The sequence below is a fragment of the Schistocerca gregaria genome, chromosome 8 (assembly GCF_023897955.1).
Source record: "Schistocerca gregaria isolate iqSchGreg1 chromosome 8, iqSchGreg1.2, whole genome shotgun sequence".
NCBI lineage: Eukaryota > Metazoa > Arthropoda > Insecta > Orthoptera > Acrididae > Schistocerca > Schistocerca gregaria.
Window position 1 is genome coordinate 210662023 of NC_064927.1, and position 72089 is coordinate 210734111.

At 40.5% G+C, this 72089-nt stretch overlaps 1 protein-coding gene across 1 annotated transcript; it reads right to left on the minus strand.

The window, feature by feature from the left end:
* Nucleotides 1–4379: 4379 nt before the first annotated feature.
* On the minus strand, nt 4380–39903 carry LOC126284146 (28S ribosomal protein S15, mitochondrial). Its single transcript, XM_049982864.1, has 4 exons — nt 39409–39903; nt 26687–26820; nt 8085–8280; nt 4380–4783 (listed from the first exon to the last, which is right to left on the minus strand). Exons 1-4 carry the CDS (start codon nt 39696–39698, stop codon nt 4486–4488), a joined length of 918 nt encoding a protein of 305 aa, XP_049838821.1. The 5' UTR covers nt 39699–39903; the 3' UTR covers nt 4380–4485.
* Between the last annotated feature and the right edge of the window lie 32186 nt (nt 39904–72089).

Genomic DNA, 72089 nt, shown 5'->3' on the forward strand with positions numbered 1-72089 from the left:
GGCTCAATGACAGTGTCAGTCATAGATAGCACCTGGAACCAGTTTGTCAGACAAACAGGGGAGGCCTTACGTGTGGCCGCCTGGGAAGTCTTTCACCGCCTGATTCGCCCTGGAGCAACCTCCTACTCGACCACAGGTGAGGGCTCAGCCTCAGTGCGAGCAGTAACTGGGTTGGCCACCAGCAAGGACCGATGGGAGGACTCTGACGCGCTGGACATCTGTTGGATTCCAACGGCCGGCCCACAACAGTGGTGCCCATCCACTGCAGCCTCTAGCTATGCTCTGCCACGGTGGACTTGGTTGGCTGTGTGTTGTCTGTGTGGCGTTTACCGTCAAGATTGTCTGGCCAATATTAATTTTCCCGCACTGGCAAGGGACGTAAACTCCCGGTTTCCGTAGTTGTAAGTCGTCCTTGACTGTCCTAATAATGGTTTCGTTTTGGATGGAGGACAAAACACACACTCGACATTATATTTTCTGAGTATTCTGTCTATCTTTGCTGATGGGTTCCCGAAATATGGTATAATCGCTGTTTCAACCTGTTTGTCTCCATCCTCAGAAGGCTGCAGTCTCGGCTTCTTCTGTCTTCAGGTGCATTTTATTTGCCGGTTGTTATAACCGTTCATGTGGAACGTGGCCTGGAAGTGCTCCAAGTAAACTGCTAGGCTGTCACAACCCGAGATTTTGCGTGCTCTGTGCACCAGTGTGCTCAGAACACCCTCTCGCTGTGAAGCAGCGTGACAGCTGGAGGCATGCAGGTACAAATCTGTATGTGTCGGCTTACGGTAGATGCTGTGTCCTAGAGTGCAATCCGGTCTTCGCTTGACGAGCACATCCAGAAATGGTAGTTGGTTGTTTTCTTCTACCTTTTGCCAGTCTGCCTTGTTAAAGCCCACCTGGGCAGCTGTCTGTGGGCCTGATGCTGGGGCAGAGACAGGAAGATGGGGAAATGGTCACTACCACACAGGTCATCATGTGCTCGCCAGTGGATAGATGGGAGAAGTCCTGGGCTGCAAATTGACAAATCAATGGCCGAGTAACTACCATGAGCCACACTGAAATGTGTGGCGGCCCCATTAATAGGCAGAGGTCGAACTGAGACAGTAAAGTTTCGACACCTCTGCCTCAGCCAGTAAGCACAGTGCCACCTCACATGGGGTTGTGGGAGATAAAATCTCCCAAAAGTTGGAAAGGTTTAGGGAGTTGATTAATCAGCGCAGCTAATACATTCAGAGGTACTGCACCATCCGGAGGAAGATATACATTGCAGACAGTTGTTTCCTGTGTCATTCTTATTCTGACAGCCACAGCTTCAAGTGGGGTTTGAAGGGGCACAGGTTCACTACAGTATGAGTTTAGGACATAAATGCAAACTCCACCTGACACTTGATTATAGTCGCTACAGTTCCTGTATTATACCTTATAGCCACGGAGGGTAGGGGTCTGCATTGCTGGGAACCAGGTTTCCTGGAGGGCAATGCAGAAAGCAGGTGTAAAGCTTAACAGTTGCTGTAACTCAGCCAGGCAGTTGCAAAAACTGCCGCAATTCCACTGGAGGATGATGTCATCGTGAGACTGGGAAGACATGGAACATTCAATGAGGCAGTTTACGCTTCAGAGTCACCTGCTGCCACCAACTTTTTGCCTGAGCACTCTACGTCCAATGTGTCTGAGGGTCCAGCAAGATCTAGGTCCTCAGCGGACACCAGAATCTCAACCTCATCCCCAGACGCAGAGCTTGTAGGTAGCAATGGTGTGGGTGCCACTGCAATTCCCTAGGTCTTGGGAACTTGCTTTTTGCATTTCTCTCAATGCTCCTTGGGTTTCCCTGGCTGGGAGGACTTCACTGACACAGTCTCCTGGACTGAGGATGTGTGTGAAGCCCTATGACCAGCTGCTTTTGGGCTCTTCAGCCACTGGCGGGCATCATCTTTTCTACTAGCAGAAACCTGGGAAGGGAGTGATTCAAGGGACCCTTTCCTAGCGAGAGGAGCCAAAGAAGACTTATGCTTCTCCAACTCAGAAGTGGTGACTGATATTCTCGATGGTAGGGGAGGGGGGATGGGGGGGCGGCGGGGGTGTTGCTCCCGAAGTAGGTGGTGCGAGAGCAACAGGGAGGGAGTGTCCCCCCCCCCCCCCCCCCCCCCCGCCCTCCCACTGTCAAGGGGCAGGTATAATCTTCTGGTTCTGAGAGGCAACAGGAATGCGAGGAACAGATGGGACGACAACTGTTCTCGTAGCGGCAGCATACGAGGTGGTCATAGCCACAGGATGTAGGCGCTCAAATTTCCTCTTAGCCTCAGTGTAGGTCAGTCGGTCCAGGGTTTTATATTCTATGATTTTTCTCTCTTCCTTTAAAATCCTGCAGTCTGGCGAGCAAGGTGAATGATGCTCTCTGCGGTTGACACAGATGGGAGGTGGGGCATATGGACTATTGGGATGTGATGGATGTCCAAAATCTCGACATGTGACACTGGAAGTACAGCAGGAAGACATATGGCTGAACTTCAGCACTGCATGGGAGGAGGGATATATTGTGTGACGCCACAGCAGTAGACCATCACCTTGACCTTCTCGGGCAATGAGTTACCGTCAAAGGCCAAGATGAAAACACCGGTGGCAACCTGATTATCCTTCGACCTCGATGGACACACTGGATGAAATGAACACCTCACCACTCTAAATTGGCATGCAGATCATCGTCAGACTGCAAAAGAATGTCCCTGTGGAATATAATACCCTGGACCATATTTACGCTCTTATGGGACGTGATAGTAACAGAAACATCCCCCAACTTGTCACAAGCGAGTAATGCCCATGACTGGGCAGAGGATGCTGTTTTTATCAAGACTGACCCAGAGCGCAAACATGTCCTCCAAATGCTCCACAAAAAACTGAGGCTTTATGGACATGAAAGATTTCCTATCAACTCTCTTACATACGAGGTACTGGGGCGAATAAGCTGGACTGCCATCCTTAGCCTGGCATTCCTCCAATTCCTCTCATGGAGTGGCCAGGGGGGGTGGACAATTTGGATTCATATTTCTTAGCATCGAAGCTAGACTTTGCCTGCTTAGAGAGTGCTCGGGGCGGACCAGCCAACGAGAAAGTGGGCTAAAGATCTCACTGCACGATGGACATAATGCACCATGTAAGGGGCCCTTCCCCAATTGGCTTGCTCTTCAGGAAATTTAGAAAGATGGAGGTCAAACCCGATGGGGGATCATCACATACACGCCGAAACTTGTGAGACTCCTTTTAGTCCACTCTTTACGATAGACAAGAATACCTCTGACCTATTCTACCCTCCGGACCCACAGGGGGACATTTCTAGTCAGGAATGTGTCCCTGCAGTGTGTGGGTTTTGTTCATGTTCATCCTTTAGCAATGAAACAATGTGACGGAACAATCTACATACTTCACAAGCCACTGCAAACCACAAAGTGACATGTGTAAATTGATGACAATCATACAGTATGGATTTTTACAGGTTACCCCTTCAGGGGCATAATTATAATTTAACTTAAGTTTATAATGGGCCATGTACAGGAACAGTAACTGTACCCAAGCTATTATTGTGTAAATAGTTTGTCATAATGAAAGAAAAGAGAGATTGGCTTGTGGTCAATTTTGCTCTAAAACAAAAATTTGATGGATACAAAATAAAACATTAAATTAGGCAACTGTGTCTCGTTTTTAGGATGTAACATGTCCAAACCATCTTGTTAACAATACCTGAAAACAAAATTATCTAAACATTTAATAATAAATTATCTTACTCTAATTCATGTTTGGAAAAGTCTTTTAATGTTAGTTTGCCCTTCCCATATCACAAATAATAAGTATTTAATAAATAAATATGGCATACATTATAAAAATAACACTGATAGCAAAGATAATCTCCATCTACATGGATACTCTGCAAATCACATTCAAGTGCCTGACAGAGGGTTCACTGGACCACCTTCACAATTCTCTATTATTCCAATCTTGTATAGCGTGTGGAAAGAAGGAACACCTATATCTTTCCACATGAGCTCCGATTTCCCTTATTTTATCGTCGTGATCGTTCCTCCCTGTGTGGGTCGGTGTCAACAAAATATTTTCGCGTTCAGAGGAGAAAGTTGGTGATTGTAATTTCGAGAAAACGCAATGCAAAATGCCTTTCTTTTAACGATTTCCATCCCAAATCCTGTATGATTTCTGCGACACTCTCTGCCACAATTCACAATAATACAAAATGTGCTGCCCTTCTTTGAACTTTTTGGATGTACTCCATCAACCCTATCTGGTAAGGATCCCATACTGTGCAGCAGTATTCTAAAAGAGGACGGAAGGTCTGTTACATTTTCTAAGTGTCTTGCCAATAAAACACAGTCTTTGGTTAATGAATTCTATTTTATTTGTTGTTGTGTACACACAAACCATGCAAACAACATCTGGAGTACATGTAACATTTTTACAGGCAACCAACAGCAGGGTGCCTTATGTGGCTTTGTCTGTTTTTTGTTGTTGGGCATCTTTCACTGCTCTAGCTGCCTCAAGCTCCTTCAGTTGCTGCTGAACCTTCAGAATATCTTCTTCTGAAACAGAAGGCTCCACACCACATTCCAGTTCTTGTTGTCGAATCCAGGACAACTTTTCTGCTTTTTCTTGTAGGAATATTGGCTTTTGCTCCTCAAAACTCCGGCGCAGTTCGTACAGGCGTTGCCTCCGTATGTGGGTGCAGTGTTGTGCTGTCAGCTTACGTAATGAATCCTTACGTGTTACTCGATAGAAGAAGCTGTAAGGTGAAATGACCATTACTTAAATGGAGCACAAATATACCATAACGATTCTTTTCTCATTGACTTCCACAATAACTTGTATTTTCCAAAAAAATTATTGATATACATCTGGTCTTCTTTGATATAAACAATATTCAAATCTCAATGGCACACCAAAAGTTGCACTCTAAATATAACTTAGATGTTTGACTTTGGTTAAAATTATCAAAATGGGGTAGAAAGTTGTCACTGCTGATTGACATTAATTACTTTAAAATTATAAAATGACTAATGACTCAAGCTGGCTTCACACAGGTAGCACTAAGTACCTATGGCCAGATGACTTGTCTGGTATAGTAATAATAGATTATACACTCCAACATTCATTGTGAATCATTATATCAGTGACGACCATATCAAAATCCTTACAGCTGCTCCTGAGATTAGTCTTCACATACAGATGAATAAATAAATTATGTATATATTCTAGTCAGACTTCACTGTTCTCTGGTGTTGGAGCAGCTGTTTCCTGCTTTTCCCACCAAATACTGGCTGCTAGAACTGGAATACTCTCTTTGAAATTCTGGAGGTAGCAGGCACAAAATACAAGGGGCAACAAGCTATTTAAAATTTGTACAGAAACCAGACAGCATTTGTAGGAGTTGAAGGATGCAAAAGTGAAGCGCTGGTTGAGAAGGGATTGACACAGGGTTGTGGCCTAACCCCAATGTCATTCATTCTGTGCATTGAGCAACCATTAAAAGAAAACAAAAATGTGGAGTAGGAATTAAAGTTTAGGGAGAAGAAATAAGAACTCTGAGGTATACTGATGAAACTGTAATTCAAGACAGCAAATAACTTGGAAGAACAGTTGAATAGAATGGACGGAATTTTGAAAAGAGGATGTAAGATGAACATCAACAAAAGCAAAACAAGGGTAATGGAATGAAGTCGAAATAAATCAGGAGATGCTGAGGGAATTAGATTGGGATAAGAGACACTAATATTGGTAGACAAGTTTTACTGTTTGGACATCAGAATAACCGATGGGCAAAATAAAGAGGATATAAAATGTAGCCTGGCAATGGTTAGAAAAGCATTTCTGAAGACTAGAAATTTGCTAACATTGAATATAGATTTAGATGTTAGGTAATCTTTTATGAAGGTATCTGTCTGTAGTGCAGCCATGTTTGGAAATGAAAAATGGATGACAAAGAGTTTAGACAGTAAGATAGAATAGAGGCTTTTGAAATGTCATGCCACCGAAAAATGCTGAAGATTAGATGAGTAGATCTCATACCTAAGGAGAAGGTACTGAACAGAACCGGGGAGAGAATAAATTCGTGACATAACTTGAATAAAAGAAAGGATCAATTGATAGGAAACGTTCTGTGATACCAAGGGATCACTAATTTAGTATTGGAGGAAAGTGTGTGTGTGTATAGGCATTGTAGGACAAACACCACACATATACTCTCATCTTTACCACAATTATGAATTACTCATATAAACACAAACCTTCCTAGTGAATCAGTCTATCTATTAGTGAAAACCGTATCAAAATCTCTACAGTAGTTTCTGAGATTAGCCTTAGTCAGAAAAGTGGGGGCTTTAATCTGTAACACGTATAGATACAAAACACTGGGTGTCGGAATTATATTAACACTACTCTCAAAATGAAACTTCAATTTGGATAACTATAAAATGAGGATGAAACAATACCTGACTCATACCTACCTTCAGGTTGTAAAAACTCAGTGCTGCCAAGGGGCACATTTGAAAGTGGGGAAAAATACTATTGCTAGTTTCTTTGAAAAGGATGAGAGAGAGAGAGAGAGAGAGAGAGAGAGAGAGAGAGAGAGAGAGAGAGAGACGTTGGGAAGATTAGAAAGGAGGGACATATCACACACCCTACCTATTTTGATGACGAGGGATAACAATGATCATTGTTTGTATGTTGAAATTCCCTATAAGCTTTATAAAGTTGAAACAAGTTGTTGATTAAACAATTTACTTGTACTAATGAAGTGGTAGTTTTAAGCAGGTAGTTCTGCAAATATGCCAGGCTTCTATGCTGAAGTGCCAAAGAAGTATGCATATTCAAATACAGAGATATGTAAATAGGCATAATATGGCACTGCAGTTGACAAAGCCTATATAAGACATCAAGTGACTGGCACAGTTGTTAGCTCGCTTACAGCTGCTACAATGGCAGGTTATCGAATTTAAGTCAGTTTGTATGTGGTGTTAGTCGGCGCAAGAGCGGTGGCTGAAGTAGCGATGATGTGAGGATTTTTCCGTAAAACCGAATCACGAGTGTACTGTGAATATCAGGAATCTGGTACAACATCAAATCTCCGACATTGCTGTAGCCACAGAAAGATCCTGCAAGAACGGGATCAAAGACGAATAAAGAGAATCATTTAACATGACATAAATGCAACCCTTCCACAAATTGCTGCAGATTTCAATGCTGGGCCATCAGAAAGTGTCAGTGTGTGAACCATTCAACGAAACAAGCTGATATGGACTATCGGAGCCAAATGGCCACTCGTGTACCCTTTATGACTGCACAACACAAAGCTTTACACCTCGCCTGGGCCCATCAACACCGACATTGGACTGTTGATAACTGGAAACACGTTGCCTGGTCAGATGAGTCTCATTTCAAATTGTATTGAGTGAATGAACGCAAACATGTACGGGTATAGAGGCAACTTCATGAATCCATGGACCCTGCATGTCAGCAAGGGACTTTTCAAGCTGGTGGAGGCTCTGTAATGGTGTGGGGCACGTGCAGTTGGAGTGATATGAGATCCCCGATACAGCTAGATATGACTCTGACATATGACACATACTTGAGCATACTGTCTGATCACCTGCATCTATTTATGTCCATTGTGCATTCCAAAGGACTTGGACAATTCCAGCAGGACAGTGCAACACTCCACACATCCAGAATTGCTAAAGAGTGGGTCCAGGAACACTCTTCTGAGTTTAAACACTTCCGCCAGCCACCAAACACCCCAGACATGAACATTATTCAGCATATCTGGGATGCCTTGCGATGTTTGCCTGTTTTCGGATGAAATCTCAACCCCCTTGTACTCTTACGGTTTTATGGACAGCTCTGTAGGATTCATAGTGTCAATACCCTCCAACACTACTTCAGACATTAGTCAAGTCCATGCCACATTGTGTTGCGGCACTTCTGCGTGCTCGTGAGGGGCCTACACAATTTTAGGCAGGTGTACCAGTTTCTTTGGCTCTTCAATCTATAAAGAAATACTTAGACTCAATATACAAAAAATTACTCACTCTGGAGGTGGCCTGTATTCAAGCTGGAGCTTTTCTAACAACCATTCAAACCGCTTGTAATCCTTGGCTCGCAAAAACTTTAACCGTTTCTTCCTCCTGTCTATCATCTCTTTGAGCACAACTTTATTCTTTTTGTCACGAGGAAACTGCTCCATGTGTCTCTGCAATGAACGTATCCTTGCAGTCATCTCTGCAACTAAAAAAGTGCACAATATTTTTAGTTAATGCTAGTTCTAGTTAAAGTGATATCCCCTACCAGTATGATGTCTGTTTTGATTTTAATTTAATTGTTATTGAACATGATATGTGGAAAATGTAATAGTCATTATACAACATAAAAAAGATTTCCAGTTATTAAGTTCTTTGTACAGGCAAAACATTATTATTAAACAAAAAGGAGGGAAACAGAGTGGCTACTCAAACTTGGGGAGGGGGAAACAGCCGCGAGAATTCCAGGCAAGTGCGAGAGTATTTTGGAAAGTAAAGATACACCGTACATCAGAGTAACAGAAGAGTTTTGGCGAGCAAGTTGGCAACACAGGTGTTAACCTTGAACCCTTAGTTCGCAGTTGTTCAGCAGTTGAACGTTGCCTCTGGCTGGAGTAGGTCGTGTTTAAAATGACTGCGGCGATTCAGAATCTAGCCAAATGCGGAGTGCACTCCATCATATGTTTTCTTCATGCAAAAGGTCAGTGACCAGTGGATACTCACAAAGAAATGGTTCTGTTTATGGGGACATTGTGAATCGACAAAATGTAACGAAATGGTGTCGTTATTTCTCTGAAGGTAGGACCGATGTTCATGACGAACAAAAAACAGGTCGGCTCTAGTACCTTCCGCCGCAGAAGTCGAACACGCGCCAGAACAAATGGACGTGGTCAGCCCATAGAGGGGTCCGGCTCCGCGGCAGGTATTCCGCGCAGCGAGGGCACCACTGCTACGCCACGTGCAGACAGCGGCCAATAGCCGCTCCCTCCGGTTTCATATGTAGGGACCCGCTCTGCCCTAGTCCAGTCAGTCTGGTACTCGCTCTGGATTTCATTTCTATCTCGGCGGTACTGCATTCTGGTCGTTGATGGTTGTTGAGATTTGCCTGGTTCTGGTTCCGAGTGGATTTACTGTTGGTGTTTGGTGTTGTGGTTTCCACAAGCCTCCGTTGTTTATCTCTTCCTTGTTGTGTCGGTCATAGTCGGTCGTGGTCGGTTGTTGTCATTTGTCGTTGGTCTGTCGTCCAACTCGTCCTTGTGTTTACCCGGTGGTGCGTGCTCCACCGCCGGCAGCTGCCCCGCCTGGCGGCTCCGATCTGCAGCCCAAGGCGTTCCCGCAATTGGTTTTGGTTACTACAGTCGGCCATCTGTGATCTTTGATGCCCTTCTTCGGAGAACAGAGGACACAATTCGTGCAAATAGTCTCACATTCAAAGAATTGCTTCAGATCATACTGGACATGTCAATGACAACTCTCTATGACATTGTGACTGTCAAGTTAGGGTACAGGAAATTGTGTGCACGCTGGGTTCCAAAACTGTTAATGGAAGAACAAAAAAAGAAAAGGATGGGCTTTGGACTCGACTTCCTCACACGCTACACTGAAGCAGGTGATGAGTTCCTTGATCATATTGGGCCAGGTGACGAGATGTGGCTTTATCACCATACACCTGAATCCAAGCAACAATCAATGCAATGGCGCCATTCAAATTCACAAAAAGCCAAGAAATGCGAAACATCAATTTCAGCAAAGAAAATCATGTCTTCTATTTTTGGGACAGACAAGGCATTCTTCTGTTGGAATTTATGCCTCCTGGAACAACAATTAATGCTACAGCATATTGCCAGACTTTGAAACATCTTCGAAGGACAATTAAAAACAAATGCAAGGGAATGCTGACAAGTGGAGTCCGCTTGCTTCATGACAACGCTTGGCCTCACACAGCGCTTGTAACCAAAGCACTACTCAAACAATTCAAATGGGACGTATTGGACCATCCGCCATACAGCCCCGACCTTGCGCCCACCGACTTCCATGTCTTCTGTTACCTGAAGTCACATCTTGGTGGAAAATCATTCAACGACGATGAAGAGATCAAAGATGAAGCAACCTGCTATGACTGTGGGATACAAAAGCTTGTGCACAGACTTAAAAAATGTTTGGATAATGGGGGTGATTATGTCGAAAAATAACAAATAATCCAGTTAATAAGATGTAACTGACATTTTCTAAATAAATGTTCTATTCAAGGACTGCGAGCCATTGTATCTTTACTTTTCAAAATGCCCTCATGTTACAAATTTCCAGGTGAATGTATTCATTTCTTTCTAATAAATCATCACTATAGAAATTAATAAGCAATGGTTATTGCCTACAAGGGAATGGAACTTTACAGCATTAAAAAAGTGTTTGAAGTGTTGTGATACCTACAGTTTAGGGAAAAACAATATTATTATAGGTGGTTTACAATGAAGTGGTTAAAAATTGCTGATAGAAGGCCACTCACAACAAAACCAAAACTATTAAATTGATAAAAATCTATATAAAATTAAACAAGTTTATACAGTTTGATACAAAACTGAATAGTATGTTCAATAACAAATTATGTGTACTTACACATTACTTATAATTTAAATGTTTCATTTATGCTGGTCCCAAGGATTTCTTGAAAGATTCAATTCCCAACTTGAAACGCACAAAATGTCTATTTAGAAATTTAGTAGAGGAACAAAAATTTGAGTTTTTTCAGATAATTTCACTATTTATGAAACAAATACAATGTCACAATGCAATTACCAAATTTTTTAAAGCCTTTGTTTGTTCTTATTTTCAAACACTTTGTTTCCAATCCTTTCATTTCCAAGTACCTTTTTTCCGTTTTTCTAAAATGCTCTGACCTTCTCCTTCTCCAAGGTTTTGTCCTTTGAGATGATAACAATATTCTACATTGTGTGTGTGTGTGTGTGTGTGTGTGTGTGTGTGTGTGTGTGTGTGTGTGTGTGTGTGTGTGTGCACATCCCTTGTGCACTGACTAAGGGATTTTGGAATATCCAGGTTGCCAATGCCTTTTCTATTGGACAGAGCACCATATGTTTGCCTGTGCATAAAAACTGATTACTCCCCCATGTTTTCCAAGAGTTCCTTTCAACGTTAGCATTTCCATGGGAAAAGACTGCAAACTAATTTCATGACAGCCATCAAATTTTGATATTTGTAATTAGGAATATCCAACCTGAAATCATCAACCTTCTTTAAGAACACCTGTATTCTTTAAAAGAATTGATAATATGTGGTAGAGAAGTCAGATCCTTGAATTCACGCATTACATTATCTGCTGCAGATCCTCTTAGGTGCTTTCTTTCCGAGAAAATACAAAGCAGCTTATCAAGACGTGACTTTGCCAAACTGATGTTTTACACAATCAAACGTGGGCCAAGAAATGTAATGGCAAACGTCTACGGGTAGTTTAAGGATGACCTGTTATTAAGTTTCATGAGAAATTTTTGAAGACTTGTCTTATGTTCTTGTTGAAACTTCAGAATATCAACAGTTTTTACATCCAAATTGGTTTTCTTTAATTCTTTATGGGTACCAAAGCCTCATTTTTTTAAAGTAACAGATTTTTTCCCTTTCTTGGCAGCAGCTAACTTGATTGATGTGCTTTTTATTTAATATCTCTGGCTTCATAAAAGGTACTAATACTGTTTTTACTGTAAGTATCAAAACTGTGTGTATAAATGGAGTTAATAGAGCATCTATCTGGAACTATGTTTGTAAAGGTTCAATGTCCCAGGCTAACGACTTGAAAAAAAGCAAATTTAGCACACAGCAATAGCTCATTAATATTCAGCAACATGAAGCTTTCACTCTTTGGTTCATTCTTATCCTTCTTCACACCCTTGAGATACTTGCTCTTTGAGCAATTGAGGAATTCTCCTGTCATCAGATACAAAATTTATTTTTTTCCCTAAAACAGTGAGGCCTGAACACTGAGTACACAATACTCTCCTGACTGGGATATTCTTGAACAAATTATACAAGAATCTCAAAAATAATGCAATGTTCCAATGTGTTGCCTGGTTGCATATTTGAAAGCATGGAGCATGTACTGAAGCCCACAGCTATGAATATCTAGTAGTTCCTACTCTGCTGGAAGTGCTTCATCTTCTTTTAGAAACAGCTAATTTACATTTGGTCCAGCCACTGAAATCTGGAGAGTCTTCCCCTTTGGTATGTCTTTTGTCACATTAGTGAAACAAGATAAAAGGCCAGTACCTCCGAAACGACCAAGAAAGTAGGAGGAATGGTATCTTGTTATCTCTTTTTTTACCTTCACCCTAAATCTTGTATTCACATCAATTTGTGTGTATCCCACAATTTTATTCAGTGATTCCTCAAGACCAAGGATAATATAACTGGCTTTCATCAGCAGCCCAAGCAACTGTTGATTAAAGTAAGGTGCAATTCTAAACTTAAGAACATATCCTATAGTATTTCACTTAAGTTGCATCTTGTTAGCTACAGCACTACCTTTACATTCTTGATATTACAGTAACAACTTTTTCAGTTTTCTGAAATGACTTATGACATAACTTTTCCAACACACCAGAGAATTTCTACCGTCATTACATAATCTTTTACTACAAATTCCGCAAGTCTGCAGGGACGATTTGCTATTAAAGGTAAGAGAGACACTTTAAATTTTGAAGATGGAATACTGAAGTGTGTCGTTCTGAAGTACTAGGTGACAGAGTAACAGCTGACATGTTTGGCTGAAAAAACACTCCAGTTGATATGCACTTTAGCACGTTGTACATGTTTATTCCCCTCCATGTGGCTAAAAAATGCCTGGAAACATATTAGTCCTCTAAACATGTTTCCCTGTGGCATTTCATGAAGTGTTTCCATCTTTGTTTCTGAATTCTGTCCAAACTGGTGGCAATGATTTCTTGCTGTGTATTCACAAAGTCTGTAATGCTGTTTGTTGTGTAGTTTTTGTATCATCTGCTACATTTATGTCTATTGATGAGGAAACTGTAATGATACTTGGCACTGAACAATTAATAACCTACGAAAGTAAAAGGCCTCATTGTTGTTGGTGGGCAAAAACGTACTAGAGAAGAACTAGCAGTAATAACTTGCTACAGGAGCTGAATATGAAAGACGGCTCTGATTTTTCGAAACTTCACTTGGATGCCATCCACTGCCTTTGAATTCCAAATAGTATCTAAAACTAGGGGAGCATTGGTGGAAGTCCTGAAGGTTTGTTTAATGGTAACTAAATGAAGAAAACATTATATATGCATATTCTCAAATTTTTATTCAGTTGGTATGATTCTGCATAAATCTTCAAGAGTCATTATGTTCCGGATTGCTTATGAATGTGACTGGTGAATGGTAGAGCAATATGTAATAACTCGAGAATCTTCTGCATTGATTAGTCCATTTTTTTTAGATAAACTTGCTAAAACAAGTGGAAAAACAACATGGATCAACTGTACACCAGATGCAATGCGATAGATAAGCAGATGACAAGGAACGTATGGGGTGAGCGGTAGTGGTGGGGGTTACAGGCATGCGCTGTTGAGAAAATGCCGCAGGCTGGATGAGAAGTGCTGTTCTAAACTGAAGCCTACACTCACGTCTTCTGTAAATATTAAGTGAGAGTCCTCCACGCCCACACCTGCATGGTGGCCATTCAAAAATATCTATTGTCACTTATGTTTTGGTTAGTCACAAAAAAATTACGCCAAAAATGCAGCGATTTATTTTCGCCTTGTTTATTAACCATTTGTAACTTTCAGAGAAGCATCACGAGGGGCTGCCAAGTTAAAATTTGCTTATTTTTACCAAAACACAGTGGAGTTTACACAGTCTCATCTCACTAATATCTGCAGATGCAGTTGCAAAAGAATTCTGACAAAGTGGTTTATTAAGTGAGTAACTAAGGAAAATGTAGACGAATAGCTTATGAAAAAACATATTTTTGGTACAAAATAAACGTCTAATGTCTTCACTTATGTTGTTCCAAAACCCATAGAATTTCTTGTTTCGCCTTTAAAAAATTGCGTTCTTTCATCGAAAATGTCTGTAGTTGATGGAGTAACACGGTAGATAATGAGGTTTTGTATAATAACCATATCACAAAAAAACTTTCCTCTTTGCGTGCTACATTTACCAAAACCTCATTTCAATATTTCAAACCATTTATGAAATATGAGGAATGTTGTGAATATTTCACTCTGGCTTTATATCACTGGCGCAGCGTGATCGCAAATGAGTCTGCAACGTCAGATAAATTTTCCCGAGCTTGATGACAGATACAGACCTCAAGTCAAGTCTAAAGAAAAATTCAATATGTTAGCTAAATTTCACACCCTACATCATCTTATGTAATATGCAAAATCATAGCGACCCCTATTTTCCATTACAAACCTTTTTGAATTTTGCGCAGTGTCTTACTTTCACGTAAATATCGCAATAACTATGATCATTCACAAAATGAAGGGACGCCAACATGAACCTGATATATAAAGATATAAAAAAAGTGAAAACCCCCCTTTTTTTTTTTTTTTTTTACTGAACTGTTTCTGTAAAATTGTATTGTTTTGAGAAAGATTGCGCCTCAATTCTGACATCGCCGACCAGCCAAAAGGTTGCAGACACTGTCAGCTTGCCCTTCCAGAATGAATACGCCCCCCCACCTATCCTGCACGGGCTACTGTCATTGCTACGGATATTTGTTACTGTATTTCAAAAGAGTTTCGAAGCAGTGTATACAAGCAGCAACCGAAAATATACTTTGAAAACATATTTCAAGCTCAGTGTATACACAGCCGCAGAACCATAACCTTGAAATGTGTCTGCCTCTCTTTCATTAACATGGAACTATATAAAGATCTTTTAATATCAATAATTTGAATAAACTTTTGAAACATTTATAAGGAAAAAAGTAAGGTTAGTTCAAATCAGCATGAATGAGATTTAAATAGACAAGTTGAGATATCATGTGAACGCGGATCTTGCTAGTTTGGTGTTTATGTACAGTAACCTGCTTTATCTATTTTAGTTTACATGAGATGTGTAGTGCATTTTTACGTTGACTTCAGCATATTTGCTAAATTTGGCTGTGAACACACCTGGTGAACACACAATAAATGTTACACTGAAAACAATATTTTTATTTCACCTTTCCTGTAACAGTTTAATGAGATAATAACATTTAATCACTGAGCATATTAACTTCAAGTAATCCATTATTTAACAATAAACTTGTTTACACCGCAAGTCTCTGTCCCCTTTGACCACTCACAGGTGCCAACACTGGCCAATATTTACAGTATGATGCATACACATTCAAGACAACTTTCAGTTTAAGTCGCATGTAGCAGATGCAAACATATATGATGCAGGGATTGCGGCTGGTGTATTTGCAGTTCTGAGCGTGAATTAAGTATATTTTGTCACTGCAAAACAAAAAGGAATACACAAAACAAGTTGGCGGGCTATAAGACTTCACATATTTTGAAATTAGTAAATTTTAAATAAGGTATAAAATTGTACGCAAATACATCCGTAAATGTATTGCTTGACGGTAAAGTTCCTTAAAGTCAAGAACCCCACTATATCGGGAAGTAGACACGACAACCAGCCTGCCTCGAGTTTTGAAACGAGAAACAAAACTACGTTTGTGGCAATGTGTGGTCACCTTATCTACTGACTACAAAGCCCTTTGATGTTTCTTTGAAATACCGACAAAAACGGAGTTGTTCCATGATTGGGGCCAAATTCATATAAATAGTACTCTTTGAAATATTGGCATTTTAAAATTTGTGGTTGATGAAGCTCAATAAAATTAAATTACACTGCTCAGTTGAAAACTCTAAATCCCCTGGGGTTTTCTTGATTTTATAGTAAAATTTAACTCCCTGAGAACTCTCAGTTTTCCTGAAGAATCGCCACACAGGATTATTAGGATTTAAGGTCTCCATGACGACAAGGTTCTTGGAGATGGTTGGTTGGTTGATTTTTCTGTTTTGGGGGAGGGGGAGGGAGGAGGGGTGTAAGGGACCTAACAATGATATCATCAGCCCTTAATCCAAGAGAACAGCACCCAGACATGGAGACATCCACTGAGAATGGTTTCTGATCTAGTTTGGGGATTCATAACAGTAAAACTGAGAAGTCTAAAATCATAATGGATATCTTTTGCACTGTCAATAGTAAAAGTCAAGAGTATCTACTATACTGACTGTTGTCCAACGAGCACAGATGTCCTAATAGCTATTACAAGACCAGTTAAAAAATGGTTCAAATGGCTCTGAGCACTATGGGACTTAACATCTGAGGTCATCAGTCCCCTAGAACTTCGAAATACTTAAACCTAACTAACCTAAGGACGTCACACAACACCCAGCCATCACAAGGCAGAGAAAATCCCTGACCCCGTCGGGAATCACAAGACCAGTTAAAGGCACTGATATACTTATATCACGAAGGTTACTGGTTTGGAGCAGTTTTGGCCTGAAGATAACGTAGAGTAACACTGAAACTGGTTGCCTAGAAATAAACCTATGGGTCAATCCATATGAAGTGGTCCAGTGATGGTTGCAACCAACTTAATTTTTATTGGACCACTTCATTTGGATTGACCCCTATACAATGGTGACTGGTATTGTTTTTATTGAACATTGAGCAGCTGTAGTCCCATACTCCACCAGAAGATGGAATTACATTCTTCTGAGAGTGGAGGAATGAAGAGCACCGTGCTGCAGTAGTCTCCTTGATTGTGCAGAGTTTATTAGATAGGGCAGAGATCTCGTGTGCACCCGCAAATCTGCACCTGAGATTGGCAAAATGAACAGGGAGTAAGTGCTCATCTAGCCAAACGGTCAGCCAGTTCACTCCCTGGGACACCCACATGGTGATGGTGTGTGTGTGTGTGTGTGTGTGTGTGTGTGTGTGTGTGTGTGTGTGTGTGTGTGTGTGTGTGTGTGTGTGTGTGTGTGTAGGAGTGGGGGGGGGGGGAGGGGGAGGGAGGCACTTATGGTGTGAGGTTATCAGCACCCCGTATGATATGGGACCCGGAGGAACAAAATTGAGCAGGCAGCACGATGAAGATCATGAATAGTGGAGGCCAAAGTGTGACAAGAACAACGTTAGTCAATAGTCTAAAGACTGCTCACTGAATCAGTACATACTAAAAAATGGTCAAACAGAGCCCATTTAATAAAACTGAGGGCTCTACCAACGGCTATCCACTCTGATGTAAACACAAGACGTGTTTCTGGCAGCAAATGGCATTTCATACTGGCAGGAGATGTAAAAGCATATCATGTATGAGTCACAATTTAAAACCCTTCTGTGTAAAAGATGGTAGCATCCTGGAACTCTTGAAGGACTGCACATAACAGACACCGAAATGTTATGGAGGAACAATGGTGTCAGGACCTTGGTAGAGATTGAAAGACTGGACCTCATCTCTGACCTGGGCACCATCCAAGGGAGAGTGCATAAGAAAACACAGGGAGCACAATCTGGGGAGGGCAGATGAAGATCTGAGCAATGGAAAGTGAGGAGTATTCCAATCTGTAGTCCTACCTGAAGGAGGATAACAGCAGGATGACACCCCTCATATGTGATGAAAATGGTACATGTGGGATGATCAGGAAATCGTCAAATGGCGATTGCGTAGAACAAGAGCTGGTACCATTGAAGCTGAAGGGGGAAAGGGGGAAAGATCCCCACTTCAGCAAGGAGATTGTCTATGGGACTAATCCGAAAGACACATGCCATGATAGTGGACTGGGTTTAATACTTTTAGAGCTGATGGAGCTGCCGAGTCATAAATCTGGCAACCATAGTCCAGTCGGGATGGAACCAGTGCCTTGTAAATATGGAAATAGGTAGCATGATCTGCACACCAACACGTGTGGCCAAGGAAGCAGAGAGCATTAAGCCTCAGAGTGCAGCTAATCTTCAGGTGACAAATATGGGACAGCCAGATCAGCTTTTTATAAAAAAAGGAGGCCCAATTAACAGAGCTGGGGACCGTGCTACAATGTGCAGGTGCTGGGTATCTAAGCAGAGTTTTGGGTCAGGGTGGACCGACGTACGATGGGAGAAATACATGACCTACTATTTTGTATGCAAGAACTGGAAACCAAGGGAAAGAGCCCACACAAAGGCCTGCTGGATATCACCTTGCATTCAGCAGCAGGGAAGACCAGTGCCCCCCCCCCCCCCCCCCCCCCAGAGGTCACTGACCCATTAACTGCAATGAGGAAAAGAATGATACTCAGCACAGAGCCCAATGGGATGCTGTTCTCTTGGACCCATGGGGACTTCAGAGAAGTGCTGACTCTAACCCAGAGCAACTGGTGGGATGAAAACTGATAAATAAAAAGTCCCAGTCATGGAGGCTGAGTAAAATGTAATGAAGCCAAATGGTGTCATATACTGACGTTTAGAAAAAGCCTGTCAGATTGCTGCTTCCAAGCTAAGCAGGTGGTCGGTTGTGGTAGTGGATCAGCCCTCACGGAAACCAAATTGATAAGCGATCGAGGACAAAAGGCCCCGATATGTAGAACCCAGCATAATCTACGGGCAACCATGTTATCAAGCAGCTTACAAAGTATGTTTGTCAGGCTAATCGGCCTATAAGTGTTGAGAGATGTTGGGTTCTTGCCCAGTCATTGCAAGTGGAAGGCAACTTGGGGTCAAAGACGCTTGAAGAACCTGACGAGATGTAACCTTTGGAGAACATACTGGTCTTGAATCGTGATGGTGAATTGACTCAGGGCCTAGGGCTGTTCCTGATCTAAGAGCCCTAGGTAATTCCCAGTGAGTGATGGTTTCATTAGGATTCAGCTTGGTGGTGGGTGAAACATGAGGGAATGTCTTCAATTTGTCACTTCTGCACCAGAAAAATAGCTGGATAGGAAGAGGATGCCGAAGCTGTCGCAAAGGGGGTTGCAAGACATTCAACAAGAACTGATGAATCGGTACCAAGACCACCCAGCAGGACAAGACCCAGAACAACTGTGGAATGTTGGCAGCCTATAAACCCACAGAGCTTGACCCATACCCTTGAAGAAGAGGCATACATCCTCAGAGAGGATGTATGCCTTAGCACGAAGTCGATTAAAATGATAAGGTTGGTCTGCAAATGATGTCGTTCGAACTGTTTCAAGGTTTGTCGGAGGGCGTCCTGTGGAAATGGGAATAGCAGTTCCAGTGGCGTGGATAATTGTTTTTGAGACACCTGGCACAGTCTCATCAATACAATCTGACAGCAGAGTATACAAAGGCCAATTGGCTCTGTGAAGTCTACAACATGGCAGTCACTCTGTCTGCATGTGGCAACGGAGCAACAGGATCACTGGAAAGTGGTCACTGTCACAAGGGCTGTCGTGAAGTGACAAATGTAGTGAATCTACCAAGATTACAGGAAGAGATTTGTAGATTGAGAACTGAAAAGGTGCCATGGGTGGCACTGAAGTGCATAGGAGAACCATCATTAAGGAGCTCCCAGATGAAGAGGCACTCCTCCACAGAAGGTGGGGAATGCTCAAATGGCTCTACGCACTATGGGACTTAAATGCGAGGGATGCACTTAAGTCACCAAGGAGGATAAAGGGAAAGGGGGGGGGGGGGACTGGTTGTTGGATTAGTATGGTCTATTCATCATATGTAAGTGTCCTGCTTACAGGTAGGTAAATGTTGCAAATGATAATAGCTGAGGCTCTTTGCACCAATACCACCATTCCCTGCAACGAGGTTCAAAGGGAATCCATTCAACAATGACAACACCTGTATGAACCAAAGTACAGACTCCTCCAGATGCCCTCTAAGGACCAGCACAGTTCCAGCAGAATACATGATAACCACGGAGCATTGGAGAATGGTCACCCATGAACTGTATTTCTTGGTGAGTAATGCAAGTCGCAGAAAAGAGAAAATAAGGTGGAGCATTTCTAGCTGGTGACAGTAGTACCCATTACAATTCCAGTGAATGATCATCCCCATTGAGCACAGGGACAGATGACTCACAAACAGCTCCGGGACACACAGGCTCTGGCTCCTTCGGCCACACCACTGTTTGGCATCATGCCTCAAATGTGAGAGTTGCTAGGAAGAGGATTCCTGAAAGGCGCTCTGTCACTGGTAGATGCCAAATACAGAGAATGCTTCTCTGACTGGGTGTAGGAAGTGGTTCTTGAAGGAGATGCAGTGGGAACCATGGCTGAGGAGGATTATGGGAGATCTGTTTTGGGAAAGGTTGAGGTACCTCACTACACGACAAGATCACTGGATCTGTACTCCTAGATCTTCTGTTCTTTCTTGAAAAATGGGCAACTGGTAAATGCGGAGGATGATGTTCTGTGTAGCTGACACACAATGGTGGATGTTCACAGAGATTACCTTCATAGAGTGATCGTCCACAGGATGACATATTCCCAAAGTGTTAATATCCGACAAACCACATAGGTATATTAAAAACAAAGATTCCAAGACTTTCCAAGCGGGAAAGCGCCGGCAGACAGGCACATGAACAAAACACACAAACACACACACACAGAATTACGAGCTTTCGCAACTGGCAGTTGCTTCGTCAGGAAAGAGGGAAGGAGAGGGAAAAATGAAAGGATGTGGGTTTTAAGGGAGAGGGTAAGGAGTCATTCCAATCCCGGGAGCGGAAAGACTTCCCTTAGGGGAAAAAAAGGACAGGTGTACACTCGCACACACACACACATATCCATCCGCACATACACAGACACAAGCAGACATATTTAAAGGCAAAGAGTAAGGGCAGAGATGTCAGTCGAGGAGGAAGTACAGAGGCAAAGAAGTTGTTGAAAGACAGGTGAGGTATGAGCGGCGGCAACTTGAAATTAGCGGAGGTTGAGGCCTGGCGGATATCGAGAAGAGAGGATATACTGAAGGGCGAGTTCCCATCTCTGGAGTTCGGATAGGTTGGTGTTGGTGGGAAGTGTCCAGATAACTCGGACGGTGTAACACTGTGCCAAGATGTGCTGGCCGTGCATCAAGGCATGTTTAGCCACAGGGTGATCCTCATTACCAACAAACACTGTCTGCCTGTGTCCATTCATGCGAATGGACAGTTTGTTGCTGGTCATTCCCACATAGAAAGTGTCACAGTGCAGGCAGGTCAGTTGGTAAATCACGTGGGTGCTTTCACATGTGGCCCTCCCTTTGATCGTGTACACCTTCCGGGTTACAGGACTGGAGTAGGTGGTGGTGGGAGGGTGCATAGGACAGGTTTTACACCGGGGGCGGTTGCAAGGGTAGGAGCCAAACCACCTCCCCTACCCTCTTGGAATCTTTGTTTTTAATATATTTTTCCCATGTGGAAGTTTCTTTCTATTTTATTTAAACCACATAGGTAGTGAGACATACAGTTTCACATCACAAATCTACATGACCTTAATCTTCTCCAGGAGAAAATTCTCTTCAAATGCTAAAATACTGATGCCTGTATCCATACGGTTATCCTTGGAACCGTTTTTGCACATCTGATAAAATGTACGCCGCATCGCTGGAGGTTAGTACTGGGCTTCTCATCTGCTTGGAGTGTAAGGTCTCTGTGAAGGAGATTCCTCAAACAATGTTCAAAGTGTTGTGTGGGGCAACGGTCACAGGTATATTACCTAGACAACCACGTGACTGAAGAGCTGTAGATTGGGCAGCAGATGAAGTTTTAGTTAATAATGAACAATGTTGCATTTTCCTTAAAGACCCAACTTTCCAAAATTTATCGTCAATGTTTTGACAAAAAATAACAGCTCCATTGCAATAAATGTATTCACATCAGACCAAGTACTGGGTGAAGTATTTTTCTCCCAGACATCTGGCTTGTCCCTCTTCCCATGACGTAGCTATGGGAGGAAACGTCATGGAATCGTATCTCTCTGCAATATAATAATCTTTCCCATTTAAAGAGACTGCTGGGGCTTTGTGGCTCCAAGCAGAAGAAAGTTTAATTTTCTTCATGTGCAAATCTTCCACCATGGTGTCACCCACTCCCAGTGGGGGCCTCTCCCCATGGATGCCACCCAGCTACAGTGACAGTTATCTGGCCAGCAAACCACTGCCCAGAGTCCTTGTGCTTGAGCTATGATGGCACATACTCCTTGGCTTGAGTGGGGAGTTTCCAGTTCAGGCATCAACAGAGTGATCCTGAGCAGTCTGGTGCCGCCTACAAGTGTGCAGGTTCTTGATGAACCTCCCACTATGGAATGGCTACTGTATTGGGTTTTGGGCATAGCCTCTTTGCAAGAAAAGAAGGGTGCAGGGAAAGAAGGCACAAGAGCTGGAATATATGCCACCCAGGGTGACCTTCCCCGCACTACCCATCCTTCTGTAAATTTGGAAAAGGAGTAGTCAAACCCAACAAGGGGACCATATAGTTAAGAACGAAAAGTTGTAGAATGCTGGAAGGGAAGAAAACAAATGTCCAAAGTCACAGACCAGATCCAAGTACAATCGGTATACAGAAAACCACCCAAAGGACACAAAAAGACAGATTTGCAGCATGCAAAGGGAAGTAGAGCTGTAAAGGCTGGGGGCCCTGGTGGCCAAGCAGGTACTCACAAAAGAGATGCGAGCCCTCTGGAGGTGGCACATGATTAGGACATTGGACTCGCATTTGGAAGGGCACCAGTTCAAATCTCTGAATGGCCATCCAAAGGGTTCCCTGAACTGCCTAAGGCAAATGTTGGGATGGTTTTTTTGAAATGGACATTGCCAATTTTCCTTCCCCAACCAATGTTATGTTCTGTCTCTAATGACCTCACCGTTTTCAGTCTTGCCTGTGTGCTCACTGAGCATTCAATCAGTTGGTATCATTATTCCTTCCGTTATTCACATTACAATACCTTAGCCACATTTTAGTTTGTTAATGGTATGTAACACTGGAAGCCAGCTTTCTGCTTCCTACTGATCACATAAGATAAATGAACTGAACATATTATTTATAATTCCACAATGTTCTCATTTACATGTTTACTAGGAAACTCCTAATTCTTTAAAGAACTGAAGTTTGCATGAAAGAGCTTCACACATATGATTACTTTACAAACGAGTTAATATGTTACAAACTTCATGTTAAGCATGTTTCATCTTTACCCATTTCAAACAGTTAAATATTCTAAATGTTCACAAATACTAACAACAATCATGTTACAAATGATTAGTTATGTAAACTCTTCAATAAATGCATCAATGGCCTCTAATATTTACAAGCCAGTGTTTCACACATATCAATGTTTATGGCATCTAGTAAAGAAATAATAAATTGAAGTGTCATGTCTGATGTAGGAGTTGTAATTCATGCCATTTGAAGCAGAAGCTAGTTTTTCACGCACCTAAATGCTTATGACGTCATATCTCCTGAACTGTTTGTTGTATCATGATATATTGTTGCAGGAACATTCAACAAAATGTGTAGATATTGTCTCCAAAGAGTACTGTGAAAACATTAAGTAGTAAAGAAGTAATAAATTAAAACATCATGGCTGATGTTGAAGTTTCACTGCATTCTATTTCAAGCAAACACTTGTTTTTCAAACAATGGAAACTCCAGGTAGGAATATCAACAATGCATGGAAAGATAGTTTGCTAAAGTCACTACATGATTTCATTCTCAAATATGGGATGAATAAAGTTTGGCCATTTGCAGGCCATCAATGGGCCTGGGTACTGTGCCTGGGATAGTCATTTAGTAATATAGATGAACGAATCCTAAAATCAAACTGTGAAGCTGTTGAAATTGTTATGCACAGAGCAATACATGATTGTTCTCCTATATATTGTCTTGGAAAATTTCTAAAATACGAGTACAATGATATTCATTAGTATTTTGCATAACTTTACACCCAGTTAATATTGTTGTGGTAAAATTCTTTCATGAGCAAAAGTGTTGTGTAAGTATCTTAATACTTTGTAATGTCAACTGCACTATACAATTTGGAATTTTTTCAGTACTGTATGAATCCTTCCATTCCACATCTGAGATTTAATAATCCCCTAATTTCCTTGCTGCTAGTGCCCTGTAAATGTATCTACTATTTTTATTTTGTGAGCAATCTATAAAACGGTGTTGCGCAAGAAATTTTGATTCAGTTTTCCCACAACAGATAATAAACAATCTTCCCACAGTAAATAATCATGGAACATTTTTGATATCTCATTAATGTCAGTAATATCTTTAACCTCTCACTTACATGAATTGAAGTGTTTATACAATTTCTGTCCCCCATCCCTGAGAGACCAATACCATATACAGTATTAACCATACAGGGTCCTTCCCTACTTGGATTATGTTTCAATATCTTAAAGAAGAAGAGCTTTATTATGTGTAATAAAATGTCCTTAGGAAAACTTTTCATTTAGCGGCAAAGCAATGGGTGCTGATACTGATGATCCTTAAAAGCTTAAAAGAAGAATGTAGATTTGTGTTTTTACATTTCTTGTGTATTTATGTATGTCTCAATTTTTTATATTTCGGCAGAGCCTAACATTAATGTCAAAGCCTAATCACCTCATCACCCAACAGCATCTTCTTTCACACCGGAACTATGTGGCAAGCAAACCATTATGCTATGAGCACCTTCTTTTCACAGAATTATTTAAGTGTAGTTCATATCTTGTAAAATGGTGTCCACAGTCAGGACCAGAATCAAGTGAATGGGAGCCAAGCCAACTGTCATAACAGACATTTCCAAGGACACAGACATAACAGAAGCTTTGAGGTACCTGGTGGGACTCTGCACATCTCTTTCTAGATTTTTTAACTTTCAATTTACTATATGATGTGTAGCAGAGGTTAGATTCATTCCATCCACCCTCTTCCTATTCCTTTTGTGAACGGTGCACAGGTCAAAATCCGCCGACCCCCACCACTGTATAAATTTTATTATTGTGATGAATATGCAACAAGTACGTTGATGAAAGTAATATGGTTATTTATTTTGGGACATGGGCACTGAAAATATTGAGAGTAAGCTTCCTTGTAATGACATTCTTCTAGGACCTCTCACAGCAACTAGTTGATTTCTGTGACACTTTCCTCAAATCTTCATTCCATTTCCAATTAATTCAACATTGGTGGGGGTTCCAAATTATTGAACATTATTCACAAATATGAGTTTGAATATACTACTTATAATGATTCTGTATTACAGGGGCCTTTATCAACAGTCGATTATGATACCTATCCTGATTGATGAAAATTGCGATTCCACTCTTTTTTCAGTTATGTTTTATCTAAAACTGCAAAAAATGGGAGCCTATGAAATCAATGTACTGTATGGGAACACGTATTTAAATTTCATTCTTTCCTGTGTTTTCTAGAAACTCCATATCTGTCTTTGATTTTAAGGAATTTAATCAACCTATAAATTCCACTTGTTTCACTTGACTGTAATTGACATATATTGCACACTATGCAATATTTGGTTACAACATTTTCTAGTAACATTTTCTTTTCCACTGAATTAAGAACTGTTATAATCTTTCATGAAAACCAGTCACATAGAATGAAGTACAAGATATTTTTTATTTTAGCAATGTGACACACTTCATAAATTTTACAAAAGCTGTATCAAAAATTTATGTTCAATAATATATAATTATTTTATTTTCATAATATTTGCTTATCTCAATGGTTGTATTCTGTTTGCAACTGCATGTATGCAGAAAAATATTTACCAAAATTATTTTGATTAAGTACTGGTTCTGGAACAATCTAGAACTCCACGCTGTAATGTAGGTAGCATTGTGCTATGTGCCAAAACTAGGGCAGCCTTTGTTTCAATTCTTTTTAGCGCTCCTTGTTTGAAACTTGTAGAAAAGTCCTTGTTTAAGAGATGAGTAGTATGTTTGGACCGGCCACAGTGAATAACGTGTGCATCATGTACGTAATTTTTATTGAAAGTTGAGATTGTTAATTGAAAAGGTATCTGAAATGTAATCTAATCTTGTCAGATTGAAGACAGTGTTTATCGTATATATGTATGGAAGAATCTCTTTAGCAAAATGCATAAAGCTGAGGCATGAATTTGATTGTTTGCCTTGTGTGAAGTGGAAATAAACTATGATGCCTTGAAAATGTGAAGAAGTATCTTCACTTACAATTAAGATCTTTGACATGAAACTTTGATAAAACAGGATGAGTATTAAAAAATCTTTCTACTCATTATAACAATGATTTAAGAACTAGTTTTCTGCACTGTTGTTTCTTGTTCCATACAACTTTGCATTTATATAACCGATCATCTTGCTGAAGAAATGCAAGTACATCAATAACAGTTTATGTAACAAAGACTTTTAATTGTACTTAGGTAATGGCAGTGTAGTGTTAGATAATGATATGATAACTATACATTTGCATTCCCTGCTTTGTCCAAAAACAAAGCTTTTTTAAATACATGTTTGTCCAGTGTTCAGTGCCTTCTTGGTTTTGGGAATAAATGTTTCTCCTATTGACATTTATTATCTTTAAAAGAGGGTGTTTTAATTACCAGAGCAAATGAAAGCAATGAAGTTTGTCACAGGTGATTCCTATCAAAATATCAAATTTCATCCTTACTTACTAACAGCTTCATCTGAAGTTTTGTCCAGGTTATGCACTTTCACAGAGTCCACCATTTCATCTCTTGCTACTTTTGCAGTAACATTTGCATGTCTGAAGTCGAGCGAGAGAATTCTTTTTGCAAGATCACTGATACTGGAACAAGAGAAATATTTAATGAGACAGTAAATAATTAAAATGGAATCTCTCTCTCTCTCTCTCTCTCTCTCTCTCTCTCTCCTCTCACACACACACACACACACACACACACACACACACACACACACACACACACACACACACACACACACAAATTGATAACCAGTAAAATAGTCAATAAAGCATGTTCTCAGATGATTTGCACAACAAGTAAAACTATGTTTTTAAAAGTAAATTTTTCAGCTATGTTAAACAGAAGTGCAGTAGATGTAATAAAGTGTCATACTGAAAAAACTACCTGTGCAACAAAGAGAAGCTTTTATGCAGTAATAACAACATATAATGCTGATTTCCACAGTAAAAGACAAAGAAAGTATGCAAAATAAGGGATGATGTGTGGCACATAGAAAAATGTAACACAAAACTGTATTCACACTAGCTTTTGAGCTCTTGCTCTTTCTCTAGTAAAAGTACCCCTCCCCCCCCCCCCCCCCCCCACACACACACACAAACGCATACTCCTGTGATCGCAGAAACTCTCATTATTGATATTCAATTATTGAGAACAGTTACCTGGGCAGATTAAGGTCGAGAGCAGGTAGAGAAAGACACATGAGGCAAGGAGGTGGCAGTGGGATAATGTGAGCTAGATCTTTCGACATATGACTCAACTGTTGTAAAACATAATATCTGTCTCGCGTGTGTGAGAGAGAGAGAGAAGAGAGAGCAGAGAGAGAGAGAGAGAGAGAGAGAGACGGAGGGGTAGGAGAGAGAGAGAGAGAGAGAGAGAGAGAGAGAGAGAGTGAGAGAGAGAGAGAGAGAGGGAGGGGTAGGGAGGGGGAGAGAGAGAGAGAGAGAGAGAGGTAGGAGAGAGAGAGAGAGAGAGAGAGAGAGAGAGAGAGAGAGAGAGAGAGAGAATACGACCACTTTATGAGGGGGGGAGAGAGGAGGAAGCTGCAGGGGAGATGGCAGTAAGATTAGACAGTGGGAAACTGGTTATCAGAGTTTTAGGCAAGGGCTACTGCAAGAGCACTGGATGTGCTCCCCATGCCCATGGCCCTGCTATCTGTCTTTCCCATTGTTCTTCTGATACTAAACCCATCACCTCTTTCCTAATCCTTCTAGCCAGTCACATTGCGACGCAAAATTATTTCACTTTCAAAGGCAAAATCTACAAACAAACCTGAGGTGCTGCCATGTGAACTTGCATGGCACCATGTTACGTCAACTTATTTAAGGGCCATCTGGTGGAATACTTTGTATCCAGTCAACACCTAAAACTTATAGTCTGGTTCGGATTCACTGATGACATTTTCACAAAATGGACTCTTGGCGGATATAGCCTTTGCTCTTTTCTCTGTAACCTCAATGCCTACTCCCAAATCCACTTCGCCTGGTCCTTTTCAACTCAATAAGCCACCTTCCTATATGTCGATTTCTACCTCTCAGGTGGTTCCGTAAATGCATCTGAGTGTATCAAGTGCACAAATCATCAACAGAACCTCAACACTCACAGCTGTCACCTATTCCATGTCAAAAAGTCTCTTCCTTACAGCTGCACTACTCATGGACACTGCATCTGTAACGGAAAGAAGGAGTTGTCAAAATACACCATATGCTGCTCGTCAGTGGCTGCTTGACAGGTTTACTGGTCCTGGAGGAAAAGATGGCATGGGAGACCAGTATATGGGTGAGCTGGATATACTGTTGCCTTTATTCCAGCTATCCACCTCACCGATATACTGGTCTCCCATGCCATCTTTTCCCCCGGGACCAGTAAACCTGTCAAGCAGCCACTGGACAGCACTCCTCTGATAACGCGATACTACCTTGGCCTAGAAGGGCTCAACCATATCCTTAAAGTGGGCTTTGACGTCCTCTCATCATGTCCTGAGATGAGGGATATCCCACCCAAAATCTTACCCATATCACCCAAAGCAATGTTCTGCCACCCTCCCAACTTAACAGAATATCCTTGTCCACCCCAACTCCAATCCTGCACTTTATACGTCATTTCCATGTGGTCAATCCATCCATCACCCCCCTACCGCAGCCCAATCACAGACATCTCCTACTCTGTAAAAGCCAGGGACATATGTGAAACAGCCATACAGCATTCTATGTGGGCATGATAAGTAACAAACTATCTACGTGCATGATTGACACTCACCAAACTGTGACATACTGCAAACTTGACCATACAGTTGCTGAATATGCTGTGCACCCAACACTAATGTCTTCAATAGCTGCTTCACTTTGCTTGTCATTTCGGTAATTGCTTACAGCTTTCTCTGAACTAATAAGGTGAGAACTCTCTCTCTCTCTCTCTCTCTCTCTCTCTCTCTCTCTCTCTCTCTCTCCTGTTCCGTTTCCATCACTACCTTCCTCCCCTCCCCCACCCTTGCTATTGCTTACATGCTCTACCCGCTGTACGTCTTTCCTCATATTGTGCAGCTGCTGTAGTTGAAAGCTATGCCTCACACTGTCGCACTGCTCCCCTTTGCCTTGTGCATCCTTCCCTATCCTCTCCCTCTCCCCACCTTCCTGTTCTCAATAATCAAGTATCATTAAACAGTCCCACTGTGGCCACAGGGTTGTGCATTTGTGTGTGTGTGTGTGTGTGTGTGTGTGTGTGTGTGTGTGTGTGTGTGTGTGTAGTTTTACTGGAGAAGGAGCAAGAGCTCAACAGTTAGTGTGAATACTGTTTTCTGTTACATGTTTCTATGTGTCATACATTGGTCCACTTATTTTATGTATTTTTCCATCCAAGAGTTTCCAATATTGTTATCAATGACAAAGTAAGAAGTTAACAGTCTCTGATTCTTACTATAACAAAATAGAGCAATTAGAACTCAATATGTAGGCTAACATCCTACAACTTTTATCATCATCATCATTTAAGACTGATTATGCCTTTCAGCATTCAGTCTGGAGCATAGCCCCCTTATAAAATTCCTCCATGATCCCCTATTCAGTGCTAACATTGCTGCCTCTTCTGATGTTAAACCTATTACTTCAAAATCATTCTTAACCGAATCCAGGTACCTTCTCCTTGGTCTACCCCGACTTCTCCTACCCTCTACTGCTGAACCCATGAGTCTCTTGGGTAATCTTGCTTCTCCCATGCGTGTAACATGACCCCATCATCTAAGCCTATTCGCCCTGACTGCTACATCTATAGAGTACATTCCCAGTTTTTCTTTGATTTCCTCATTGTGGACACCCTCCTGCCATTGTTCCCACTGACTAGTACCTGCAATCATCCTAGCTACTTTCATATCCGTAATCTCAACCTTGTTGATAACGTAACCTGAATCCACCTAGCTTTCGCCCCCATACAACAAAGTTGGTCGAAAGATTGAACGGTGCACAGATAACTTAGTCTTGGTACTGACTTCCTTCTTGCAGAAGAGAGTAGATCGTAGCTGAGCGCTCACTGCATTAGCTTTGCTACACCTCGCTTCCAGTTCCTTCACTATGTCGCCATCCTGTGAGAATATGCATCCAAAGTACTTGAAACTGTCCACCTGTTCTAACTTTGTTCCTCCTATTTGGCACTCAATCCGTTTATATTTCTTTCCCACTGACATTACTTTCGTTTCGCAGATGCCAATCTTTATACCATTGTCCTTACATTTCTGATCTAGCTCTGAAATATTACTTTGCAAACTTTCAATTGAATCTGCCATCACAACTAAGTCATCCGCATATGCAAGACTGCTTATTTTATGTTCACATTTCTTAATCTCATCCAGCCGGTCTATTGTTTTCAACATACAATCCATAAATAATATGAACAACAGTGGAGACAGGTTGCAGCCTTGTCTTACCCCTGAAACTACTCTGAACCATGAACTCAATTTACTGTCAACTCTAACTGCTGCCTGACTATCAATGTAAAGACCTTTAATTGCTTGCAAAAGTTTGCCTCCTATTCTATTATCTCGTAGAACAGACAATAACTTCCTCCTGGAAACCCAGTCATATGCCTTTTCTAGACCTATAAAACATAGATACAAAGCCCTGTTCCACTCATAACACTTCTCCATTATTTGCTGTAAGCTAAAGATCTGGCCCTGACGACCTCTAAGAGGCCTAAACCCACACTGATTTTCATCCAATTGGTCCTCAACTAATACTCGTACTTCCCTTTATCCACAATGCTGATTAAAGAGATACTGCTGTAGTAGTTACAATTTTTTCTGTTTCCATATTTAAAGATTGGCGTGATTACTGCTTTTGTCCAGTCTGATGGAACCTGTCCCGACTCCCAGGCCATTTCAATTATCCTGTGTAGCCATTTAAGACCTGACATTCCACTGTATTTGAAAAGTTCTGACTTAATTTCATCCACCCCAGCTGCTTTATTGCACTGCAATCTATTGACCATTTTCTCCACTTCCTATTTCCATCATCATTCCTATCCCATTCTACCTTGAAATCTGAATCATTACTGATCGTATTTTCACCTACATTGAGCAACTCTTCAAAATATTCCCTCCATCTGCCCAAGGAATCCACAGGATTCACCAGCAGTTTTCCTGACCTGTCAAAAACACTTGTCATTTCCTTCTTACCTCCCTTTTGAAGACGGCTAATTACACTCCAGAATGGTTTTCCTGCAGCTTGACCCATAGTCTCCAACCTGTTTCCAAAGTCTTACCAAGATTTCTTCTTGGATGCTGCAATTGTCTGTTTGGCTTTGTTTCTTTCTTCAACATAACTTTCTCTGTCTACCTGAGTTCTAGTACGTAGCCATTTTTGATACGCCTTCTCTTTCCTTTTACAGGCTGCCTTGACTGTGTCATTCCACCAATCTGTTTGCTTCATCCTACTTTTACACACTACTGTTCCAAGACATTCTTTAGCCACTTCTAGTACTGTGTTCCTGTACCTTGTCCATTCCTTTTCCAATGACTGTAATTGACTACATTCAACTAACTGGTATCTTTCTGAGATCGCTGCTATGTACTTGTGCCTGATTTCCTTATCCTGAAGTTTCTCCACTCTTATCCTCCTACATTTTCGGCCTCACAACTTTTAATGGAATAAAATACTTTTTTATATTTAAATTGACTTATAAGTCTTATCCACCTCGATAGTGTCGGGTGGTAAATGTTGGTTAGTCTTTCAGTAGTTGGTGTCCCACAGCTTTCAGATGTTTATTGAAAATCATATTCTTTTTATTGAAAGTATAATGTAATTAGATACATTATAGGCCTATTATTGACTCCTGGTTACATGAACTACCAGAACTTTATGAAAATATGGGGCAGAAAAATTGGCCAATCTCACAAAATCTGCAGATGTATACCCAACATTCCTTCTCACACTGCACCAAAAACATGAACTGGACAAAACAATTCAATAAATAGAATTTAAACAATGTTCAGAATAATATATCATATTATTGACATATTGGATCTTTTTAACACTGATATTTAATGTACAAAATAGGACATTACTGAGTGCTGGAACAGATTTGTGACTGGATCCAGTAATTCCCAGCTGATACAACTCAAAACAGAAGTGAAAAGGTGATCTAGTGGATAACACCAAAATCTCGCTGAGGTTATTCTAAAGGACAGTTGCAGGAAATGCAGAAAGAGCTGTGGAGGAGTGATGATGGATGCACGGACTGGCAGTTAACCCTAACAATAATAAATGTCACATATTGTCCATAAATAGGCACTACTAGTTGTTTATGCCATTGCCAATAAAAAACTGGAAACAATAACAAACTTAAAATACTGAGGAGTTACTCCCTCTTGCAATCTCAAGTCGACTGATTGCATAAACTAGATGTAACAAAAGGAAATCCCAGACTGAGATTTACTGGAAAACATTTGAGGAAAAGTAATTTCATCCGTGAAAGAAGTGGCTTATAAAGCACATGTTTGACTGATTACTGAGCACTGCCCATCAGTCCAGGACTATCATCAGGTGGAAATAAGAGAAGAAAGAGAGAGAGAGAGAGAGAGAGAGAGAGAGAGAGAGAGAGAGAGAGAGAGAGAGAGTAAATCCGATGAAGAATGGGATTTTTCATCACAAGATCATTTAGTAAGGTTGCTTGGTTGGTTTGTGGTACAAAGCGGCCAAACTATAGGGTCATCAGTTCCTTTTTCCTGACACAAGGTACAATAACACCCAACACCACACCTAAAAAGAAAACAAATGAACATACACCACAAGGAAAAGTAGAAGTTGGTATTAAAACCATAGAGCAGATGGTGTGGGCTGGCTGATCACATTAATGTAAGAGGACGAGCCAGACACTCTGCAACACATTAAAATGTCAACCCCAAAAAGACAAGGCACGATCAATACATGTAGGGAAAAGATGAATGACCACCAAGAAAAAAACAAATGCAAATAAAGTGCGACAGAGTGAAAATGGAGGGAGGGTGGTGACCTCAGAGATGGTGTGATAAAAAACTCATGAATAAAACGTAATCCGCTGTTGAGGCATTGTTGCCCAACACCGAAGGTAGGGTGCTGGGAGGATTGAAAGTCCGCCGCAGAGTGGCTAAAAGTGGGCAGTCCAGCAAGATGTGGACGACAGTCATATGTGAGTCACAGTGATACTGAGGTGGGTCCTCACAGTGGAGGAGGTAGCTATGTGTTAACCATGTATGGCCAATGTGGAGCTGAAAGAGAACCACAGAGTCTCTGTGAGAGGCTCGCATGGAGTTCTGTCACACATCTGTAGTCTCCTTAAGGGCACACAGTTTGTTGTGCGTACTGAGATTATGCCATTCTGTCTCCCAAAGCCAAAAACCTTGTAGTGTAATAATGATTGCAGGTCAGTTACAGGGATGCCGACCTCCAGAAATGGTTTCTGTGTAGTCTGTTGGCAGGTTCATTTCCTGGGATTCTGACGTGGCCTGAGGTCCACACAAACACCAAGGAACGACCAGACCATTCCAGGGCATAGATGGACCCCTGTATGGTCGCTATCAAAGGATGGCAGGGGTAGCACTGGTCGACAGCTTGTAGGTTGCTAAAGGAGTCCGTACAGAGAAGAAACTACTCGCCAGGGCATGAGCGGATGCACTCAAGAACACAAGAAATGGCTGCCAGCTTTGTAGTGAAAACACTGCAGCTATCTGGCAAAGAATGCTGTTCAATATGTCCTCCATGAACATATGCGAAGCCAATGTGACCATCAGCCATCGAGCCATCAGTGTAAACCACTTCATGGTCCCGGTACATGTCAAGAATCAAGAGGAAGTGACAACGGAGAGCTGCGGCGTTATGTGAGTCCTTAGGATCATGTGAAAGGTCCAGGCGAAGCTTCCGCCTAGGTGTACGTGAATGGACCTCGAGTATAGATGGTAAAGGCTACGACTCCACTTCAGACAGAAGAGATTGGACACGAACCGCAATCGTACACCCCGACATGGGCCTCCGATGTGGGAGATTAAGCACTGTGGATGGGAAAAGGAGACAGTAATTCGTATGCTCAGGAGAACTATTAATGTGTGCAACGTAACTGGCAAGCAGTTGTGCATGCCTAACCTTCAATGGAGGGACTCTAGCCTCCACCAGGACGCCGGTCACCGGACTCGTCCTAAAAGCTCCTGTTGCCAGTCGAATGTCACAGCAGTGCACTGGGTCGAGTAAACGCGCAACACTGAGTGCAGTACCAAACCATAAACCAGACTCCCGTAGTCAAGCAGGATTGAACAAGGGCTCTGTAGAGCTGCAGCAGTGTAGAGTGATCTTCACCCCAGTTGGTGTTGCTCAGGCTGTGGAGGGCATTGATGTGCTGCCAGCACTTCCACTTCAGCTGATGAAGATGAGGGAGCCACATCAACCGGGCATCAAAAACCAGTCCTAAAAACTGGAAGGCTTGGGTTAGAGCCCATGACTGCACCTTGTGGATGGCTCCCTGTAGGTGCCGCTTGACTACAACAGTACTGGAGGAGCAGTACGAAATGCAGAAGTCGTCTGCATACAGAGAAGGTGAGATCGATGGCCCGACAGCTGCTGCTAGACCGTTAATGGCCATTACAAATAGAGATACACTCAATACAGAGCCCTGCGGTACCCCATTCTCCTGGATATGGGGGGAACTATAGGAGGCTCCAACTTCGACATGGAAAGTATGGAGCAATACGATATTTGGATAAAAATTGGGAGCGGGCCCAGAGACCCCAACCATATAATGTGACAAGGATATGATGTCGCCAGATAGTGTTGTAAGCTTTTCGTAAATCAAAATAATGGCAACCAAGTGTTGGCAACTGGGAAAGGCTGTTCGGATGGCAGACAAGGAAAACTAGGTTATCAATGGTAGAGTGACCCTGGCAGAAACAGCCCTGGCATGGAGCCAATAAGCCAAGTGACTCCAGGACCCAAAACGTTCTAACAGCTTACAAAGAACGTTGGTGAGGCTGATGGGCCAATAGCTCTCCACATCAAGTGGGTTTTTACTGGGTTTGAGCACTGGAATGATAGTGCTCTCCCGCCATTGCGATGGAAAGAGGCAATCACACCAGATCCGGTTGAAGATGATGAGGAGATGTCACTTGTAGTTGGATGAGAGATGTTTGATCATCTGACTGTGGATCCGATCTAGCCCAGGAGCTGTGTCAGGCAATGTTGAAGGACGCTGAAGAGCTCCCACTCTGAAAATGTAGGGTTCATTGTTACATTAAGTGAACGAGAGGGCTTTCTTTTCCATCCACTGTTTGAGGGTGCGAAATGCTGGGGGATAATTCTCTGACGCGGAGGCTTGAGCGTAGTGCTTAGCAACTGCGTTTGTGTCGGTAGATAACATGTCACTGATGGTAATGCCAGTAACACCTGTCAAGGTCTGCACTCACAAACATGTCTGATCTTTATTCAGACTTGGGAAGGAGACATATGGCACCCGATAGTCGATACGTACCTCTCCCAACACTCCTGTTTCCATCTTTTTATAAGCTGGCGAACGCGGCACAGAGCCATTTAAAAGCTATTAGGTGCTCTACGGAAGGGTGCTGCTTAAGTCACTGTAGAGCTCTTTAATGGTCTCAATGACTTCCGGCGACAACTAGGCCACTGACTCTCGCCAGGGCACCCTAAAGAACAAGGGATTGTCTTTCCACTGCAGAAATGATCGTTCTAGTGACCTGCTGAACTACCACATCAATGGTACCATTTGGGGTAGGTGGCACTGGGGGAGTGACAGGAAGATGGGAAAGTGGTCACTACCACACAAGTCATTGTTGGCTCTCCAGTGGAGAAGTGAGAAGTCCTGGGCTGCAGAGGGATAAATCAATGGCCGAGTAAGTGCCATGAGCCACAGTGAAATGTGTGCATGCCCCAGTATTTAAGAGGCAGAGGTCGAGTTGAGACAAAAAAGTTTTCACATTTCTATGTGGGCCAGTAAGCACAGAGCCACCACACAAGGGGTTATGGGCGTTAAAATCTCCCAAAAGTCGGAAAGGTTTAGGGAGTTGAATCAGTGCGGCCAACACATTCAGAGGTACTGCACCATCTGGAAGAAAATATGCATTGCAGACAGTTATTTCCTGTGTCGTCCATATCCTGACAGCCACAGCTTCAAGAGGGTTAGAAGAGGCACAGGTTCACTGCATACTGAGTTCAGGACATAGACACAAACTTCACCTGACACTCTATTATAGTCGCAACGGTTTTTTTAATATCCCCTACAGCCGCGAAGGACAGGGGTCCGCATTGCCGAGAATCAGGTTTCCTGGAGGGCAATGCAGAAAGCAGGTGTAAATCTTAACAGTTGCTGTAGCTCAGCCATGTGGTGGAAAAAAACCGCAGCAATTCCACTGGAGGATGACGTTATCTGGGGCTGGGAAGGCATGAAGCATGCAAGGAGGCCGGTTACACCTCAGGGTCACCTGCTGCCCACTGACTGAGTATTTTTATCCATTCCTATTGGGGATGAGGCGTCTGTGAGATTGAGGTCCTCAGGGGACGCTGAGATTTCCACCTCATCCACAGGTGCAGAATTGGCATGGAGTGGTGATGTTGGGGCCACTGGAGGGTCCTTCTTCTTAGTAGACATCCTTGTTTGCTTGCCCTCTCATTTCTCTTTAGGGGCTTGCTGGGAGGACTTCTCCAAAGTAGCTTCAGGCACGGAGGAAGACTGAAGTGCTTTGTCCAGCAGTTTTTGGCTCCTTTAGCCACTGGTGAGTGTCAGCTATGGCATTAGTGGAGACCTTGGGAGAGAGGGTTCCAAGGGACCCCTTCTGCATGAGAGGAGCCGGAGGAGGCTGTTGCTTCTCTGGCTGGTGGGAGGGGACCAATGTCCCCCTGCATTTGGGGAGGCCTTGCTCCCAAAATAGGTGCTTTGAGGGCAATGGAAGGAGATTTCCCCCCTACTACCAAGGGGTGGATGTATTCTGGAGGCCCAGAGGGCCCACTGTTCGTGGCACAGAGTGTGGTACAACTGGTATTTGTGATGGTGATGGTAATGGTAATGAAGCTGCACCGTATGTGGATGTCGACCGAATGGGGTGTAATTGTTCAAATTGGTGCAGTTGTGGAACGGCTAGTGGGGAATGCAGAAAAAAAGTGAAAATTCTTAGTAGCTGATGTATCAACTTTCGGTCAGGTAGCTGCAAGTACCACAACTACACAGGCTTTTCATGTGTCTATTGATGAAATTCAAGGAATCAATGTGGAACTTAATCTTGTTCAAATATTTTCTTCAGCATCGTACATAATAAGCATTCACTCCTTTCACTACAAGAAAGGAGCAATACAAATGTATCTCCTGTCTCCAAATAATTTTGCTGCTGCAGATCATCATACTATAGAAAGTGTGAAAGTTGGAGACTGGTACAAAGTAGAATATGACAGTAAATTCAATGCTGGAGAAGTACACACAGTTTTTGGAAATTCTTGCTTAATCAGTGCACTGGAGTGAGCTGGTCACTATTGGAAATGGCCTGTAAAATGTGATGAAATTATAAAGAAAATTAATCCACTTGATACTCTCAATGTAAGACAATACTTTCAGTTCTCTGACTTTTAATTGAATTTACAGTTCATTTTCCAAAATGTCATGCTCTTATAATTTTTTGTAGTGTTTGAAAAGTGAAATATTAATGTTAAGCATATCTTATTTGGCAATTAATGTCATATTTTCGTTTCTCTGCTTGCAGGAAAAAAGTTTTCCCAACAAGAAGTCGCAAGTGACATGAGTCACGTAACATTGAGTCATGTCAATATATTAAAATATTTCACATGGCATAAATATTTTTAGAAATTTGCAACTCTGTCATTTGAATGCCAACCTAATATGCATGTTCTCTGATAAAAACCAGATCCACACACCTAATAGTTTGAGGACACTTTTGACCTAAAATGCACATCAGGAATAGGATGTCCCAAATTTGTAACATGTGTCACAACACAAATTAAATTCTTGTTATTTAATTTTAATGCTCTTTCCTCCTTAAATAACACTTCAAGACCTTTGCTTAAATAACACAGTTTACAATGATGATCTACAAAAGAAAATATGGGCTTATAGACTAATAACAAGTCAACATAATAAAACACTGATTTCAATATGTAGCACGAGTCACTATGGAATCTCCCTCCCATAGGCTACCAGTCCTATCCTCATAAAGCATGTTCTGTATGTAGCTTGTATATTTTGGCCAACTGATTTGTGTTGTGTTACCAAGTGACAAATTCTATATCATTGTGAGATCATCCTTGGATGAATAAATAAACTGAATTTAGAGAAACCTATGATGACACCCTGACCCAATACCAATACCTTTGAGGCATTCCAATTTTTTTTCATCAGAATGTGGCTCATAAGTGAAAAATACCAACAAAGTCTTTTTATGCATCTGCCCCCTGAACGCAGATAGATAGATAATAGGCCTATTTATTCAAAATGAAATACGAAGCCCCATTATGAATAAATTTAATGTCTTCTTGTTGGAGTGTTGAAATCTTTCCTGTGTTTTGTTTCTTTAAATAATTACATATTACCTGATCTAGGCCTTCAGCCCAGAACCGCGCGGCTGCTACGGTCGCAAGTTGGAATCCTGGCATGGATGTGTGTGATGTCCTTAGGTTAGTTAGGTTTAACTAGTTCTAAGTTCTAGGGGACTAATGACCACAGATGTTAAGTCCCATAGTGCTCAGAGCCATTTGAACCATAGATTACCTGAAACCTAGGCCTATTTAAATTTATCGTAATCTAAATGGCGTTGCTGCTAAGATCTATAGTTTTCCCTAGCAGTAAAATGTTTTTCTCCTCTGGAAACGACTACGCTATAGTGAAGTTCTTTTTCCGTCACTGTATGAATTGTGAGGAAAGACAGAGCTGTTAACTGTAAGATATAGGCTGGGTGAAAAAGTAAAGTTCTTTTGTCGTCACTGTATGAAGTATGAGGCCCTACAGAGCTGTTGATTGTAAGGTACGAGCTGCGTGGAAAGTGATTGGAGTTTCTCACATAACCTTACCGGTATCCTACAGAAACGCCCACAATATCAAAAACGACTCGACACTACAATCACATGTTTACGGTTGGGATAGTATACGCTCAGTTAATAGTTAGAGACATATCTCAGATATAAGATGTTCACATTAGGACTTACTCTTTACTTGCTTCAACTTTTTCAAATTCGGGAGGCAGCCGATTTGTGTCCACTTCAGCAGCGGGCTCCAGGTCGCCGCTCTTTACTGGGTCTATGCAGGGAATCTTCGGCGGGCGAACCCATTTTATTTTGAGGTTGGACTTGAATGTTCTTGCTTGCAAACACTGGACACTTGGAAAAAATGTTTCAGTAAACAAACTACTGGACGAAGCAGCATGCGAAAAAGTTCTCTGTATGCAGGGAACGAGTTTCACGACAGGCAGATGCCTGCTGTTAAGTATCACTGACATGCTTCTGACGTTCACACAATAATGCACGTAACAATATCAAAACAATTTTGCGCTGTACGCAAATCTGTTATGTATCCTCCATATTTGTTTTCATTCTCGCAATGTTGCCACAAGCGGAACATGAAATGTTGCAGGTATCTCAAAATTTCCCTTCACGACGCTTAATCCGTGATCATTGCACTAAATCAAAGACATAAGGCCTATCCAAACTGGACGTCACGTTACGTCACGGCACCGTCACGTCAGAGTGTATTCCCACTCTGTGTCACATCAGCTCAATTCGCTTAAGCTGAGTTGACACAGGTGGTGCTACAACTTGTGGTTTTCTGTACTGGCATTGTGAGCTACCGTTCACACAAGACACCACAAATTCTACGTAATTGCACAGTTTTTGATACAGCGTCAAATGAAATAATGTGTGAAAGTTATAGTGCAGGTTATAGCATTAGAGCTGTGACAATAGTTAAATAAAAGGAAGCCGAAACTCAAACGCTGTATCCGAAAATAAGTTTCGTACAGGGATAAACACAATTTTTAAAAGAAATAACAGTCGAAGACTAAAATGCTGTCTGCAGTGGCAAACTAACCAATAGCTGGCGTGTAAATATCATCTGCAGACATGCCAATCTTTCAAGGATTTAGAATGTTACTGTATTCGTTGATACAAGCATTCTGAATAACTAATTTTTGATGTAACAGTTTTCACAACACATTTGGAAGCTATTTCCTGCATATAATCCACAATTTATACAATGCTTTGTCTCACAACTCGCAAAATTTATACGACTCTCTGTTTTGGTTACATACATGAAGTTTACTTATGTATTCGTCTAAAAATCTTTTAAGATTCTGGTATATGTCATTGGTTTGCAAATATGCCCCGCCCCCCTCCCCACACACACACACAGACACACACACACACACACTGCTGTAGAAAATCAAACGTAGGTGCTGTCGTAGAAGTTCCATAAGCTGCAGAAGTGTGTCTGCCGACCTCTGTTTTCACTTTTTTCAGTAATAAAATGAAAACACACTGAAATCGAATGGAGTACAGCAGCAATTACTACACTATAACAGTGACAGAATGCTCGTATATCGAAACACTGCCACCAGGGAGCAGTGCTGGAAGGAAAGTGGCGCAACAAAGTACAACCAAGTTGAACTTTTTGTGCCATGACAAAAATTGCCTCTCTGAATTTGCACCACCAAAAACGAGGAGTTCACACATGCAATTGCAGTGTCCCACTAGGTGTGGCTACACTTTTGTTGCTTGTGTGAAACCGGGGCTAGCCCTTGCCAAATGGGGAAGGTGAGGCTATGAACTGCAATTCGTATATATATAAAAAAAAATATCTCGGAGCATAGTGCTGGAATTGAGGAACTGACAACGATAAAGTTTATTAACGGTTAAAGTAAACTACATAACGTATGTTCTTCATCAGTTTCATGTAACAAAGTGCTTTAAAATGTGAATATTTTAAAACAGCTAAAACATACATACAAACACATCAAACAGTATCTGTAATGGAATAAATAGATTCTGTTTACCATATACATGTTTTTACTAACATAACTAATAACTTTGCAAACAAGTGTACCTATCTTGTTCATTGGAGCTGACTTTTCCACTTAAAATATTATTTAATGATAACTGCTTCACCAACATCTAATATGTGATCCCAATCGTGGAAGAACACTCAGTGGAAAAAAAAATCCAACTCGCTATGGAACACTTGCAGTTTACCACGAAAACAAAGCACAGTAATAAAATAAGAAGATACAAAAGCAAGGAAATCTACTACTATAACATGAGTGAGCATGGCGAAAATAGGTTAGCTTATGCCTGAGATCTCTACATGACAGGATTTTCCATTGGTGGACTGTGTGAATCCTGCAATTTGAAATGGACTGTGGATTGTTTTGATGTGATGTGACGTAACACGACGTGACGGGCAGCTCAGTTGGCCTATACGTGGAGGGTTTAAAGTGGAAGTGGCTGAAGTCTAATCAGTTGAATTAATTGACCATGAGGGTTAAATCATTCTTAAGACTGAGACATGTTTAATAAGTGTTTAAATGGACTATTATTTGACAATAAATTTACTGACTCATTACTGTTTCTGCTTAGAAAGATACATTTTGTTGACTTTCCCTCTGAAAATTTTAGAAAAGTATTTGACTTAAGATGTATTTTGAAATTGGCTGCAGACCGCAAAATAAGAAAAAAAGTTTCTTATTATATTAATATACAGACCTTTTAAACATCATGTTTTCATAGAGGTACATAATATTGTTACATTTGTCATAATTGGATAGTTAAAATTTTTATAACATTCTGGACATAAACAATGTCACCATCATCCTCATTCTGCACAATTACATTACTGGAGCTTACTTCACACGATGTATTGGAAGGTTGATGGTAGAAGTGATTTCATATCGATTTCTCATCCATGCCATTGGTCTTTGGAGAAATAAGATAAATCCTCATGCTATATCCTATATGAATCTTTTTCAAATTTGAGCTGTGTTGTATTCATCTAATTGACAGGATGATTTTGTGAACACTTTCCTGATATTTATGGAAATTCTTTAAGTTTTGGTGTTTATAAATTTATTTATGACCATTAAAACATCGGTGATTTTAGGTTTATTCTTCTTTTTCGAATTCACTATTTTCATCCAATCCTCTGGCATATAAATATATTGTTTCTTTTTACTTATTCTTTCGATATACTGAAATCAGCATCTTTAAGCACGAATGAATGACCACATTCCAGAAACTTCAACTCTGCATGTTTTTGGGCAAGGGCCTTTTTGAATTCAGTTTAATACAGCTACAGTCCTTTTGACATTTCGATTTTCTCCAGGGTACAAGTCTGAAATGAGTCCAACATGATTGATGTTTTGTGCATCCTCTGTAAATGTTTGCCAATTCAAGAGGCTGCTGTAATTTTTTGGTCTTTTCCGACTACATCGAACTATTAAGACACAAAAGAGTTTCTACAAAATACTCGAACCAAAAAGACACACTATAAATATGGAAATGTTCTAAAACAACACTATTGTGGACTTGGTTCAGTGTACCTCTGGTAATAACTGACTTTATTTCTGAGGCAAAGAGGCTTTATGGCTTATGGCAAATGAAATTTAACTATATATTTGGTTAAATACTACTAAAGTGACATGTTTTTACAATTCGGTGGTAGGTTCTAGTTAAAATAGCGAAAAATTGGTTTGGTGCATTTCAACTCTGAATTTTCCATATCACACAATCTCTTTAAGGTGAACATCTGGATTTTAGAGATGTTATGTAGAGAAAGAGATTTCACACACTGTCTCCAAATCTGATAGCTGATTGGGACAAATTTGATTTTTAGGTATATTAAGACACTGTTGAAAAGGCGTAATAGGCAATATAACCCTGGGTGTTCCTTTGAACATCAGAGTGCTTCACTAAGAACAGTCGTAGTGGATGTGATTGCCATTGACTTCCTGTGACCTTAAAAGAGGGTAAACAACAGAAAAAATCTTATAATGAATGAAGATTGCACTGCAAACCTCAGGATTTATTAATGTGACTGTTATCAACTTAGCCATCAAGGCAGTGCCATTAAATATTTATTGTGGTATAACTTAGGAAGCAGAAATTAGACTGTTCATACTAGAGTCTGAATCAAACTAATTATGAATACAACTTCAATTTATTAGTCAACACATAGTCATTTGCATATTTAATTTTTATGCAGTTGTTAATGTATGGCATACCACAGAACTGAACTTCGTGGAAAGAAAACAAAATGGAATAGTAAAAGATGTAACTACAAAATTGAAGAAATAATTTAACTTTTAAACAACTGTAAAAATAACAATAATAAGTGATTATATTTACATGTGGCACATCTTCTAGAAGATGAAAATTTCAGAAACTGTTTTTTGTTGTCATTTTTGCATGTTAAGGCTGAAACAAATTTAACAGCCCAGTAAAACGAAGCATCTCTAATACAGCTTTTCCAGTTTGTGATTCAGTCAGCACAATCGCTATTTCCTTGCAGTTAAATGTTAGAGGTAGACAGCTGCATGCTATAATATTTCTTCTACTCATTCACTGTACAAAAGTCAGACTTGTCCATATTAGGTGAAAATTTTTAAAAACAAAATGTAACTTGGTAACTCAATCACCTTTCAAAAACAGTTATGCATTTACATAGGAACGGAAGTTGATGGTGTAAGTAGAAACCCAGTAACTGTAACTGGAGTTCCAGAATCGATTTTAAAGTGTTTACATGACCAGTCAGAGATGGTATTGGGAGATCGGTTTACAAAATTCGATTTTGGAAGCCCGTGTAAACACCAAAGCTGAAACTGCCATTGTGCTACCAGAAGGTGGGAGCTGCAACAGCTGAGTGCACTATATGCAGCGAGCCTCTACTTTCCACTCCTCATATGCTGTCGCACCTTTCCGAACATGTTATATCAACCTTCCACTTACACATCTTCTACATGCTCTCCCAAATAATCTTCAACTACCTTCCTGTCCCAGATCATGAAATCAGTTCAACATTTACCCATCCTACCACCTATAGGTCCACCCCAACCAATCCACCTTATCATAGCATCCCCTCCCCTCCCAACCCTTATATTGTTATACCTTTTTCTCCCTTCTGCTTTTCTTTCCCCACACTCTGTCCCCAACAACTGTTAGTGTCACCAGTTCCCCTCTCTACTCCACTCCCTCTTCCGTCCCAATAGTGACTCCTACCCCACTGCTGCAGTGCACCAGGCCTCCTCCTTATACTACCACATTCCTACCCTTTTCAACGGCCAACCTTTCCCCCTTCAACAACTGATTCTTTATCCTGTGACAGGGAAGCGCTTCTTTTACATATCAGTGTTTCAGTAATGTGTTTTAAATGTGTGCTTATTGTATTTCATTTTACCTTTTATTATCACTGTTTTTGACTACTAGTGCAAAAAGTCACCCATTGCATATCTCAAAATTTCCGTTTTATTTTTCACCTTCAAAAAGTTTTATGTTCAGTGAATATATCTCTACTATCTATTTATTTATTGTCCATTTGCTGAAGAGAGGGTTGCCTGTACGCTGCAGCCCCCCCCCCCCCCTCCATAAAGGAAAAAAGAGCAGCTCATTGCTGCACTCCATATGTGTAAAACAAGTGACGATCTGAAAACAGATTTTAGACAGCAGAAGTGATTCACACAGTAACATGTAAATACTACAGCACAAAATGGTTTCCAAAATCCCATTTTCATCTTTTACATGTCATGATGCATGTAAATGTAATGACTGTGAGTTTCAGATCATAATCAAACTCAAGTCCAAATTCAAATGCAGGGTTGTCAGTTAAGCCCAACACTTAGAACTGAAGGCACATTTATTACTAAAACCGACATAAAGTCAGAAAATAAATGAACTTCTGGATGGAGAGTACTGCTACTTATACAGACAGAGAATATTCCAGAATATACAAACATAAGAAATTTTGAGAACCTTTCAGAAATGATCAGGAGAGCAAGATGATCACCAAGTGAGATACACTGGTATATTTGAAGCAAAATCAATACTTATTAGCAGTTTAAGTATTTAACTGATTTTTCTTTGTTTTGCATATTTTTTCAATATGTAGTATTGTTATACAAGTTAACATTTAGATTTACCATCGTACTTTTCTTAAAAACAACTCATTATGTGAAATTCTGATATCTGTTACAGAGGCTGACATTTTGAATGATGTAAATATCAAAAATTTTATTTAAATTTTCGTAATAGTGAATTTATTCAAAACAAGACAGCTATTAGTTTCAGTATTGTCTACAGTCAGCATAAAAGTGTAATTAAACTTTTTAAGTTCTATTTCTATATCCGTTTAGTATTATTTATTAATTGGATAGATGTGATCTAAGTCTAAATTTTCTGAGTTATAAACGTTTAAAAAACTAACAAAACAATCTTGGTAACACAAATTCTCTAAAAGCAGTGCCACAACCGTGATGATTTATTCTTTTGCTGTGATATCTGTGAATCAGTACAAAAACAGTGAGAAAAGCACAAAACGCTGTAGTATTGTTTTTGTTTACATACCATAAATCGTCTTTAAATTTAAACTTAATTCTTCTTTCGAAACTGACCACGAGTGAGAAATGTGGGAACTATTATGAGGTAATGACTGGGGGGGGGGGGGGGGAATTGATAACCACCTTTCCGAGAAACATTATCACTGAGTGGATGCAGTGGGGAGATCATTGGGAAAACTGAAGAACTACAGAGTATGCGGCACAAACATTTTAACTGAGATGCAGGAAGCACACAGTAGAAGAAAGTAAGGAAGGAATTGATCAGGATCAAGAGAAATAGAGGGGAGAAGAGTGGTTGGGAACTGGCAATCAGTGTGAAGGTAGGACATAGGAGAAAGCAATGTGATAATTTCATTATCAACACTAAAAACAGATATCTAGTATGGGAAGAGTTAAGTGGAGAGGAGTCTCGGATAGGTTCAAATGGTTCAAATGGCTCTGAGCACTATGGGACTTAACTTCTGAGGTCATCAGTCCCCTAGAACTTAGAACTACTTAAACCTAACTAACCTAAGGACATCACACACACCAATGCCAGAGGCAGGATTCGAACCTGCAAATGTAGCGATCGTACGGTTCCAGACTGTAACGGCTAGAACAGTCTCAGATACGATTAGGAATAGGGAACATAAAGCAGATATCAACCAAGAGATCATCTGAGACATCAGAACGCCTACAAACGTGCAAAATGTTAAGAAGAAGGAAGTGCTGTTGCTAGACTATAGTCATAGGTAACGTATAGGTCCTCAGTTGCAGGAAAACTTAGGAGCAGCATACCAGGCCACTAGCATTTTCAAAACAAATGCAGGGCTGACCAAAGTGATAGAGGACTTAATATCTTTATGTAATGTTTTTTCAAAAGAGGACAGTATGGTGGATATGACATTTATGGTGATTCGCATAAGATAGCTTCCCAACTGCTCTGGTGTCGTGACTGACCACACTTTCATAGAGAAGTGAGGTGAATTGCTGTGGGGTTGGAAATGATATAAATAGTGGCTCGCTTTGTGCATGTTGCTCTGACACTAGCCTAGGCAGATCCAAACGGACCTCACCCCCGCCCCCGCCCTCCAGGAGCAAAGAGACCACTGCTGAAAAAACTCAGGTCTTTATAACTCAAACTCATCATGATCATCAGTGTTCTGCCCATAGGTAAATTTTCACATAGTAACTCTCCATGCTCTGCTATCTTCTGCCAACCTCTTTAGGTCCACATAATTGCCACTTCTGATGAGCTCATTTGTCATCTTGTGTACTTCCTTCCTCTCAGTCTCCTCCCACAGACTATACCTTCCAAAGCATCTGATACAAGCACTCCTATCTCAACAAATGTCCCATACAGTTTTTTTCTTTTGTCTTATATACTGCACCAACCCTTTCCAACATTCTTTCATAACTCACTCTCTCTCCAGCGTATCTTCTCCATTCTCCTCCTCATTCATATCTCAAATAGTTATAGCTTTTTTTTTCACCCTCTTGTCTCAGTGTCCATGATTCTGCTCCACAGAGTTGCCACACAACAGACAAAACATCCATGAAGTCTTTGCCTCAGGCCTTTATCTACTTTGTCACATAATTATCTCCTCTGCCTATTGAATAGCTCCTTCGCTAAGTTTCACCTCCTAATGGCATCTCAAATCTTCAGTGATTGTGCTTCCCTGATATTCAAATGCTCTTATTTAGCTAAAAATTACTTATCCTATCTTAATATTTTTCTGTCTCCTTCCTTTGCTGATCACCATACTCTTTGTTTTTGCAGTACTGATTCTCATCCCATATTCCACTTAATCTCATTTAGCTATTTTTGCATTTTATTAACAGTTTGTGTTACTAATACCATGTCAACAGCAAATTTAATACGTTTTATTGTCTTTCTGCCTCTACTCACTCTTCTTTTTCCACCTAAGCCTTTCGCAATAATCTCTTCCAGAAATAAATTAAACAATAAACGTGAGAAACAACAATCTTGTCTAATGCCCTTTCCAATATCGCTTACTTCCAACATTTTATTTCTAATCCTTATTCTTTCTTTCTACTGTAAATATCGGTTCTGTACCAGCTGTCTCTCCTACCAGTCTATTCCTTTCCTCTTCAAAATACCAGCTTGTTCCATTATACTTTCTCTAAAGTTATTCCCAAATCAATAAAAACAGCATAAATTTACTTTTCTGTATACATAATTCCACTATGATTCTTAACAGACCAAGAGCATCTCTTGATCTTTTCCTTCTTCTAAATCCGAACTGTAGCTCCCCAATCCATCTATCCAACTTGACATATATCCTTCTACTTAGCACTCTCAGCAGTACTTTACCTGAATAACAAATTAGGCTGATGGTCCTCTGATCTTCACATTTTTTTAATATCTCTCTTTTTGTCAATTGGTACCATTATTACTGCAAGAAAGTCAGCTTTGTTGTATATATCATTACAGAAGGAGACTGTTTTCTTCTTTGCCCTGTTTCCATAATCTTCGACACTTCTGTGAGAAAGTTATCAATTCCACATGCCCTCAGATCAAGAATGGTGTATTTTTTCCATTTTTACATCAGCACTAAATGTTATAAATCCGGTCATTGATAATGAAAAGCACCATATGCGTTTTAATGAAGTAGCACTGAGCGAGGTAGCTAAGTGGTTAGCACACTAGACATATTTGGGAGGATGATGGTTCAAACCCTCATCTAGCCATTCTGATTTAGGTTTGCCATGATTTCCATAAATCGCTTCAGGTAAATGTTGGGATGGCTCTTGTGAAAGGGCATGGCTACTTTCCTTCCTCATCCTTCCATAATCTGAGCTTGCACTCTGTCTCTAACGACCTCATTGTTGGGGGCATTAAACACCGATCTTCCCAATACACAACAGCTTCAGGTCCTTGGAAAATCCCCCCCCCCCCCCCCCCCCTTGGTCCTACCTGTTGAAGTCCATCCTGGATCCAGCCAAGGGTACCAGTCGGGACTACGACTAGTTGGGTATTCATTAGGCAAGGAACACACCTAAGCAGGACTGTAAAGGAAAGTCTGGTGCAACTGATTCATGAAAGAATAGTTGGTGAGTCCTGGGCCACAAATAGTCAAACACCTGTTGTCACGGATAGAGGAAATAAGTCTTTTTAGGATAAATTCAGATAACAGATTCCCCGGCCTACAGAGTATCTCCAGTAGTCTAAAAATTTCTGAAATAATCTCTCACAAGACAGATTATAACACATCAAGTGTGCAAGTCACGAAGAAAACTAAATCACTGGACAAAGAAACATGAGAGATTTCGCAGACTTAATAATTCTTCATCAAAAGAAAGAAATAAAATACACAAGTTGGGTTTCAGTCTTTGAGTTGCACAGTAGTTTGTGTCACTGAGCACTGGTGTAGAGACTCAAAAATCCAACATGTAAAATTACCAATGTATGAAATGACAGGCTCTTACATCAGGACTGCTTCAGAGGGTGGACAATCATCCTTTTCTGTCAGAAAATGAAGACAGTTTAAATCAAGATATAACCTTAGTATGGAAAATGTAGATGAACATTTTAAAATAAGAGCTACTGAATTAGCAGGGCTTGATGTTACCAAGCCGACAATCATTTTTGTGTGTGTTGCTCGCCCAGTGACAATGTGGACTTTTTTCAATAAATTAACAGCAGTGCTGGATAAAGTCTCAAGTACAAAAGTCTATATAATTTTGTGTGGAGGTATAAATATAAACACAAATATCATAAATGAAACTAGTAACACCCTTATAAATATCCTTTCCAAATTTTGACATGTTACTGTTGGTCACTCATGGAACAAAGGTTTCTACAACTGACTGCTCCAGTCAGGTGGCAGTAGCCGACGGCGACAGACGCAGCAATAAGTAACCACATTTGTCATGTACGAGTTCCTAACTAGGAGCGAATTTTATTATATCATCTGCGTGCTTTAATAGCTTAGTTCCTTGAGTTTCTACACGTAAATTTAATGTCTAATAGCCACAGTTTTCGCGTTTTCGTTTGCGTCAGAAAGTAAACCGATTTTGTGACATATTACATGTTCCAAATCAGTGTGAAATTATATCGTTTCACCTGAGTGTTTCGTTAGTTAGGTTTTTGAATTCCTGCATAATACTAGACACAGTTTGTGCGTTTTCAGCAGGTTCTACAGTAGAATTGTGCAGTACATGGTGGTAGTCCATTTATTTGCATAGTTAAGTTTTCCATGGTCTTTAATATGGACAGGGATTGCAATTGTTGTGTGCCGATGCGAGCCGAATTGGTGACACTTCGCTCTCAGCTTCAGGCTGTTATGGTTTTGGTTATACAGTTTGAGGCTGCAGTGGATGGGCATCATTGTTTTGGGCTGGCCATGGGGATCCAACAGACGTCCAGCATGTCAGAGTCCTCCGATCGGTCCTCACCAGTGGCCAGCCCAGTTACTGCTCGCACTGAGGCTGACCCCTCACTTGTGGTCGAGTGGGAGGTCACCCCGGGACGAAGCAGGTGGCGAAAGACTTCCCAGGCGCCCGCACATAAGGCCCCCCCAGTTAGTCTGACAAACAGGTTCCAGGTGCTGACACTGTCGCTGGATCAGATACTGTCGCCTTTCCCGTTTAGAGGAAACCACTCAGCCTGCGAGATCTGGGCAATCGCAGAGGATGGGATTATTGGTAGTTGGGAGCTCCAACGTTAGACGCGTTAGGGGGCCTCTTAGGGACTTGGCTGACAAGAAGGGTAAGAAATCCAATGTGCATTCCTTGTGCATACCGGGTGGAGTCATACCAGATGTGGAAAGGGTCCTCCCCCGTATGCCATGAAGAGCACAGGGTGCAGCCAACTTCAGGTGGTTGCTCACGTCGGTACCAATGATGTGTGTCACTTTGGATCAGAAGAGAATCTCTCTGGTTTCGAGCGGCTAACAGAAGCGGTAAAGGCTGCCGGTCTTGCTTGCAAAATGAAAGCAGAGCTGATCATTTGCAGCATAGTCGACAGGACCGATTGCGGACCTCTGGTACAGAGCCGAGTGGAGGGTCTGAATCAGAGGCTCAGACAGTTCTGAGACCGTGTAGGCTGCAGATTCCTCGATTTGCGCCAAAGGGTGGTTGGGTTTCGGGTTCCGCTGAATAGGTCAGGTGTCCACTATACGCAGGAGGCGGCTACACTGCTAGCAGAAGCTTTGTGGCATGGACTGGGTGCAGGCTGAACACAGGAAAACCGTACACACAGGAACAATTGGTATAACAGTTGTAAATGGTCGTAGCTGTGTTGGGAAAGTACCAGAGCTCCAAGCACTAATAGAAAGCACTGATGCTCAAATCGTTATAGGCACTGAAAGCTGGCTAAAGCTGTATATAAGCTCAGTCGAAATTTTTGCGAAGAACCTAACGGTGTTCTGAAAAGATAGGTTACTACACAGTTGGCGGAGGCGTGTTTGTTGCTGTCAGAAGTAGTTTAACTTGTCGAGAAATTGAAGTAGATACTTCCTGTGAGGTAGTATGGACAGAGGTCATTGTCAGCAACTGGAATAAAATAATAATTGGATCCTTTTACCTACCTCGCAATTCAGACGATACAGTTTCTGAAAGGTTCAATGAAAACTTGAGTTTGATTTCAAACATGTACCCGAAACATACGATAATAGTTGGTGGTGACTTTAATTTATCCTCGATATGGTGGTGAAAATACATGTTTAATTCCGGAGGTATACATAAGATATCATCCGAAATTGTGCTAAACGCATCCTCTGAAAACTATCTCGAGCAATTAGTTCATGAGCCCATTCGAATAGTAAATGGTTGTGGAAACACATTTGACCTCTTAGCAACAATAACCCTGAGTTAATAACGAGCATCAAAACCAATTCAGAGGTTAGTGAACACAGGGCTGTCGTAGCAATATTGAATATTGTAATCTCCAAAGTCTCGAAAAATAAGCGAAAAATATACCCATTCAAAAAAGCAGATAAAAATTCTCTTTACGCCTTCCTAAGAGACAATCTCCACTCATTCCAAATTAATAATATAAGTGTAGACCAGATGTGGCTTAAATTCAAAGAAATAGTGTCGGCAGCAATTGAGAGATTTATACCAAATAAATTAACAAACGACGGAGCTGATCCTCCTTGGTACACGAAATGGGTTAGAACACTGTTGCAGAAACAACGAAACAAACATGCCAAATTTAAACAGACGCAAAAACACCAAGATTGGCGATCTTTTACAGAAGCTCGAAACTTAGCGCTGACTTCATTGCGAGACGCTTATAACAGTTTCCACAACGAAACTTTGTCTCGAAACCTGGCAGAAAATCCAAAGAGATTCTGGTTGTATGTGAAGTATGTTAGCGGCAAGATACTATCAATGCCATGCCTGCACGATAGCAACGGGGATACCATCGAAGACAGTGCTATCAAAGCAGAGTCACTCAACACAGCCTTCCAAAATGCCTTCACAAAAAAAGACGAAGTAAATATTTCAGAATTCGAATTGAGAACAGCTGCCAACATGAGTAATGTAGAAGTAAATATCCCCGGAGTAGTGAAGCAACTCAAATCACTTAATAAAAGCAAGTCTTCTGGTCCAGACTGTATACCAATTAGGTTCCTTTCGGAGTATGCTGATGAATTAGCTCCAAATTAACAATCATATACAACCGTTCGCTCGACGAAAGATTGGTATCCAAAGACTGGAAAGTTGCACAGGTCACACCAATATTGAAGAAAGGTAGTAGGGGTAATCCACTAAATTACAGACCCATATCGTTAACGTCGATATGCAGCAGGATTTTAGAACATATATTGTGTACGAACATAATGAATTACCTCGAAGAAAACGGTCTATTGACGCACAGTCAAAATGGGTTTAGAAAACATCGTTTCTGTGAAACACAACTAGCTCTTTATTCACATGAAGAGCTGAGTGCTATTGACAAGGCATCTCAGATTGAATCCGTATTTCTGGATTTCCAGAAGACCTAAAAGAAAACGGTCTATTGACACACAGTCAAAATGGATTTAGAAAACATCGTTCCTGTGAGACACAACTAGCTCTTTATTCACATGAAGAGCTGAGTGTTATTGACAAGGGATCTCAGATTGAATCCGTATTTCTGGATTTCCAGAAGACTTTTGTCACTGTACCAAACAAGCGGCTCATAGTGAAATTACGTGCTTATGGAATATCGTTTTAGTTATGTGACTGGATCTGTGATTTCCTGTCAGAGAGGTCACAGTTCGTTGTAATTGACGGAAAGTCATCAAGTAAAACAGAAGTGATTTCTGACGTTCCCCAAGCTCGTGTTATAGGCCCTTTGCTGCTCCTTATCTACATAAACGATATGGGAGAAAATCTGAGCAGCCGTCTTTGGTTGTTTACAGATGATGCTGTCGTTTATCGACTAATAAAGTCATCAGAAGATCAAAACAAACTGCAAAACCATTTAGAAGAAATATCTGAATGGTGCGAAAAGTGGCAGTTGACCTTAACGAAAAGTGTGATGTCATTCACATGAGTGCTAAAAGGAACTCGTTAAACTTCGGTTATACGATAAATCAGTCTAATCGAAAAGCCATAAATTCAACTAAATACCTTACGATTATGAACCGTTTAAATTGGAAGGAACACACAGAAAATGTTGTGGGGAAGGCTAACCAAAGACTGCGTTTTACTGGCAGGACACTTAGAAAATGTAACAGACCTTCTAAGGAGACAGCCTGCACTACGCTTGTCTGCCCTCTTTTAGAATACTTTTGCACTGTGTGGGATCATTACCAGATCGTACTGACAGAGTACATCGAAAAATTTCAAAGAAAGGCAGCACGTTTTGTACTATCGCGAAATAGTGGAGAGTGTGTCACAGAAATGATACAGGATTATTTGATGGACATCATTAAAAGAAAGGCGTTTTTCGTTGCAATGGAATCTTCTCACTATATTCCAATTACTAACTTTCTCCTCTGAATGAGAAAGTATTTTGTTGACACCGACTTACATAGGGACGAACGATCACCAAGATAAAATAAGGGAAATCAGAGCTTGTACGGAAAGATATAGGTGTTCATACTTCCCGTGCTCTATACGAGATTGGAATAATAGAGAATTATGAAGGTGGTTCGATGATCCCTCTGCCAGACACTTAAATGTGATTTGCAGAGTATCCATGTAGATGTAGATGTAGATGATGATGTGGCTGCTGATATTGACAAGGTAAAATGTAATGTAACTAAGCTGTGGCCTACAAAATACATTTATCAGATATCAAAATACAAGATTTTTCAAGATAACTAGTAAACTAATGTTGCGATGAAGTATGCAGAGAAACCATTTTAAATGTAAAATTCTCTGAATTCTCAACATTATTTAAATTGAGCTTTCAAAAGTCATTTTCGAAAGTACACATATAAGTATGAATGTCTTAGAAAAAAAGGGTTATAATAGGTATTAAAAAATCCTTCCACATCCTTATATACTTCAATTCCAAGAAAAAGAGTCATAATAACCCAGAGTTCTTAAATTTCTGTCATAAGCTAAAAAATATTTATAGAAAGGCGCTGACTGCTGCAAATAAGTAATTTAAACACAAAACACTGTATGCCACAGAGAATAAATGCAAAACAGTGTGAAATGTCATTAAAAAGAGACACTGCCGACATTTGAATATTTTGTATATCAGTATACCATGGCATCTAAAGTGTAAACGCATATGGTAATTCCAGTTCTAACAGTGTTATGGTAGAGGATGGAAATCACCAACAATCAGTTTGTTATCAATAAATTTAGTGAAATGTAGAAGCTCAAAACAATTGAACAACTCGCAATGGTGGGGAGACAAAGATAATAACATCAGAGATGAATGATAGTGTTTTAGTGTTCAATGATTGCCACAAGCACAACAGAATACTGATAAATATTTAGCAAAATGACACAGTGGTCATTTTCAGTTATCATAGAGAATTACAACAAAAATTCCGAAAAACCAATATAACACCAGTAAATAATTAGGCACTAGGCACAGTGATGATAGAGCATTAAGTCAGTAAAACTGTACAAAACCTAAATAGTATAACGTCTGTGAGCTTAAAAGAAGTACCAATGTGTGTGCTGAAACAGTGCACATGGAGTACACAAGCTCTCTTAACAAACGTAATAAATGGCTCATTTACACCAGGAAAATTTTCAGGGTACTTAAAACAGGCAAGGGTGGTTGCAGAAGAAATAGAAAACTACTGGTCCATTTCTCTGCACCATTCTCAAAAAAGGAAAATCACTTATAGAACACCATTTAACAAATTACTTGAATAATGCAACCTTTTTAAGTGACTCACAGTTTGGTTTCCAAGGTGGTAGATGTGCAGAATCAGTTATAGTAGAATTCACAAAAGCAGTATTAATCTTACTGACGAAGACGAGTGTGTCACAGATATATTTCTAGATATTTTTAGGGTTTTTGATAATGTTTGCATAATATTCTACTAAATAAGCCAGAAGGAATAAGTGGCATAGCTAATGATTTATGCAAAACACATTTAGCTGATGGGGTAGAAAGAGTAAAGATAATGCATACCTCAAGTAAATCTAAAATTGCAGTAAAATGTATCAGAACCAAAATACTTAAAGGGAACATGCACAGTAAAATTTCGGAAAAATTAGAGTTTGTTTTCATTGTGCAGTTTATTAGATTTATTGCGTAAGAATAATATTGCAAAGCTTCATAATCAGATTGTAGTTAGAAATATGTTGTAAGAAAGTTCGTTTGGGCCTCTGCACCTGCGATGCCCCCTCTTTCTATGCTGTGATTCACACCTTTCTGTAATTTGAATTTTCGTTCATACAATCGAAGCGAACTGCAGATGAGTCTAGAAAGCTGCGAGAAAGATTATCTTTGCTTGTTCCTTTGTTATAACATGTTTCTTTTAATAGTACATGCTACAAACTTATTTCAGTTTTGCATATATCAACCTGTTTTGCTCGAAAAGGTTCATAACATTGGACGCATATTTAAAAAAAGTGAGGAAATGTGAATTTCATCTATACGAGGTACAGGGAATTTAAATAACAGAGTTAGAGATGCTGCTTCTAAGTATGAAGAACAATTTTCGACAAAGTCACTGATATGATCAACTAGTTAGGGAATTGATGATGTTGTGTACAATTTTCCAATGGATTTCGGCTAACTAACTTAGAAATGCTTGCCCATATTATTAGTGTGTCATGTGCATGTGATAATTGTGTATCAAAGGACCTTAAACTGTATGACGATAGTGACAGAATTGGTACTGTAAGTAATATACAAATCTTGTGTAAAGTTTGTAAATATGATGCTCAATTAAAGACTCCTACTATCCATGGGAAGATGTATGAGACAAACAGAAGATTTGTCACATCATGAGATGCTTATGTGTAGATAGAAGAGGCACAAATGTGTTTTGTCGCTTGTTGAACATCCCTGCACCAGTGACTAGAGTCAGTGATTACAACAGAACACTCCTCAGTGGTCTTGAAGTTGAGTGCAAGGAGGACATGAATGCAGCTGTTGAGGAAGCTACAGATATTAACAATGAAAGGGAAGATCAACACTGTTTAGTGAAGAGAGCTCTGTGTGTCTCTTGTGATGGAAACTGGTAGAAGAGGGCCACACATCATTTCATAGTGTATCGTCTGTCATTAGTGTGGATATAGGGAAAATCTTATAGACTTCCAAGTAACAAGCAAACGCTGCTGTCAGTGTGATACAAGAAAGAACAATGATGGCAGTGAAGAAGAAATATGGCACCAGGAACATAAGAAAGTGAGCAGCAAGAGTTGCCAGGGGTCAAGTGGTGGGATGGAAGCAGCAGGGATGAAATTAAATTCCAAATGGTGTTATGTATGTAAACTACCTAGGTGATGGATATTCTAGTGCTTTTAAGACTATTTTATAGCGTAATCCTTACAGCTTGCAAACTAAAACTGAAACACTAGAATGTGTGGGGCGTGTTAAAGGCGAATGGGAGGTAGGTTTCTGGGAGGTGTTAACAGACTGACAGACGAGGAAACATTCCATTTGTGACATATCATGGTGGAAATGTCTTCAGGAGAAGCGAGTGGAAACCCATACTCTCACAAACATGGGTTGCCACTTGCTGTTTTAGCTTTTATAAAACCAACTTTTAGGTTCCTAGCCAATCCTAAAGTGCTGCAAAATGTGTACATGGGAAAACACAGAATACAACTAAGAGTTTTAATCACCTTATATGGATGTGTTGTCCAAAAACAGTGATGCCTGCCTAGTGTTCAGTAGTGAAAATGTAGGTAGGATTAAGTTCCTGCAGAGACCAGTCTTTCACCCAGGTGCATTCACATTGACAATACTCAGAAACATCGGTGAAGTGTGCTTGTCCAAAGTAAAATGCAGAAGTTGGCTAGGCAAAGCAGGCAGGGGATGACATTACTCCAGGAAGACGAGAAAGAGAATGAATATTATTGATATGGACAGTATTAGTCACTAGAGGTATAGCAATACTGTTGAAAATTGAAATAAAGACTTTAAATGCGAATTGCCATAAATTGATTTTTTGAGCTTTTCTCAGGAACTACAAAAGCTGACATCCTGAAATCTGGCATAGTTCGATAAGAATCTCTTCCTTAATAATCCTATGCAGCATATTTGCGTTTTCTTTTCTCAGAGAAAAGTTCTCTTTTAAAATTTGAGGAAAATAGAGCATTCTGGGATAACACAAAACTGAAAAATTAATTTCAAAGGAACCATGACCTTACACAAAAATCTGTTTCGCACGTTTTATTAGTCTCTTGCGCAGATATAAACCGTGAAATTCTATTTTTATTGCTTGGTTAGTTTATGAGAAAAGATACATTATAGAAACAATGGCAATTAAGAGTTCAGATCCTTATAAAATGTATGTTGATGTGCATTTTCAACAAAAATTGCACCTAATATGAAGCATTATGTTATACATAACAGTCTCAAATTTTACAATTTTAGCTGTAATATTTTGGAGATATGTACGTTTAAGGACAAGAATGCATTTGGCTCTACACCTTCACTTAATTTCAGGGTCCCTCAGGGTAGCATATAAGGCAAATATTTTTCCTGATCAGTGACTTTCCCAGAAGTTTTCGTCATGGGGAAAAAATTCTGTTTGCTGACTACAGCAATACTACAGTAACAGAAAAACAAGGGAACTACTTCCAGAGAAAGTAACTGAAAACCTCAAGGAAGTCAAAATGCAATAAAGTGACACTGAACATAAGGAAAAGAAATGCCATAAATTTCAGTTTGAAGAGAGAAAATCTCATTGTAAAACAAAATGTAGATAGAACTTCTACAGACTGTGCAACAAACGAGTTACAGTGCTGTGAACACTGAAAGACACTTGCAAACAGAATGTGATCAATATGTTACGCCATTAGAGTCCTATCATCAGTGTATAACAGACAATGTGTTTGAGCTGTATGCTGTTTGTATGTATGACAATTATTAGCTATGGCAATTTTGTATGGAGAACAAATACACGAAATATGAACACAATCCTGAATATAAAAAACCTTTTCTATGTGTTGGCAGCTGCCACCATTTTCAGCATAAGAAAGTGCATGAAAGCATATTTGCATATTCCTATGGCAAGTGAAGATGTGCAAAAACCAGCTGTAATCACCCAGTCTGGACTAGATGAGGTTTTGTTTATGCTCTACAGGTTAAGAAACGCTGTGCATACCTGGCAACACTTAAGTGACAAATTATTACTATGATTTCCATTTTGATTTTCTTACCTAGATGACTTTCTAGTCTTACCAGCTTGCCCAGAAGAACACGATGAACACCGCCACAGGGTTTATAATACCTTAGGACAGCACAGTGTTGTAATAAATGAAGACAAGTGCTAACTTCGACAGTCTGAAGCCATTTTCCTAGGCCATATAGCAGACTATTCAGATGTTCACCCCATGCAGTACCTGGAGCTTAGAATTACCAGGAACTGAGGAGATTTCTAGGGGCAGTGAACTTTTAGAGGAGCCATTTACGTCAACAGCATCAATACTAGTACTACTCGCTTAACTTCCTCACAGGAAACAACAATCAGGGGAAACAACTGCGAGAGAGGACCCAAGCAATGCAACGTGTGTTGAACGACATCAAGAGATGCTTACAATAGCCAGTCATATTAACACACCCCATACCTGATGCTCATGTCTTTGTCACAATTGGTACAAGTAGTATTGCCATCAACACAATGCTGCAGCTATTCGTAGACCGTGAGAAACAACCAAAACATTTTTTCTTCACAATAGCTTATGTTTTCACAACAAAAATTGTCAGTTCTCGATTGTGAGTTGTTAGCAGTGTATGAAGTGGTACACTACTTTAAGGCTGAAGTGGAAGACGGACAGTTTACTATCTTTACAGACTTCCATCTGCTAGCAAAGGCAGTAAGAAGTCCAGGCGATGTCGACATCTTGACTGTGTCAATCAGTTTATAACTGACATTCATCACACCTGGGGAGTCGAAAACGTGGTGACTGACTATCTGTTGCGAATTAATGCAATGTCCTTGAGCGCAGATTACGAGAAGCTTGCAGCAGTACAGGAGTGAGACACACAAATTCAAGAACTTTTGCACAACGTTAACACCAGCCTCAAGCTGCAATGGCATTAGCTCCCTAATTTAGAGAAGCAGATTTGGTGCTACATTTCACATGGCAGGACATGCCTATTGGTTCTTTCAACTATGCAGAAACATGTCTTTGACTGCTTGCACAGATAACCTCACCTGGTGCAGGGCCCTCTGCGAAATTGGTAGCATACCATTTTGTGTGGCCATAAGCAAAAAAAAAATTGTAAACAGTGGACACAATCAAATGTAGCTTGTCAAAAGAGCATAACAGGACGTCATGCCACCACGACCCTAGGCCATTTCGAAATCCCTACAGGCAGACTACAATATGTTGACTTAGATTGGTTGGTCCCTTATCGAGTCAAATAGTTATGAATAGTGTCTCAGTGATTAATCATATGACATGCTGGGTAGCGGCAGCACCATTGGCAGACGTTGCCACAAAATCAACAGCTAAAGAATTCATACAGTTGGGAATTTCTAGATTTGCTTGCCTGAGTGTGATTACCATTGACCATGGCTGTCAATCTGAGTCAGTCCTGTTCACACAACTACGCAGGCTTTGCATCATCAGGCACTGTCACACCCCTATAGCTCACTACCTCTTACCCCCCCCCCCCCTCCTCCCCCTCCCCCCGCCCAAAGTAATAGGGTGGTAGAGCAGTGGCATCGCATTCTTAAGACAGCTTCAATGTGCAATGGGCGACAATAGTGAGACACCCTTTCTTCAAAGAGGACTTGCAGGCATCATTAGCAAAAGTCTTATACAGTGAACCTTTACGTCTACTATTATAATGTTTGAGTCTTTTGAACTACCAAATATATCAGAGTACAGCAACTAGGCAGCAGGGCACGAAAACCCGTCACAGAGATCCGCGGATTTCAACACAACCACATAGTGTACCAAAAATTTTCGTTCATAACTTCCTTGTACGTAGTGAATATGTGTTATAAAGAGATGATACCATAAGAGTGGCACTGCAACCCCTGTATTGGGGCCAAATAAAGTTCTCCAAATGGGAGACAACACTTTTTATCATTTTACTGCACAGGAAGCCTACAATGGTCTCTATTCATGGTACGAAACTAGCTTGGATCCTCAACGACGATCCGCTAAAGCACATGCTACACGCTGTGGAGAAAATGCTGGAAGACTGCATCGAACAACAAACATCACCTACAGCTGCACCCACAGTCATTCGTCTGAATGATGAACAGTGCATCTATTTTGGTCGCCCTTGCTGTCCACTGCAACACTTACAGGATTACATTCTGGACTGAATGAAGGCAATGTGCTGCCCCATCAACTGTACTCCATACTACAAGTGGGGTGGGGGGCGGCATGGCTCTGTGGGGACTGCAGACTGTGAAACTGTCAGACGTCATGACAAATGTACATTGCCTGACAAAGTCACCTCTCTGACATCCACCTGAAATGGGTTAACACATATATTCTTTGCTTTTCTGGAAGCCTGACTCTGGCTAATGAATTGCTAATATGTGCTTTTAGCTTGTGCAGTATTATTAGCAATAAAGTGTCTTTTGTCAACCATCATTTCAGGTTTTCATACTTTAACTTCCCTGTGGCACTTATTATGCAACCGACTGCTGCAATTGGGATCTAAATCTTGTTAATGGTCCTCTGTTTGGCGGCGCTGTTAGGCCTTCAGGTTCTGGTTGGTTGTCACATCCTGTTCACTATGCAAATGATAGAAGGTAGCCTTTTCCATTGAAGCTTTGTGATAGTTGGATATGTGCTTCCCACTCACTTTAGTAGCTCTAGAGGACCCATATGCTGTATGAAGAGTAACAAAGCTCCTGGCATAGATGACCTATGAATTAAATAAATAAAGAAGTTTGGACTCTGAACTAAGAAGTGCATTTTAAATCTAATTAACAACTGTGTAATAGGATGACCGGAGCGGGTGACGTGGTCGGGGCCTCACTTGATGAGTATTAAAGTGTCTTTTAAAGAGGCATTTGGAGAAGAAGAAAACAGCAGCAATTGAACAATTTTTATCCATTTTGGATGACAGGTGAAAGTAATAAAGAGATCTGACCGACGGTAATGACGAACGTATGTCATTGCATCTTGCGCATATTCATGCATATGACGTGGACTATCTATGTACGTCGCCGGCAGAATAGTTAATCGACCAATATTAGCTGCATTTCCTTCAGTACCAATTGCACCACATAAATGGATATACTCCTCAGAACGCAGGTTGGCTTGGTTTAACCTAATGAAAGTTAAATGCTCCGTTTCTATTTTGACGTACATGTCGACACAATACTGCTGAAACAATCTACGAAACCGAAGCAAATAGTTGTCAACATTTTGACAAATCATGAAATGATACCGAGCGAGGTGGCGCAGTGGCTAGCACAATGGACTCGCATTCGGAAGGACGACGGTTCAATCCCGTCTCCGGCCATCCTGATTTAGGTTTTCCGTGATTTCCCTAAATCGCTTCAGGCAAATGCCGGGATTGTTCCTTTGAAAGGGCACGGCCGATTTCCTTCCCCATCCTTCCCTCACCCGAGCTTGCGCTCCGTCTCTAATGACCTCGTTGTCGACGGGACGTTAAACACTAATCTCCTCCTCCTCCATGAAATGATATGCGTAATAATTCATCGAGCTAACTTTATTTGTACTTTCTTCACCTGAAATTAAAACAATAGATTTATTACTTTGTATGTAAATTTTTAGCATAATTATCAATGATGGGATTAGGTAGTGCAATTTCGCAAGAGTTAGGTACGTGGGCTTAATATGGATATGACTTGCAGTCCCAGAATTTTATTTGTGGTATTTTGGTGCATAAGCTTAGAATGCGCCTACATATGAGTAACTAGTAATCCTGGCATTACATTTAAAAAGTATTAAATTTTGTGTTAGCTTTCGAAATTATATATTTGAACATAATATATTTATACTGTAAAAAATAGACGTTAGACATCGTGCATAGCCATTTTATTGACTGCAGGTCAATACAGTGACCACATAAACATGGTTCTGATAGAGTATACTGTTTAGGTGGTGGGCGGTTTGACTAACTTTTACTAATATATTATTATTATTACCGTTTTTTTTGCATCTTTAAACCATCCACCTTGTAGACCTTCAGGAGTTGTTTTTCTGCCTTTTGGCTCAGACCGCACAAAGTTTTTATTTATTTATTTATTTTTTATTGCATATGAATCACGATACCGTAACCGCGCTAGCGATCTATCGATGAAACTACGTACATTTTAGGAAGAGTGGTCCACTTTTTGGACTTCAATGACTAATAGGTCTATTACCTGCTACCTAACAGTTCCAGGCCGATTCTACTGTTAAACAGCAAAGTGGCCATTTAGCCAAAAATTGCAGAACTAAAGCTGGTGGTTCATTATTCCAAACCAGTTCTTCGATACTGTGTGCCGCAAACGAGGTCATTTGGAAACAACTATTGTATTTTTGGGTGCTTGCAAGAAAATGACGAGATCGGGCGTGTCGCCACAAAGCAATGAATGCAATGGCTCAGGTGGCGGGTCAATAATGGCAATTTCACTTTCCCACTAAGGCAGCACAATCCGTGCGTTTCTCCGGAAAACTTCAATGTGCCACAATACTCGCAAACAACGTCCATCGGCCCAATGCAAACACAAGGATGCAAGCAGTAACCTGTGGTGCAATCGTATATAAACGCTGCTCGATTCAAATCATCACGTGGTAAATCTCTTCTTGTGCGTCGAAAATTATCTACATCTTGATCTCTGTTGTTCGCTCTACAGTTTCGCATTGCCAACCGAGCCGTTTCATGGGCTGCCCCACTTTGCTCTTGTGATGGAGATGCACGAAGTCGAGCCATACTAATGCGGCGCTCTTCACTGGCAAATTGTTGTTCTTATTCAGTCCTTTCATTTGCAATGTTTTGTATGCTTCTTGCATTAAGGCTTTGTCGAGAAATATTCGATCGTCTTGGTCGAGGCGTTGTTAATGATGATTCAAAGAAAATACAAATTATTTCTTTAAATTTTTAATACATGATATATACTGATACTTAACCATAGACGTTTGCGTTTTGTTATTCCATGTCAGATGCGTTTTTGTTATACCACGTTTTATAGTGACGTTTAGCTGACATTTGCGTTTTGTTATTCTATGCCAGATGCGTTTTTGTTATACCACGTTTTATAGCAGTCGAACTTGATAAATAGTATCCTATGTCCGTCTCCTGGTTCTAAGCTACCTCTCCATCAATTTTCAGCCAAATCGGTCCAGCCGTCGTTTAGCTGACATTTGCGTTTTGTTATTTCATGCCAGATGCATTTTTATTATACCACGTTTTATAGCTGTCGAACTTCATAAAAAGTATCCTGTGTCCGTTTCCTGATTCTAAGCTACCTCTCCACCAATTTTCAGCCAAATCTGTCCAGCCGTTCTTGAGTTATAAATAGTGAAACTAACACGACTTTCATAAGCTGATAGTTGTTTGAGCCCTGAAGTTATTTACCTTCATTTATTTTTGAATGTTACAGCGTCCATATTGCTCTGCTTGAGTTTCTTGCTTCTCTGAAGTATTACAGGTACCGGTAGTGGAGATGGACAGAACAAATGTATAAGCAACTATTAAGAGAAGTGGACTTAGTACCATAAGAATTAATATATGTCACTTTTTCAGTGAACTAAACATAAATCCACATCTTCTATCATGGACGGGATAAGACAGACAGTACAACATCGATGAAACATCCAACAGGAGTTTTTACACATGTAAGAAAATTATGTTCTTCATCTTTCGTTACTATCTCCACAGGCTTGATTGTTGCGACCATACTGCGTTTTAATCTTTGCTGTAAACTACTTAGGGGAATAAATGGACAAAAATAGACAGAAAAAAATGAAACATATACTCATGTAGCTAAAGTAGGATAAGTCCAACACTTGGTCTATATTACTTTTACGCAAAATCAAATTTCGAAGTGCTATTTCAGGCAAAAATTTTGATCTACAACTTCAAACATGTTTGGATTTCACATGTCAAGGTCATAAATTTCTAATCGAGTTTCTTTGTTGACATAAATGATATTGGGAGTAGGCTTAGTAAGGTGGGCATGTCTTTTTTGTCTTTCATAAGTTATCGATGTGCATGCGAGAAAGAGAGAGAGAGAGAGAGAGAGAGAGAGAGAGAGAGAGAGAGAGAGAGCAAGTTACGTTACGGTTAAACAATTTTAGGTCTTGTTGTAGCACAGTCTTTGCCTCTACGCAGTCTGATACATTCTTAGATGAAGTGTAGAGGTGATGGACGTATTCAGTAGAGCTATGTTGATTTGTGATTGTACCTGTTAGATGGAGAAAGATTTATTGTAAAGGACACCAAGAATAAAAATGATGTGCATACCGGGAGGTGAAAAGAATATCAGTTTTGAATAATTCTATTATTTTTGAAGAGAAGAAGTTTAGTTAAGACTGCAACACACTGCAGCTAGTTTATCGGAAACATTATTGTCAGCAAATTAACTTGCTCAGAGCAGAGAGAAAGACCCCCTCCCCCCCCCCCCCCCTCCGGGGCTTCCTTGAGTCACGCATCAAGGTATCAGTTCATTAAGTTGTTTGGTTTTTATAGAAATTCTCTGTTAACACTGCACCCTTTTCACATCATTGTTCAGTTTATTGAGCATAGTATGTTTAGGACAGTTTTATTTTTGAAGATCATGCGAAGTTTTACTCTCTCTTTTTGAATACATACTTCATTCTAAAATCTTTTATAGAGTGGGAGGTAAATTTGCGCTAAATTTCACACAGAAATATACAAGGAGAGATGTATTGTACTGAACAAGCCTACAACTTTTTAAATTAACAAAAAGCAATTTTAAACTTTAATAATTATGAGAGTGTCGTAGAAGGTGAAGGTAAGTCAGTTACACTGAAATTTGAATACTGGATCTCAAGACAAGATATGTGTTGTGGTTGGCAGGAGAGCCAACCTGTATAACTAAAGGAGGCCGAAATGCACGCGTTTTAGCTCACGCAGGCTGGCGTGAGGTCTGGAACATGACAAGGGATTTAGAATTGAGAAGAACGGACGTAGCTGGTGAAATACTTAACTTTAATCCATTAATGGAGAACGTCGCTCTTTATGGTACATGATTCACAATATCAATAGAAACTGATCATGGCGCCATGCTAGGTCGTAGAAGATAACGTAGCTGAAGGCTATGCTAACTATCGTCTCGGCAAATGAGAGCGTAGAAGTCAGTGAACCATCGCTAGCAAAGTCGGCTGTACAACTGGGCGGAGTGCTAGGAAGTCTCTCTAGACCTGCCGTGTGGCGGCGCTCGGTCTGCAATCACTGGTAGTGGCGACAAGCGGGTCGGACGTATACTACCGGACCGCTTCCGAATTAAAGGCTACCACCTAGCAAGTGTGGTGTCTGGCGATGACACCACAATATGGAAGTGAATTTCCTATGCTTTCAGTCATATCATGAAACAGGTTTTCCACCTGAATTATCTTGTGCTGACAGAAATTGTTTACGTATTTCTTGTGATGACATTGATCAGAAAATTGATATACTAAAGTTGCTCCAAGAGAAAATAGACAAAGTAAGTTATTGGACTAATACAAATAGGAGGAACCTTTTCAACGTTTTGCATTCCCACTCAGTCGTTTTTACTCACTATATATGAAATATAAAAAAAAATTCAGTACAGTATAGATTTCAAGACAAAGATGGGAATAAATTTTGTGTTAATGCATATCTTATTGCTGCATAGCATAGAGAGCAAGTGAAAGCTGAAATTCACTATATGCTACATCATGGCGTCATTGAACTGGCAGCTAGTTCATACAAGAGCCCACTGCACATAGAAGTAGGTCCAAGAAAAATAAGAGCCATTTCAATGAAGTTCGACCACACCACATATGTAACAATATGCGACAGGAATACACTGCAAAACTGTGACCAGCAATTGTGGCAGTAAACAATGAAACACATCACTCAGAATATACCACTGCTACAACAATAAACTCTGTTCACTTAAAGAAATGTATGGGATATCTTGCTGGTCATCCCAAGCATGATGTTAAACTACTCACCCCCACCCAACCCCAGAAAAAAGAAAAAAAAATAGAAAAAGGAACTTTACTCTCAGTACACATTTTCTAATAAGAAATTTTTGGAAGTGGAACACAGTTTCGTGAAAGAAGTATATACCTTTGAACACCATAATTTTTACATACAGCAGTATCAGTCTTGATTTATAAAATGGAAGATTTTGTATCAATTCTGATGAGATACACAGATTATTGAGATTATGTTTGTGTTGTAATGGAAAGTTAGTTATGCAAATAGTAATGGTACTGATGAACTACAAGTATGTGAAGGATTTTCTATGAGCTCAATGATTAATTACAAGTTGTTAAATGCCTGACAGAAATTATCAGTGTCTGTGCCAATACATATTTTGTGTATGTTTACTTTTCATGATTAGTTGTGCAGTAATGAAGGTTTGCTTGCTCAGTAGTGTTTCTATGAGCTGTGACTGTGGAGCATTTCTCATATAAGGACTGGTTAATGAGACAGAGCAGTGAACATTTGCTACTGATTATTTACTAGAGGATTTGCTGTGAGGATATTATGAATTTTGAGGTTATTATGATGGTTATACGCTACGATAAAAATGCTGAAAGTATTAGTGGTTATTGATGATCATGATTATGAGGATAATGATGATAATACAATAGGAAGGTGCAATGGTTAGTACATATGCCAGGAATGCTGTTTTTGTTGACATCCATTTTTCTTTGTATGAATAAACTCCATTGGTTTGTATGAAGTAAAGGGAACATGATGAATGGTTATACATTTAGTGGCACAACAGAAGTATGACATGGTAAGTAACTCAGTAACTCCAACATGATAAAAGACTAAAATATCACTTTTGTGTCTAAATTTTTTTGGTTATCATGTGTGACTAGTGTGGCATACATTTCTGACCTATTTATTTTCTATATGATGTCTTGTGATAATGGTTTTGATTTACTGCATATGGCATATGTGAGTGTTATTCTTCTGAAGTATAAACCATTTTCCTTTATAACTAACCACACACCTCTTTCTCTTTAGGTCAGATTATGACTGACACAATCATATAGATGTACACTGAAGTGAACTTGGTTATTATACATATACTCCATATTATGGGACATAGTTTCACATAAGACACACTGTTGAATGACTAGTTTTTATGATCACACCAGGCACAGATGGAGGGAATGAGCAGATTATTAATAAACATGCAGATATACACTCCTGGAAATGGAAAAAAGAACACATTGACACCAGTGTGTCAGACCCACCACACTTGCTCCGGACACTGCGAGACGGCTGTACAAGCAATGATCGCACGCACGGCACAGCGGACACACCAGGAACCGCGGTGTTGGCCGTCGAATGGCGCTAGCTGTGCAGCATTTGTGCACCGCCGCCGTCAGTGTCAGCCAGTTTGCCGTGGCATACGGAGCTCCATCGCAGTCTTTAACACTGGTAGCATGCCGCGACAGCGTGGACGTGAACCGTATGTGCAGTTGACGGACTTTGAGCGAGGGCGTATAGTGGGCATGCGGGAGGCTGGGTGGACGTACCGCCGAATTGCTCAACACGTGGGGCGTGAGGTCTCCACAGTACATCGATGTTGTCACCAGTGGTCGGCGGAAGGTGCACGTGCCCGTCGACCTGGGACCGGACCGCAGCGACGCACGGATGCACGCCAAGACCGTAGGATCCTACGCAGTTCCGTAGGGGACCGCACCGCCACTTCCCAGCAAATTAGGGACACTGTTGCTCCTGGGGTATCGGCGAGGACCATTCGCAACCGTCTCCATGAAGCTGGGCTACGGTCCCGCACACCGTTAGGCCGTCTTCCTCTCACGCCTCAACATCGTGCAGCCCGCCTCCAGTGGTGTCGCGACAGGCGTGAATGGAGGGACGAATGGAGATGTGTCGTCTTTAGCGATGAGAGTCGCTTCTGCCTTGGTGCCAATGATGCTCGTATGCGTGTTTGGCGCCGTGCAGGTAAGCGCCACAATCAGGACTGCATACGACCGAGGCACACAGGCCCAACACCCGGCATCATGGTGTGGGGAGCGATCTCCTACACTGGCCGTACACCTCTGGTGATCGTCGAGGGGACACTGAATAGTGCACGGTACATCCAAACCGTCATCGAACCCATCGTTCTACCATTCCTAGACCGGCAAGGGAACTTGCTGTTCCAACAGGACAATGCACGTCCGCATGTATCCCGTGCCACTCAACGTGCTCTAGAAGGTGTAAGTCAACTACCCTGGCCAGCAAGATCTCCGGATCTGTCTCCCATTGAGCATGTTTGGGACTGGATGAAGCGTCGTCTCACGCGGTCTGCACGTCCAGCACGAACGCTGGTCCAACTGAGGCGCCAGGTGGAAATGGCATGGCAAGCCGTTCCACAGGACTACATCCAGCATCTCTACGATCGTCTCCATGGGAGAATAGCAGCCTGCATTGGTGCGTAAGGTGGATATACGCTGTACTAGTGCCGACATTGTGCATGCTTTGTTGCCTGTGTCTATGTGCCTGTGGTTCTGTCAGTGTGATCATGTGATGTATCTGACCCCAGGAATGTGTCAATAAAGTTTCCCCTTCCTGGGACAATGAATTCACGGTGTTCTTATTTGAATTTCCAGGAGTGTATATTGTGGTACAATGAGCATTTCACAGAACAATATACTACTAATCCATAATGCTTTTCTTTTCCTTTTTGCATTTTAGCACTTGTTAATTAATTTTCTTGCCAAGGCATAGGCCAGTATTGTGAAATGTAGATAATTTTGTTGCATAATCTGACTATTGCTTAACATAGCTTTCTTCATGTGGACTCATCCAATGCACAATTATTGCTGCACCGACATGCCTTATTGGTATTTTGTGATGACACTGGTATCTTGCATTTTTGTGATGACATATTTGGCTTTAGTTATTGCACTGGATTTATGATAAAAGTTTTGTGTATGATTTATATTAGCCTAAGACTGTGTTCTTCATTTTCTTTACTGATTTGCCATAAACACTGTTGCTGCATATGCATAGGATAAGACATTTTGCAGCACTGGCTTTCTGATGAAATATTTGACATGTTTATATTGTATGATAATGGATTTGGCTGCATTGTTTTTGTGGTGAACTATTTTTGTGAATGTATCTATACCACAGTGTCTATAGTTATCTGAGAGCTCACTTAGGCTAAGTATTTACTGTTAGAGGCTATAAACAAGGTAAATGACATGACACAATGGAATTTGAGTACAGGAAGACAACAATTTGAGAATACAGCAGGTGCACAAAGGAATAAGAAAGATATGATAAAAATAGAGGTAGTAAAACGTGTGAGTAGCCAGGGCAAATAAAACTGCACATTGAAGACAGATGATCATGATTGTTATATGGATATACAAATGAGTATAGGAAGGTTGAATAATGATTATTATACATGGTCATGATGATATGATAACGAAACATTTGAAGGAAACTTGAATATGATGATTTTGGAAATTGAAAATTTGTGGTAAGGACTAAGGGACCAAACTGCTGAATTCATTGGTCCCTAGGCTTACACACTAATTAATCTAACTCAGCCTAACTTACACTAAGGACAACACACACAGCCATGCCTGAGGGAGGACTTGAACCTCTGACAGGGGGAGCCACGTGAACTGTGACTGCTTGGCTACCCCATGCAGCATGATGTGTTTGGTATGTAAATTAACATCATGCATTTGGCAGGTTAATTGACATGAAAGATATTATAATGTGATCATGATGTTTTTCACAAGTAAAGGGAGCTCAACGTATGAGATTTCGGAAGAAGTATAGTATGCATATAGTACAGAAGTTAGAAAGCTTATATGAGTACACTAGAGTAGTATGTGAGACAAGGATAAAATATCACACGGCCTGAATGAGACTTGATAATGAAGTGCATGTAAATCCCTTTCCTTTTCCTTTCCATGAACCATGATACATTTGTTCATTTATTGTTCATTCCTGGTCTATATTCTTTCTTATCTTATGTTGTGTACTTGTTTTTCATGAATGTATATTTACTATCACTATTCCTATGTTTCGTATGTTAGCTGCTAGTTGTCAATAACTGAACATTTTCTGTAACACAAGGTCTATTGTTGTGTGCATAATACATTTTCTTGTACAGTTTCATGGCTATGTGTCATGTTTTTTCGGTTGCTCCTCTTGTTAACCTTACTTTATATCTGGTACAGAATATTGCATAATTATTTCTATATGTAGATGTGCTCTGATCACACTCATTACTGTAATCAACAAATATTCATGTTTTTACAAGTTCATCCTACAGTTTTATGCAATGTTCTTGTTCTGTTTCATATATTTTCTAGGATTAAGGTCATTTCTTAGAGAGACAATACTGCATGTACAATTCACATATTTGTAATATAAAAATCACAAATTCAATGACATTGTCAAGGATTTAACTAAGTTTTATACACACTTTAAGGACATAGTATCACTGCTTTTGTTTACAAAACTTCAATTGGTCATATGAGTAGTCTTTGGGAAACTACATCCCTGAGTCTGCTCATATTTAGGAGACTTCAAATACACATATGAGCTGTTAGTTGATAACTACTTTCCTGGGTCTGCTCATATTTGATTCTACATTTACTAGGAATCTTCAGTGTTGTCAGTGATGTACATTGAATTGCTTTACTGGCTGCCTGTACACTTAAAATATTCTTTGTACTCGTCCTCTTTGCTCACCTGTGGATCCAGTACTATAGGGTCAAGGTCCTCATCGATGGCTGTACCTGAATAAATGTGTCAATACTGTGCTAGAGGCATTCATTTTGTTAACCACAAGATTCTTGACAAGAGATATTAATGATATCTTCGTTGGTGCTAAGTGATGCAACATCTTACCTTCAGTTGCATTCTCATACTGGCTCCCAGCTTAATGATATGACATTAAAGCAAATCTTTGATGGTAATAAGTGATGCAATATTCGCCTAAAATCTACAGAACGTGGCAAATAGTGTGTGTGCTTCCTCCCTGTGCAAAGGCAATATTAATATGCAAAACACTTATCAGAACATTCTTTTGTACATTTTGTAACCTGAATCCTAGCACTTGTAATTTATTTATAATTGTAACTTATTGTACTAACTTCTTTGTAATTTTTAAAAATTTAATTCTTCTTGACCTACCACACCTAAGACAACCCATACAATATTTTTTAATGGGGGCTGGGGGTTTTGTAAGCTTCTCATATGTTTTCTGCTATTGTAAATAATTCATCTTTATTGCACTGGGACAAAGATGAATGAGCACTCTACATTAGTAGTGAATAAGATCCTAGACTATGTGTTTACGTTTGTCTGTAGCTGACGTGCTAGTCAGTCTGTTGCACAGCATTGGGGCAATCGTATGTGGGGCTTTGTGACTAGCAGTTGAGTTTTTCACAGAAAGAGATCCATTATTTAGGAATCTAGGAGAAGCTATCTGGAATACTTTATTATTGAGATGAAAACTCGTTTATAATACCGCCTTGTTCTTTATATCGATGGAGATTTTGGAGGCATTTTAAAGGTGGGTTTGCAATTTTTGTAATAAGAGAATTTTGTAATTGTTTGTGTCATCTTATGTTGTGCTG

Excerpts from the sequence above, each read along its gene's own strand:
- LOC126284146 (XM_049982864.1), bottom strand. The coding sequence starts at position 39,698 with ATGTCAGTGATACTTAACAGCAGGCATCTGCCTGTCGTGAAACTCGTT. Across the intron at positions 26,821-39,408 it reads AAAGTTGAAGCAAGTAAAGA|TATCAGTGATCTTGCAAAAA; the intron begins GTAAGTCCTAAT and ends CTCTTGTTCCAG. Across the intron at positions 8,281-26,686 it reads AACTTCAGATGAAGCTGTTA|TTGCAGAGATGACTGCAAGG; the intron begins GTAAGTAAGGAT and ends GCACTTTTTTAG.